Source organism: Miniopterus schreibersii (genome assembly GCF_964146895.1).
Source record: "Miniopterus schreibersii genome assembly, chromosome: 4".
Classification (NCBI taxonomy): Eukaryota; Metazoa; Chordata; class Mammalia; order Chiroptera; family Miniopteridae; genus Miniopterus; species Miniopterus schreibersii.
In genome coordinates this window covers 91551220-91623308 of record NC_138105.1, presented here as the reverse complement: position 1 = coordinate 91623308, position 72089 = coordinate 91551220, and positions in this window count along the sequence as shown.

Here is a 72089-nt window from a genome sequence, read left to right as displayed (position 1 = left end):
CAAATTAGCAGAAAAGAAATTATAGTGTATTGGCTGTTACAAAGGAGCGCAGTGGAGAGTGCTACGGGAGGAAGGGCCCAGCTCTGCCCCGCTCAGTCGAGTTTGACTGGCACTCCGGGAGCAGCCGTCTAGTCGCCGGGGACTGAAAGTTGAAGGCTACTTGGTCATTGCCCCCCAGCTGCCCAAAGTCTGATGGAGAACATGGAGACAGGTCACCACAGTACAGTGACAAAGAGCCGAGGCCGAGGGGCGGCCCTAACGGGGAGTGAGGGAATCTGGCGGGAGAGAAAGGTGGGTGAGGCAAGTTTCGTCTCCCGTGCCAAGCTGTCCTTAACCCACCCTCTGTCCCCAGCCCCGGGCAAAGGGCTGGGGGTAACCCCCCCTCCTCCAGGCCGGGCGGGGAGCAGGCAGGCGGCCAGCGCAGGCCCCCGCCCGGGAGAACCAAAGGGGCCCCAGGCGTGGGAGCCGGGCTTCGGGCATGGGCGCCCCGACAGCCTCTTCGGAGGAGGCCCCTTGCCCTTCCCAGAGCCCAGGTGTCTCCCTTGACGGCTGTGCTTCTGTCCATCCCCGCAGACCAACAGCAGTGCCAAGGGGGTGACTGGCAGCGAGGAAGCCACGAGAGATCTGCACACACACACACACACACACACACACACACACACATATATATCTTCTTGACAGTGTACCTTATCCACTATGCTCAGCTTGTTGCAATAAGCAATAAATTCCACTTTAATTGATTTTCTTTGGGTGCTTGTTTTAAGATTTTTGTCTTCCATGTATTAAGTGTGTCCCCCATCAGAAGTTTAAAATATTAATCATCCTCCATCTCAATATTTATCTTTTCTTACTAGAAGGGTCTTATACTTTTCCTTTAGTCTTTATATGTCAATTTCTTCATGGTTTTTACTATTTACTTTGGTAACTAATACTTTCAGCTTCTGCTATGATTATTGGCCAAGACCACCCATAGATTCCTGTGTTTCGAAAAGAACAGCTTTATATTTTTTTTACCTCAATTTATTTCTTGAGGATGCTCATAACTGTCCCTTGTACATTTGGATGTGAGCCAGTACATAGTAGGTTTCATGATACCAGTTACAGCTTATTTAGCCGCAAGTGATAGAAACACAACTCCAACTAGTCGAGGTAAGAAGAGGGATATTGCTTTAAAGGTACTGGAATATCTCACAGAATCAAGCCATCGGAAGGGCGGAGATGCGTCTGGGTTTGAAGTTTAACTGGACTCGGGGCCTCCACTTTTCTGGGTTGCCTCAGTTGCTGGTTTTCTATGCACCTTGGCTCCGTCTCTCACTCTGTAGATTCGCTTCATCTACATGCAGGGAGGTGTAGCTGCCAACAGCCAACAAGCTTCACATTCCTTAGTTATTACCAGTAAAGAAGGCAGAGGAAGAGCCCTCACTCAGTTTCAGGCTTCAAAGCATATTTAAAAATTATAGGGAATGGCTTTCAGAATCTGCTTCTAGAAGCATCAATTGTGAAAGAAGGGTAATAAAGCAGGGACCTGGCAACTGGAGACGTCCCCTGTTCCCACAAAAGACAGTATGTCACAGGCAGCCACGTCCGGTCACGTCTCCAATGCCACGCGCTGCGCACTGAAAGGACCCCGCTGGCATCGCTTCCACTGCGAGCCCAGGGCTGCAAGGGGGCCACGCAGCCGCTTCCCAGGACTCGGGGTGCTGCAGAGACAGGCTAGGCATCTGCCTCTAGATAATGCACCCGTCTGCTATGTCGAGGAAACAGAGCGGCGTTTCTGTGACTCGGGACATTTACTAGCTTTATATCAACCCTTCAAAGAACGGTGACAACTTGATATCCATGGTTCACTTTAGGATCACTATGGAAAATAGTGCTGGGCATTGTAGTCAGCAGAAAATCTACAAAAAGTAAGGCATGAAATAAAAATCAGTGGGCTCGCCATAAACTGAAGTATGTGAACATCACTTTTAGTAATTCAGTGAATTGCCTTTTTCTGTGTTTACTTATAAATTTACTAATTCAATTCTTCAAGAACACAGAAATGTTAAGAACAATTCTGCTCTCTGTTGAAGAAAATAAGTCACAAATACATATAAATCTATCTTCTAGCTTATATTATTGTGTCTCATCTAACCATATGACTTGGATGTATACACGCTTCAAAATATATATAATTTATATAATTTTCTCTCATCTAATTGCATGACAAAATGTATTTTGTCTCATCACTTTTGATAGTATTATTATTTTATTATAAAACAAAATAAATGAATATACCTTTATTAAGTGCTTTATTTGTTCCAAGCTACTATGCTTAGTACAGAAACTCATTTGTTTATTATTTAACACTTGTTCATACATTTCTCCATTCAACAAATATTTACTGAGCTTTTACAGTGTTCAAGGCACATAAAAATCTCCGTCTTCAACATCCTTATGGTACAATGGAGGAAATATTGACTAAACAAATAGATACTATATGGTGTGCAGTAATGATAAGGAAAAGAAAGGAAATGTGAAGGAAAAGAAAGTAGGCCAGCCTGGCTGGGCATGGCTCAGCGGTTGAGCATTGACCTAAGATCCAAGAGATCGAGGTTCGATTCCCAGTCAGGGTGCATGCCCAGGTTGTGGGTTCGATCCCCAGTCAGGGACCTGCAAGAGGCAGCCGATCAATGACTCTCATCATTGATGTTTCTATCTCTCTCTCCCCCTCCCTTCCTCTCTCTGAAATCAATAAAAATATATTTAAAAAAAAAAAAAAAAAAAAAGTAGCCAAAAGAAAGAGTGGCAGGGGCTGCTTTTGGGGCAGACGACATGGTCAGAAATGACTTCTCCAAGAAGGCACAATGTGAGCAGAGGCCTAAATGAAATGAGGGAGTGAAATACATGAATACCTGGAAAAAGAGGGATTCAGGCATTGAAGCTAGTAAGCGTGAAGCCTTAAGGGAAACTTTTTGAGAACCATGCCTGGGGGAACAACATAATTTGACTGACTTACGACCATGCCAACTCACCCTGGCTATGTGGCCTCAACAAGCTTCCTTACCTCCCTGGACCTCAGTTTGCCCAGTTATAGTGTAAGGACCATGCACATTCCTTCTTCATAGTTTGGAAATGAGGGTCCAGTGAGGAAATCCACATAGAGACATTAACACAGTGGGAGGCACATAGCAGTGTCCGAGAAATGTTAGCTATTATTAGTGTCATTGGTTTCTTTAATGTTGCAAGCAGGGTCATTGTTCTGCCTCTAAGGTAGGGCTATAACCTCTGGTCCCTGCATTCTAGACAGAACTTCTAGAGGAGCCGCACAGAAAAAAGTGTACAGTGTCCTACGCCTGTGTCTACAGAGGTAAGGGCTCTGATTTGGGGATGCTCTACATTCCCTTTAATTGCTTTCCATCAAAGGAAGAATAAATTCAGGATGATTAAATTAAGTGAACTGGAGAAAGCCTATTACTAATGTAAATCATTATAAAAGCTTCAGTAGGCAAAGAAGTAAAAAATTGGAGACTATAATGTAGTATCTTTGGATAGTCTTCTTGTAGACAATTAAATTGCTAAAAGTGAGACAGTACCATTAATAATTGCACATTCCGTTTAAGTTACAATTATTCACTGTGGCCTCGCTAGCTTTCTTAAGCTGAGAAATGGAAGTGACCCTTTTACTCTAACTCTACTTATTCCTCTGAGTGTTTAAAACTGTCTCCATTTATCTTCATTCACCTTGTACCTAGTGCACAGGTAAGGGGGTACTTCTTTGTCTCTTTAAGACTAGAGTATTAGATAAAAACATTCATTCCTCCACAAGAGGACAAGGGAAACTTACCTCCCTGGAGATAATAAATGTGCTGACTTATCACATGTCTGGGATCCCTAGTGAAAAGAATATTTATAGACAGAAAAATCTGAAAAACAGTGATGAGTTATGGTGGAATATAGTGGTTCTAAAACAGCCCAATTCTCTACTCAAAATATGTCTCAAATTAAGGGGAAAAGTAAGACATTTTTTAGCAAAATGCTTAAAGCTACTACCTAATAATTACTGTATGACTATCTACCAAACACATAATTATATCCTCTGTGTATAGAGGTCTTGTCAGTTATACAAAACTTTCATGGTCAGTACCTTTTCTGAGTTAAATAATAGTAACAATACCTAAGATTTGTTGCGAGTACTTACTATGTTCCAGGTGCTTTCCATAAATTACCTCCTTTAATTCTCATAAGAGCACTGATGTGGATTCTATTATTTCATAATTTACTGATCAGAAACTGGGATCCAGAAAGGCTAATTTGTCCAAGCTTTCACAGATATTGGGTTATAAATCTAATTTTTTAATCTTCCCCTTAAGTATGACTCTATACAGTTTCTTTTAAAAACTTACCCTCTGGAAAGATAACAGCACAGCCATTATTGTTGGTTTGTTTTAAACTATTAAGTCATTTAAGAAATAACAGCACCAAGAGAAGCTAAGTAACCCAAACAAGGTAGCATAGTGACTCAGGGAAAACCAGGACCAGAGTTTCACCTGGGAAGGATGAGTCCCTGTCTTGATGAACAGCAGCAGGTAATGCAGCCACAAAGCAGCAGATGAAAACAGTGTGACACCCAAGCTTGTTGGACTTAGAAAATATGTTCCAACCAATTAAAATTTCTAGCTTTATCAAGGTGAACTCAGTTCCTACCTCATGGCTAAATTAAGTGTACATTCAGCTAAACGATTCTTTTGAATTTCTCATTCCTTCAAATTTCTCATTCCTTCTAATCGTTTGTGTCACAGCTCTGATGTCACATTTTCTGATAGGTCTTCCCTGACTCCCTATATAAAATAGCAACTCTCTTTCCTGTCTCAATCACTCTCTGCCTCTCAGCTATCAGACTAACCCAGTATATGCTCTTCATAGTGCTCACTGCCATGTGAACATATTAATTTTCTCGCCAGGATCTTTTTCTATAATTAGAATATGTTACAGGACAGTGTTATCTTAGCTATTGGGTTTGCTACTCTATCACTAATGTTTAGCTGAGTAGCTGGACTCATAGTAGATACTCAATAAATACCTATTGAATGAATGAATGAATTTGGTACAATTATTGAGTTCTAAAAAACAATGTAGTCACCAATGTGTGGGTTTGTGTATGTACAAATGTGAATACATGGATAAACACACATAAACAGACACACATACACACAGATAAATATAGAAGCATGTTCTCTCTCTCTCTCTTTCTCTCTCTCTCTCTCTCTCTCTCACACACACACACACACACACACACACGGCATGTTTCAATTTTCAGCTCTATTTTCACTCTAGATCTTTAATTAGCAATGAGATTACCGACCATATTGCTAACACTTGGACAGAGACATAATGAAAATATAAATTCAAAGTTGTCTCTAATGTCTTTAATGAAGGACAACAAGCCAAAAGAGAAATAAAAATCTGCCTCCAGATTCCATTAGAGAGCATCTGAATCCCATCACAGTGCTCCAGTGTTTGAGTTTGGTGAGCAATGTGAAAAGCTTTAAAAAACAATAAGATGGCTGGAGAGCACTCAGCAAAGTAGTCAGGTTAAAGTGTAGAGTTTAAAAGGATCCTCAAGGTACCTTAAAAACCCCTGAACCAAAAGAACATAGATCTGTCACCAAATCAGGGTATTCTCATAATGTTGTTGCTTTCCTGCTTAAATCAGGAAATTGCACAGTCCCAAAGCACAAAATAAATGACTCAAAAGTCCAATGCCTGAGTGAAATAACAGATAGACCAATTAAATGTAATTGTAAATCTTAGTTAATCTAATTCACATCCTCTACACAATAAAATATCTAGTTATGGATGTGACTCAAATTGCACCTTTGAGTATCACCTGTTAGGGGTCCTAATGGATATGAGAAATATTTTTGAAAAGGTTTATGAAGCTAATTTTGATTGCCATCCTTGATCTGCTAGGGGTAAGGTCTTAGCTATTAATTTACAAAGTGAAAATACTGATAAAAATGTACATAAAAGAAAGCAATGTAATTCTACAGGCTCCAATAACAAAACAACTGGGTCTGGAATTGGGCGCAGGGAAGGTTTTCTGAGGAAATAATGCTGATGTGGATCTTACGTATGAGTAAAAGTTCACTCTAATAGAAGGAAGGAAAAAGGAAGCAGAAGAGCATGACAAAGATGCCTAAGCCACAGACACCATGGGGCTCCAGGAGGACAGAAAGGCCTGGGCGGCCAGAGCTCAGAGGCTCAGGTAGCAAGAGGTGCTACAAATGCAGGAGAGAAAAAGGCAAATGGTGCTGGACCTTGTCACATGGGTTAAGGAGTTTCTGCTTTTCTTTTACAGCAACGAGAAGCACTGCAAACTTTTGGGCTGTGTGTGTGTGTGTTTGCGTGTGTGTGCAGAAAGGGGGTGCTGTGCAAGTTTGGGAGAGAAGCATCCATGGAAGAGAAGAGTTAGGTCTGTTAAATGCATGACTTTCAGATGCCATCAAGAGCAATCACAGAAAGGAACCCCCTAACTGCCCATCACTTCCCCTGAGACCCCTCCAGTGCACCTCCACTTTCCAGGTCCTACTCAGTAGCCTCTTTAACCCGAGCAACCAATTTCCCAGTATGTGCAGACGGATCGTTTCGCTGACCGCTGTTGTCCTTGGTGGTTAAGGAGGGAGTCGAACCAGCTCCGACGTCAAATAATGAATGGAATAAAACCAGCTGGCTGTCTGCCCAGTGTCCCATCCTTGTTTCTTGGGGACTCTCAAGTTCTATATGGGTTTCCCTCCCTGCCCCATACAGCGAATTACCGCGGGGCCTACGTAGGATCATCCGCATAATATTGTGAGGTTTACTGCCAAATGGAACTGCAGGTTCCTTGTTAAAAATGTATTAAGAATTTCAAGTTGGTGGTAGCGATGTATTAAACTAAGAAAGGGGCTCTTCTAAGCCATGGGCCCTGTGACCCTGCATGGAAGGCAGGGCCTGGGAATTTCGTCTGTCGAAGACCAAAGATTGAGCCTGATTGGCTCAGAAATAACTGTGGAGCCAAAATCTCATCGATGAGGCACGGGATGCGAGGGAGTATGTTCAGGGACTTGTGTGAAATTCCTCATTTCGTAGGAAAGGAGGGAGGAGGGGATGGATGATTGCTTTGCTTCTGCTATTGTTCTTTCTGGATTTGACGGCTAGAACTGTTGCATCCATCCTGACTAAAGCAAATGTTTACGATGGCAGAGACCGGACAAGAAAAGCACTGGTGTAGCTGGTCCCACTGTTGTGCCCATAAATCAATCACCCCAGATATATATCATGAATCAAGACTCCTATGACACCAATGATATATTTCCTTACTGTTTGTCACTTTGACTCAGGGTTTTTGTTATTAGAAGGTAGAAGCATTCCAACTGACAAAAATAATAAAGTCTCTCAAACGAAATTTGCTGAAAGAAGTATTCTTTTTTCAGTTAAGTGTATTTGTTGCACTGTTAAATATTTTTAGAGTTGTACACGCTTGGAAGAAATGAATATTACCTAAGATAATAGAAGTTGGGAGTTTATTTTTCAAAAGATAAAGAGATCATATAACATAAAATAAAGTGCAATAAAATTATCTATGTTGGCATATCCCAGGAAAATAAATGTTTAATTGCAAGGTAACTGCCAGGTGAATAACAGCATCCCAGGTTTGCTTCTTCTAACATTAAATATGAATATGTATTTTGATGCTATTTTTGCCAGAAAGTTTTGTAATGAAACAAGATATCATCTAGAGTTCTCAAAAGGCAAAAGAAAACGACCACACATTGCTTATCAGATAAGCAAGCATCAGACAAGAGAACAGCTATGAAAATTAATCAGAATGAAATTATGTAGAACAAAAGTGAGAATGTGTTCCCTGAAGAATTAATTAGAGGAGCTGTCCCAATCTGCAACCCCCCCCCCCATACATTTCTTTTTCAGTTCCTGCACGGTTACATACAGCCTTTAAACTTAAAAGAAGAAAACACCACAGGCTCTATCTGCTTTATTGTAGTGACTCTATGGCGTGACAAAAGCAAGACATTTTGGTTTCACCCACCCAACAAAGTTACTTTTAGGAAATGAGGTGAGCACAACATATGATTACATCTAGTTGTTCTGGGACACAGGGGCAATAAAGGAGCCAAGTCACGTTTGACTCTGGGTCTGACTCCAAAGCCTATGTTCTTAATTTCTGTAAATCAAAATCTTCACTCATATACAAAATAGATATAGTAGATGGGACCTCATAGGGTTGAGCTCAAAAACAAGGAAACAAAAGCAAAAGCTACCGAGAGAAGTTGGCTAAGTCTTAATCAAAAGGGTTTTGTCTCTGAGTAAATCTTAAAGGCTAAGTGGATATTTTACATGCAAAAAGTAGTAAATAAACTTTAGTTAGCAAAAGTAACGTGAATAAACGTTTACCGCAGTTTGATTTTATGAGTGGTCCTGGGGCTGTGTGGGTGGAGAACCTGCTGAGGGAGGTTAATTGGACAATATTATACAAGACGACTTGGGTCAGGGGGGAGTAGGCAGGAGGTTCCTACACCATGACTTTGTTCCTGCTCCAAAGACAACTTAAAATTCTTTTAGACAAACAAGGAATTAAAGGTAAAATGGTAAGTAAACATAGTAAGTTCAAATAATATTTTCATATAAAAGAAGGAATATATTACATGAAGATAAATGATTACTTTCCAGGTGAATCCTGGGGAATTAACTTTCAGATGTTTACATTATTTAGAACACCCTATTTAATGGATTGCTCATAAGCGATGCATGTAGAGAAAACCTAGAGCCAGGTTTCCAAGGATAGACTTAACTTATAGTACAAGGATGGGATGACATTCTAGGATGGTGGGAAATCTTGGATAAAAATACAACAGTACACAAATGTGAGTGAAAACAAATACAATAAAAATTGAGCCTTCATAGAAAGGAGAAGAAAGAGGCAGAGTGAAAAGTTGGTTGGTGCCAAGTTTTGGATGCCTTTAACTATTAGACTATGACTTTGGAGGTAAACGTTGTAGATAGCTCAGCAGTACCTTGAATGACAAGCTGGAAGTATAATTTTGAATTGTTCCTGTGGCACCACAGGGTAGGATGAATTAAACAGGTAGAGTCTAGAGCCAGAGAAACCAGTCAACAGGCAAATATAGCATGGCCTACTAGAATATGAATGTGCCAGTGGGTGTGGGGAAAATAAAGGATATTATCAGAAAAGAATCAATACGATTTATTAACTGATGGGATAAGAGAGTGAGGGATAATGCAATGTCCCTGATCCCTTAGCCACAGAGACAGGCATAAATCCAGAAAGTGTTGCTTTATGGGGACAACAGACCGTGTAAGTGAAAATATCCAGCAAGCTGCTCTGCAATGGAAAGTAGAATATAGATCTGAGAGATATCCTTATACAGAAAACTGCTTGATCATTGAGGGGCCCTCCAAAGTAGAGAACATGGGCAAAAACTACAGACATGTTGCTTCCTTGATTCAGAGGCACTGGCTGATTGTCTACTTTCCCACCTGTAAAGCTTTGACTGTCTAAAATTTCAGCACAAAAGCCATTCCAGCATGGTTTCCTCTAACAACCATGGAGGTTTTTCTCTTTTTTGTTCCTTCAGCACCTATTTATTCATTAACAAAATAATCTTCGAGTACCTACCTACTAGTAGTCTTGACGTTGTCCTTGGTGTCAAGGAACCATCACTAAACAGAACAAGCAGTGTCCTTGCTGTTGTGATATGCTCATGTTCTAGGTTCCTTAGACAGCCAACGAAGCAATCAATCAATAAAAAAAATATGTATTTCAGGTAGTAATGAATGTGTTTAAGTGGAGGTTATTTTAGATTGAGCAATCAAAAAAGGCCAACTGACAAAATGACTTTTGACCAGGGGCCTAACGGAAATCCATGAGTAAACTTACTAGACGAGAATGTTCCAGGTAGAATGACTAGAAATTGCAGTGACCTTAGCATGTGTGAGAACCAGCAAAGAGGACAATGTGAATGGGCTGAGTAGATGTAATGGGGGTAGCGGTGAGTGACAGGAAAGAATATCCACAAAGTATTAGAGATCCAGATCTTTAGAGTCTTACAGGCCATTCTCCAGGACTTGGGAAGTCATTGGAGGGTTTGGATTAGAGAAGTCCACTCGTCTGAGTTGTGTTGACTCCAATCAACAATCCCGTTAGCATAAATGTCATCAATGAACTGAAGAACTAAGGTACCAATGGGTCTGGCTGAGCAATATTTAAAAGTGACGAGAAACGTGGGTGGAGGTGATGGCATGATTTTTTAAAAGTGTATTTTGGGATTGTTGAAGAGATAAGAGATTAAGAAGTAAACAGCCAAAAGAGGGAAAAGAGGGGGTGGAGAGCCTTCTAGAACATACTTCAGTGCCTGTTTTCTCTAGCAGGCTGTGTACTCTCTTCCAGCCGCTGATGGCCCACAGCGGCCCCCTACACTGGAGACCGTCCCTCGGCTAGATGGCACCTCCTCAACCAGGAAGCTGAGTCCTCCCAAAATGTCAAATGATTGGCTGACTCTTGGAATAAAGAGCCAGCCCTGTAGCCTCCCCAAGGGATCAACTCTGCAGTGCAGTTAATGTTCTAGGTTTTTCATGTGTGGATCAGACCAAGGCGACACGTTACCTCATCCTTGCGCATTTCCACTTTCCTGCCGCATCTGGTTTCACTGCCCTGCTTCTCGAGAACTTTCTTAGGGAGCACTTCCTCAGTCAGCCACAGTCGGGCTCTGCTTCTCAGAAACCTGACTGAAGACTTGTATCTCCTGCTGTTTTCATTTTCGACAGCACCTAATAAAATGCTGAGCATGCCATCAGTGCATGATAAATGTTTGCCGAATTAAAGGATAGACATCAGGTGTCAAAGGAGTAGAGGGTGCTATCTATTAACATGGAGAAATGCCCTGTGACATCTTACCATTGAGGGTACTTACTACTAATTTAAATAATTTGAGGAAACTGACAGAACATTATATATGCATACCTAATTATTTTATTTGTACTTTATGGGTAAATAATTTGAAACTTTTATAATGAGTTACCCTTCCTGTCTTTAAGATAACTAAATATATTTGTCTCTTTTTGATCTACAATACAAATAGGAAATTTTGCAAATTAATCTGAGTATGTTCTGCTTCCTCTTAAGACGCTTATTAGATACTGATGAATATGCTAAACTGTAGCATCTTGCTGTCTCCTGTGACATTTAACTTCAGTCACCTGACTACCCAGGAATGCTGAGAAAAATTTTGATTATTTGCTGAGACGGTGCACTTCAAACCTAATGTACATGATGTGTTGAGATTAGTGACAAGAATATTCTATGCTTATTTGGAAGTCCATAATTATAATATTTGACTCTCTTGGGAAAAATACTCATTAGGAAGTTCTATTCTCTACCCAATTTAGAGAAGCTGAATTTTTTTCTAGTCTGTTGCATATCTCTCTTTCACCTCTTATCCCCACCACTCCCACAATGATTTTCACTCATTTGCATGAAAATTTCATAACTTTTTAAATTATCATCTAGTGTATCCTTTTTTACTTTGGTCTCATGCACTTTCAGGCTTTATTTCATTTGGTTTTGTCATTGAATGTTCCACCCTATTAACCCCAGTATTACACACGTATCTTGCCACATGCTTTATGACCATACATCCATTTTGAAATGCCAATAGAAGTAGAAAGTCCTTACTAATTAGAACGTTTATTATAATCATTCCAACATAATATAACCAGAAATTATTAGCCCCATTAGTTTCATAACAGTCTTTCAAGTTTACCCTACTGGTTAAGGCAATTTCAACATTGTTTCAAGTATTGGGCTGGGCAGTACTTGCAAAATGCAGATACCGGGTCATTTTTCCCAGAGTTCTTACATTTTTTACATAAAATAAAAAAAATAAATTTTACAAAATTGCTGTACATATCGGTCATTGACTATACATACATTTCTGTGGTAGAAAGATATGTTAGAAATCCCCAGTGACTACAGCCCTCATTTTCACATATATGCAGTACATAAAATCACACGTAGAATCAGACAATAAGTTATGAAAAAACTTTTCTTCTTTGGTCTTTTCAATAGTTCACCACTGCTTATGGAATCAAAGAACTGTCATAACTTGGCGCTGTTAACCTCTAAAGCCTTCTTTTGTTTCTGCTGCCATATTTATTTTCTTTTACTTAAAAAGTAATTCAAGGCTACTGTAGAAATGTGTGGAAGATGCATAAAGGAAAGTAAAAATCTCCCTAATACAGTGCCAGAAGAAAACTATAATTAACATTTGGTTTTACAAGCTTCCTGCCTATTTCTACGTGTATTTAAAGTTATATTTGGTAACAACACCAAAATAAATATATTACCATCCCTTCCCTATCTCCGCACATATATTTTTGCCAATGGCTTTACTCTATTCCATTGGATGGGTGCTCCACAGTATGTTTTACCAGCCTCTTAAGACTAGATGTTGAATCTGTATCTAACTTTCTGTTATTATGCTGATAGTTTCCATTCCCATGAATCTTCATGCACATGCTTCACTATCATTAAAGAATAAATATCTAGAGGTGGGCTATTGGGAAAAAGAGATTGAACGTGTTTTCATTAGCTTATCAGCCACTTGTGATTTATTTTGTCCATTAGTGGACTGCGGAGGCTTCTTTGTTGGAGTGGTTTCATCTTTGCCATTGTTGGGACACTAAGGGTGCTACCAGCACATGGCCGGTTTTTATTTGTTACGCTCACATTGGCAGGCTTGAGGTTTCAGTCACACGGGGACATTTTAGCATTACTCAGGACTCAGGATGGGTGACTTGCTTTTGTGCCCAATCAGACAGCCAGTAGTTGAATTTTTTTATTCTTGTTTCACAGAAAGGACAACTCCTATAAGATGACAGCTTTATGCAGGGAGCCCAGTTCCAGTTTTCGGCTACACACACTGCCCATTTTCTCTGCTCAGGGGTCTCTGTGGGCATGAAGAACCCAGCTCTTGCATCAGAGACTGATTCTGGGTCTTTCAGCTACAACTTCAGTTCGCTACTATGGCTTTAAGCTTCCTTCTCATTCTGGAACTTGGAGATTACCTTTCATTGCTTCTTTACCTTTTGAACTGCTCATTTCCTCATGGAACTCAACACAGTTTCAATAAATCTCTCATCCCCCTCTCAATTCCTCTTATAATATAAACATCCACTTCCTTGCTACTTCTAAGACATGGCTAAAAAATATATTTTTTCCCTAGGGCCTCCTACTTTCCAATAACTGAGAATCTCAGCAGCATATGTCTCTCTAGGACAAAGTCAACAAAAATTTTCAGAATCTCTATAAAAACAGTGACTCTCACACATGGGACAGAAAAACTATTTTTCCCCCACAATCTACTCAGCATTAGTGGTATGGATAAAAATATCTCCTTAGAACAATTATCTTGAGAACTTAAGAATTTGAGATCTTATCTTAATTCTGTGTGGGAGGACTGCTTCTGACAAGCTTATTTTTTTTGCTCCAGATAACTCACCTCTCAACTTGTCAAGTGTCTGATGTGAGATTCAGTGTTAAACAAAGAGTCACATTGAAAGACTTACACAAGTGGAAAAGTTTAATGTAAGGTAAGATAGGGTGCTCATTAATGAAGAGAAAAAAATCAGATAACCTCAGCGATAATTCTGTCTCTTTCATGAAAATAATTTACAAATGGGATTCCTCTAATTTAGTCAAGTCTTTGTTACAACTCTGGATAAATATGAAAGGGGTCAAGTTAATTTTTCTTCAGTTCTATCTCAACTCTTCAATCCTGCTTTTGAAAGATTTTGATTTTTTTTCCTATTTCATATTAACATAAGCTGGAATAATAAATATCCATTATTTAAACCAATTGAGCCCTAGTCGGTGTAGGTCAGTTGGTTGAGCACCATCCCATATACCAAGAGGTCACTGATTTAATTCCCAGTCAGGGCACATGCCCTGGTTGCAGGCTCGATCTCCAGTAGGCGGCATGAAGGAGGCAGAGGGACATCATGGATGTTTCTTTCTTTCCCTCTCCCTTCCTCTCTCTCTAAAATCAATAAAAATATATTTTAAAAAATAAAATTAAAAAACCAATTGAGTGAAAATGTCAATAATGTCACCACACCATACAACAGAAGATATATGCTTCATGAAGCCTGTGTGGGAACTTCCATTAGTCTGACTACAAAGTCAGGAGGTATGGCTTCCTGCAGGCCCCTCCAGCTCTCCATTTCCCTTTGAAAATGCATAGGGAATTTTAATAGCATGAGCTTACAGCTTTCACTTGACATATCTGTTGCTATTCTATACTCTGAAGCTTGACAGACATTTTCTAAGAAAATATACATAATCATATTTTTTGCAAGAAAACTGCTATTGTTTTTCACTAGCTGTCCTGTTGTGCTGGCGAAGCACTCAATGTCTAACACATACTGGTCAAAAGTAAAATAGTTCCTAATAATATTAATGCTGTTTATTATTAATAATCTATTTATAATAGTTATTAATAAAGCCAAAATCAAAATCACTATTTACCTCTTCTGTAGTCAGGAAATCCTACTCTGCCAATGTCCTTCCCTCCAACCCTTTTCCACGTCTCTCAGCAACTTTGTCTTCTCTCTTACTCTGCAATTCAATTCTTATAACCAGATGACGCTCGTGCCTACAGTAAATGTTTAAATGTTTTAAGATTTCTGGTCTAAAAACTATCATTAATTTTAGTGTGCAGCAGCATACCTATCTGTAAACTTTATTGCTTTTTATCTTATTTCTTCTTTGTGCATACATCTCTCTCTGACAACATGTGCACTGAAGACCTGTGAGGTCAAATACTGAAGTTAGGCTGTGGCACCCAAGGCTCCAGTACTGCTGGGCACAGACGGAAGGCGCAAGGAACAGCTGAAGATGATGGTGATGATGACAGTGACATATCTTCCAGCTCCTCCTGGAAGTTGGATCCCTTCTAATGTTTATACGCAATGAATCTGTGACATTTAATAATAGGATTAATGAATTAGGTGTTAGTAAGGAGTTTGACTTCAAAAACACAAGCCGCGCCCGAAAATCAAACTCCTTTTAACTCCTTGATCTTCACACAACCATGCCTTTCTATATATCAAAATAAAGCTGCACATCGTTGCATATGCTCCTACTTTAAAAAGCCTAGAAAGAACATTTGGAAGAATAAAAGTGTTCTGAGCTAAGCCTGCAACAATAAGTATTGTTTCACCAGCCTTTCACAAATTTGATTTCTCCGAGTAGCCTAATAACTTACAAAAGGCCATTTTCCAAGTCGGAGCTGTATTTTGAGTTTCAGAAACTCAAGTGGACATCTGAAACAACAAAACACATTCGACACCCTCCCCCCGCAACCAAATATGATTTCTCCAAAATCACTTTCTTGCTGAGGTCTTGTCTTGTGTGTCAAGTGTTTGCCGGAAGCCAATTTCTATTGCCAGGTTATAAACCTCTAAAATAGGAGCTCTATTATGAAAAGGGTAACACAACCTTAGCCGGAGTGATGTGAATGGCACAAGTATAATACGCTGAACACAGCATCAGCCATTAGCTCAAATAGCTTGATTTTGCCCCATTGTCGTTCATTGTCCCCTGTACATTTGCTGTAATGCCTGTGGTGCCTTTCAATGCCACTTAACGATAGGCTGTCCTCCAGGAAATGTCAGGCCCAGCCACCTCTGGTGACATGCGACATGTGCTAGTTAGCACTGGTTTGTCACTGAGATTTTAACTTGATACACTTACATTTTTTTTTCCCTATAAAAATACACTCCTTTACCAAAAGAACATGCACCCCCAAGCTATGTTGTAATGTGCAGTCGCCAAGTTGCCTCATTAGGGACTATTGTTTTTAGGTAGTTTACTAATGAGGAAAGTGTCTGCGTCGACCCGCTGTTTACAGAGCAGGGGAATAAAAAATGTGTTTTCCCCCAACTTTTCACTTAACCCTTTCTTCGATCTGAATTGTGTTGGTGTTTCACTTGAATGTACCTTTATTACACTGTTTCAATGTGGTGGATTACAGACTAACCGGACTAAATTAGATCCTGAACCCTTGGTAAGCTATCAGTACTGGCAGGGGCATTGAATATATGCAGGGTGGGACCGGGCAGACTGACCCCCAGAGGCCCCCTGTAGGTGAGGCAGAAACACCTTGCCCCGTTCAGGGTGCTGAGAAACTCTCGGGAAACGTGCTGGGAATATACGTATAGAAAAGATACACGATTCCTCGATTCCTCGCTTATAGCACCAGAGCTAAACAAAGGCAAATGCAGCTTCATAGCACATACGATTTTCACTATTTCTTTTTAAAGCCACAGACTGCTGGTGGGAAATTTACGTAAAAGACACATACACCTTGGTGTTTGTTTTGTCAAAGATAGGCACCAGATTTTGCATTAACAACACTAAGGTTTTATGGTAATTTTCTTCTAGAGTGATTGGCTAATACTGAGAGTATTGGTGAATTATAACAATCCTGAGACAGGAGTCCCTGTTCATTTCACTCTGGTCACCGCACCCGTGGGAGAGGAAGGGAAGCTGGCAGACTACGAACCTAAGGACAGCGAAGGTTGGAGGAAAAGCATCCCAGTTCAGGCAAGTGCTGATAATAAACGTTTTAATGTTTTAAAGAAACATTAAAAGATTCATTTGGTCAAAACAAGGAATCCATCTGAGCGAGGGGTGCAACTATGACCTTTTCACTATGCACCTGAGACATCTGAGTTAAAAAGCAGAGGAAATGTCTAAACTCTCAGATGAGGTCATGGTTGTTTTTATTGCTCCTCCAGAGATGTCCAAGGAAGATGATTTGATTCAACGTATAAAATACATGCAGCAAGCAGATCTGTAAGACATTCTTCTTTGTGAACTTGGAAGACCATGTTTCCTAAGATATCCTAATGTGCCTATGAAAGCTTAAGGAAAATATTCAACTAAATCAATTCCTTTTTTCTTATTTTTGGAGGGAGAGACTATTTCCAACTTTTCTCGTACTGGATAACCTTCTGAGACAACTCCTTGCAAGGATTCTATTTCTCTGAGAAAAGCCAACTTTACAAAATTCATGTTTTTACATGACACGTGAAATAATTATCATTGAAGAGACCTTCATTTATTTGGGGGTATACAAAAGATTTTTTGATATTAATGATAATTATAGTTTTCAAATTATAAGGTAAGTTTCATAATAAAAAGAGATTGAGAATCTAGCTTTGAAGATCATATTTGAAATAATGAGATATTTTAATATAACCTAGTTCTCAAGAGCTACATTTGCTCCCTGGGTATTTTTGCCATCTACTCAAAGCTGATGTATGCTCCACTTGTCACTAAAGTTTTCTGTAGAACACTCCTGGTAACAGAGAGCAATTATTGGGTTAAAGTTGATGCCAACACATTCTGTATTATGCATGAAAGCCTTACTTGAACTTTATACAATTATTCTTATAAAATGAAGAATTAATGCTTTCTGAAATAGTTATACAATGATGTGGGCACTGTATTAGTATAAGGTTAAAAACTCACGACACTGTGAATGAGAAGCCTATTTTCCAGTATTCATTTGCATGATTAAAAGGAAAGCTTTGCCTGGCCAAAATGTGGAGCGAATGGTCAGAGTATCTATTCACAGTAGCTATTTATAATGTCTTGCTTTTAAAATTGTAGTGCATTCAAACATTAGTCAAACTCCCTTGCCCCAAAAAACAAAATCATGTAATCTCTGCATTTAAAAGGATTATTAGAAAGATAATTTAGTCTGACACTTGCTCCATAGCACAGTCTCCCTAAGAATCTTCAGGCCCAATTTGATCCCTCTAACTCCCCATTAATGACGGGTAAAATCACAAGCCTTTGGCACTTTTAAGTAGGTCCAATTTTCAGAAAGGTTTTACCAAGTCTAAAATGTCTCTTTCGATAGAAAATACTTCACATGTTTTAGAGCTCCCTTGCCCCTTGAAGTTTGCTTCTATGTAGGCATCTTCACCATTCGAATTCTTTTTAAAGTTTCCCTCGCCCTCCTTCTTTGCACTGGGAGAGGGCGTGAGAAAAAGCAGTTGAGATCTCAGTTTATAGGGTTGGGAATGTCAGACTGTGAAACTCTTTTCTGCCCCCATGAACTTGCATTTGGGTCACACCAGTTAGCACATCTCTTTGAGCTTTCATTTCATCTTCCACTTGTATAACCTTAAGCAACCTATCCAAACTTTCTGAGCCTTTGGTTACGCCCCCAAAATCTATTTAACCTTGGATAATATGTTTACCATATCTGAACCCCAATTTCTACATCTGTACATGGAAATAATAGCATTGCCATGAAGAGACTGCCAAAGATAATTTGTGACGGGTACTAAAAATGAATTTCTGGAACATAGAAAGCACTTAGAAAAATGTTAGTGACTATTTCTGCCCTCCTTGTGACTTAATCACATTTGTCAATACGTATCCCTGTTTGTGGTAGCCTGAGTAATCTAAAAACAAATAAACTAGAATTGAACACTCTCAGACAAAAATTAAAGTGCTGATTCTGTATGGAAGGCCTGAGCAGGAGGGTGAGGCAAGGAAAAGCATGGGTTGAATCCCTGTGATGTCTCCTGCTTCCCACAGAGCTGCAAAGAGACACAAAGGTCACACAGCAAATGCTTTTGCTTGTCACGTGGGAATTCAATGGAAGGTTCCCTGCAGGGTAAACCATGTCTGGAAACTGTACACAGAGAGAAGAAAGGAAGGAAACTGCATCAGCCCAGACACCTTCAGTCACCCGTTTCTCACTGGCCTTCCTGTTCTCAGGTTGTTCCATCCAGCTCCTCAGTGGGGCATAAGAAGCCATATCACAGGCCTTGTGGTTCTACATCTCGAAAGGAGCAAAGCAATGATTCTGCATGGGTTGGACCAACGAAGGGCAAGGGAGTCTGACAATCTACTAGGGAATGCCCCATTCTAAATGCAGTCCTTTAGCCTGGCCGGTGTTGCTCAGTGGCTGAGCAGCAACCTAGGATCCAGGAGATCAAGGTTCGATTCCCGGTCAGGGCACATGTCTGGGATGCAGGTTTGATCCCCAATAGGGGGGTGCAGGAGGCAGCTGATCAATGACTCTCTCATCATTGATGTTTCTCTCTCTCTCTCCCTCTCCCTGAAAATCAAAAAAAAATATATTTAGAATAAATAAATAAATTCAATCCTTTAGCAATAACCTAAAAAGAGGCCAGGCATAGGCAGATTCATTTGTTTTTGTCATTGCTTTATTTTGTTATTATGGTTACATCTATTAAACTAATCTAACAATCACAGAACAGGTTCACATGGTTGACCTATTTTTACATACATGTAAATAAACCATTATTATTATTATTATCATTATTCTTATTTTATAATTGCTGCTATAAGATTCTATGTCCCTCATTAAAACTCATGGTCTTACTGTTGTAAGCCTTCTGAGGTATGTCCCAAATTAATTATTCCATATCGAACACATTTAAAGTTTCCTTAATCACCTCAAACTACTCATTTCTCATAAGCTTTCTCCTCTATGTTAACTTTGTTAATTTTATGCAAAATACACTCTTCATAAATGTATATGTACTTAAATCCAATCCCTTCCTTAAGAACTGGGTTTAGTGCCATTTGCTCTAAGAAGTTGTCTCAGATCCCCAGGTTGAGATTCTTTCTCCATGAAGCCCTCATAACTCTGGCCACTTTCTTGTCGCCGTTACAGCAATACTTGTCTGAGTCTGATTCCTCCATTTCACTATCAGGTCCCTGAGAGTTACAATCAATGCTCATTTATTTAGCACAGGCACTCGAGTTAGCTGCCATGATATCACTGATGTAGGTAGGGCTCAGTACTGTGCACATTACACATGTGCATGAAACACGTAGTAAGTATATATTATAGATTACTGAGTGGATTGATTAACCTAGTACTGAATGCTGTTTACATTTCTTTAGAATGTATTTTTAACCCAGAGACTAGTGAGTGGTTCCCTCATCTTTGTAAAACCTAACTAAGCTGACTTTGAAGTGTGATGAAGTTCATAGCTTTTCCTATTAGTTCAATCAAGTTAAAATCAGAATAGAGATGAGGTTACACTCTCCAAGCCCCTTCAACCATATTATTTAATTATTATATTATTTTACATATGAACAACTGTAAACCTACTTTTGCCCCACCCTGTGTGTGTGTTCTAGTTTTGGACCCACCTGTGACAATCTACGTGGTTTTTAGTGGTAGCTTAATCTCATTATACCTGTGTTTCTTCATCTATAAAGTGAAGACAAAAATTTATAAATTTCCTGCCACAGAAGAATTTGTGAGCACAGCACAAAAATGTATGTCAAAGCATTTTCTAAGTTGTAAAACAAAAACAAACAAACAAACAAAAAACAATGCAAAGAATATAAGGATTTGATATTTCTGGGTTGCTTTCAGTAAGCTGCCTAAATTTTTTGGCCTTTGACTAAAGTAAAACATTGTGCCAACAGTCCACAATGGCTTTTCAAATCCCCTCATGGCTCATAATTTATAGTTTTGAGTCCAGTCACTTATGAAACCACTTGGGATTAATTTTTCCTAACTGTATTAATTTACTTGTCTACACTGTAGCTTTATTTTTCTGTCTTACAGACTGGCAGGAGATTTCTGAAGTTAAGTATCTTTATAGTGTTACTAAGCATTTTAATCCTGGGTAGAAAGAAGCAAAGAAAAATGTTTAAAAAGAGAAAAGCACAATAAATGTACTTTTGAGTAATTGGATTTATTACAGCTAGAGGAATACGCTTTGCCAAGATTAACACCCATTACAAATCAATATTGTCAGAATTCTGGATTCACTTTAATATTTTAGTAAATTGATTAGCACTGCTTTGGCAGAATTACAAACTTTTTAAAGTCCCCAAAGCCAAGGAAAAATAAAAATAAAGCTAAGATTTTTATTTTAAGAAAAAAATCCCCCTTTTTTTCATTAGGTGTAAAAGTAAGAGAAATATATATTTTCATCTAAATACGATAGGATTTACATGTTTTCCAGGGAATTTGTGTTTAATTTTAAGCAGAGAAATGTGGAGAGCCATTTGGCAAACCTGAAATCAGGATTCAAACACACGCACACACAGGCACTCACACACACACTGAAATCCATTTAATGAACACCTTTTGAACAGCACACCTGCTCAATTAGAAAGCACCAGCAAAACAGGTTCAGGGCGACACATTCTGTTCCCTTCCCACAATGAGCGAGCTGCTTAATCTACTCTAATAGCGTTTGCTCGGGTCTAATTGTGGTTTTTGCCAGCTATGAACAGGCTCTGGTGCTTGAGTGAAATTTCTCACCAAGAGGCTCTCTGTACATTTTATGCAATTACTTGGATTATCAGCACTATTAAAGATTTGATTTTAATTTATTATATTTCAGAAATTAGGTTAACGCTCTTGAGGACGATAATTATTCTAAGCCATTCTGAAACATCAACACCATCTATAATACTGCATTTTTGCCATCAATAGTGCTTCAATTTCCCGTTTTGTCTTTGCTCATGATCTGAGCAAGTTAAAAGCTTTTCTTACGCCTGCATAAATGCCTACCTAATTCTACCTCTTGTCCATTTCATGTGCGGACCTGGTTTTGGTCATCAATCCTTAGTTCAATTTTTGGATGACATTATCCTGGTGCAAACTGATGAAAGCCCGTGTTTCATTTGGCTTTCTTACATATCAACAGAAGAAAAATCATAAAGTTTAAACTATTAAGGTTGTAGGTAATTCAGGAAATTTATTTAAAAAAGAAAAAATAGAGAGACTAACAAGACCCACAGCCTTTGACTTTTCCTGGATAACAGGACAATATGGCACTTCAACATACGGCATTAGGGTTCTAAAGCCAAACCAGCAGTCAATAAATATCATGAACCACAACCAACCTGCATTTGATTACTCAGTGGTTAGAGAGCTGAAACCCAAAGCCTCGCAAAAGAATCCTAAGCTCGTGACATTTACAGAGCTGTTTCTAAAGACAAAACAGGTAGGAAAGGTCATGACAGACTAAGGCTTTGGGGGCAGGAGGAGGGAGCTCTTCATCCACAGGAAGATTAAAGGATTCAAAGTTGTAGAGAACAAAGTTTGTAATTTTCTGTATACAAGAGCGGTGTTGTTTGTGATGCATGTATCTGCCATGTAGCTGAAGCCTGGAAAGAAAATGAAAATGGAATAACCACATCCACTTGAATTCATTCTATCAGGTCCCCTTTCCTTCACACATCCCGTGAGTCTCAAGATGAAAGCACATGGGGGGAAAAGAGAAAGAGACCGAGAGAGGCAGAGGTCGGTTCAGTAGGGTAATTTGGAGAGCATATTATAATTCATACTGTGGATGTTTTGGGGCTTCTTTGTTAGCATCCATTCCCTGCCCTTCCCAATGGCTACTGATTTTCTTTAGGAAACCATGCGATCCAAGAAAGCCGACTTGGGATGAGGTCAATAATGTATATCACATCAACAGAAAAAACTGAAGTCAGCCCGGCTGGTGTGGCTCAGTGGTTGACCATCAACCCATGAACCAGGAGGTCAAGGTTCGATTCCCGGTCGGGGCACATGCCCAGGTTGTGGGCTTGATCCCCAGTAGGGGGCGTGCAGGAGCAGCCAGTTAATGACTCTCATCATTGATGTTTCTACCTCTCTCTCCCTCTTCCTTCTTCTCTCTGAAATCACTTCTAAAAAATTAAAAATAAAATAAAATAAAAAGCTAAAGTCAGTCCCACCTCTGGTCTTTTCATCTATTTGCACTGAAAAATTTCCACCACTCTTGTGGTGGAAACTGGTTTGTATCATGTTTCTAGTTACCTGCTGCAAACAAATGAATCTTCTCTTGCTGTACAGACTTCCAGCAACAGTTCAATTAGCGTTACGAAAAAACTTAAACTTCCCCACTTTTGCAACTGTACTCTTGTAAAACATCCCACATTCTGAAAATTGTTAAGTTCTTAGAATCATCAAAGATTGACTTTGAACAAAAGTAGCAATTTTTAGATTACAAGAAGTCTTGACATCAATTATCACGAGCTTTTAATTAATGTCTCAAGCAGGGAACAGCTATCAGCACATTAGTTAACTGGCATTTTCTTTATATTTGAATATTATCACATTTTAACATTTGCTTTAACTGTGAGGCCACCTGCTTCCATTGTATTGTTAGCAACTGTCATAATGTTTTAGTGAAAGACTTTCATTCTTTTGCATTTTTCAAATTCATGTCCTTGTCAATATTTTCAACACAAGTATATTTGTATTATGTACATATTTATGTACATATAAACATATACTTGATGTAATATATACAAAGTATCATTTAGCCTAACAGAGCATTGGTTATCACAACTCAAACTTCCAAACAGGACTCTGCTTCGTTTGTTTTTTGGAAACAAAGATGCATAAGAGAAATATTGTTGTCTGTAGAAAAATCATTTAATTTTTCTGGATTAACCATCATTATCCAGAAAAAGAGGAGCATGGACTATGTCTCTCTTATTTCTCTCCCAATTTCAAACTGTTTGATGTAAGAAATTTGAAATCATCATTTTCCCAAAACTTTGTCATCAGATGGACTGAGCTCCTCAGGTCAAGGCCAACAATCAAAATGCCTGAAAATCTAATAAAACACTTCTATTGTTATCATCAGTACTGTTAACTGACAATATGTATATTTAATTTAAAATTGGCAACAACAAATTACATTTTAAGGCTACAGATATTTTCAGTTAATATTTGTATTTTGTCAACCAAATGTAAAACTAACAAAAGAAAGGGACTTAAAAACTACTAAAAAAAAAAAAAAGTTAGAGTGTAAATAATAAAAGCTTCCTTTACTGCTGGCCCACATGCAAAAGCCGTAGTACAGATGATTAAAAAGGAGAGAAAGGAAATGGTATTTGCATTCATTCTGGTAATAGAATATGAAATTAAAGCATGAAGGGATTAATGTTTTAAAGCTTGACTTGCAGTGATAAAGCTGAGGTATTAGACAGACAACATAACCGTTACAGGATAGACAAGCAAATAAAAAGCAGCGAATGCCTTAAAGATGAACAAGTCAACCTAGAATGGAATTACAAAATGATTCATCAATACAAATGAGAAACGGCGCGAGGAAAGGGAGCTTGGTGAGGCTTCTTATGGGACTCAGCACTGCGGCCGCTTAAGGATAATGAAAGGAGCCGGGCAAAGTCAAAGAAATGCTTTCATTCCGTGGCAAAGTCATTTGTGAACAGTTTAAATTACCCTAATCACCTCCCCTCCAGCCTTCAGTGGGCTCCAACTCTTTAGTTATTTAAAAAAAGGAGTTTGGGGAAATGAGTTCTGCGAATCTAAGCTGCAAAATAATTATACACACATCGTTTTAGCATTTTAACAATGCAATCCCAAACATTTGTTCTCATTAGAATGCAAATCGACTCATTGAACAATCCCACAAGAGAATTCCACCACACTCAGCTTAAAAAGCGCGATGGTATTCAAAATATTATTAATAAATGCTAAGTGTGGAAAAGCCAGTTTGCTTTGCCAACAGCTCAGCTCCATGAAAGAAAGAAACGTACATTTCCAACCTGATTTGTTGTTGTTGTTGTTTTTCTAACCAAATTTAGTTTAATTGAAATTTAACAGTTGAACTGGTCTGGGACAGACTTAAAAGAAAAAAATCAAGGTGACAATCCCCTGTGTTTGGCACACAAACTTCCACACTCATCGCAGAGCCGAAGCTTATCATGCAAACCAGAGACATGTATTTATCCTGAGTAGTGTCTAATTTTATTATTCCTCATTGTTGTTCTTTGTCTTACCCATAATAGGCAGAAGGCTTAACTTAAAATGAATTGCCAGAATTTATAAATATGACCTTTCTTTAGCAAGAGTCTTTTGTAAGAATAAAAACTTACAAAAACTACAGTTTGGGTCCAAACAACATGGTGATTTTTATGCAGCTAACAATGAAAAATATATGGTCTACATACTGTGCATTGTAACATAAAACAATTCCCCAAAACTATTACTTTGATTATTTTGAAAGAGTCTTCTAGTTCACTGTTTCAATTAAGAATATCACTTCCATATAGAATGAAGATAATTTTGGTAAAATTGGATCATCAATTCACTCATTTTTTTCATTCAGACTTTTATATGGAAGTCACTGTCCTATTTTATTTTGGTTATTACCAATCTCTCTTTCTCTCTCTCCCTCTGTGTCTGTGGTTTAATTTCTTATTTACATCTGAGCCACACCTTCTATTGAATTTCAAAGAACTGCTAAAATGCTAATCAATTTTTTTAACTCATCATACATGCACTAAGGAAAGGATTTAAAATTTATACACAAGGCAAGTGGCTAAAAAAACCTACTGTCCTTCAGAGAAGTAGTGTCATTTTAATAACTAACCTTAAAAAATGAAAGAGTGGATTTCAGACATGATGGATCCAAATGTTTCTTGTGCTGATTCTTTGTGAGGGGGTGAGAGTAACCGGGTAGAGGGGATTACTTTATTGAATTATTAAAACCAGTAATAACTAAATGAATGCACACACACACACACCACACACACACCAGGATGAACACCTGAATTATTTCCCCAGTGAACTTGATCAAATGGAAATACGATTCAGATGCAACCTATTAGGTTTGCTGTGGTCCAAGTCTGCTAATAAATATACATTTCGACTTTGGCATGTGCACTCAAAATGTGGAGCCCAAATAGTTTAGATGGTTTATTTTATATTAACATTCATAGATCGTAAAAATACTCTCAAGGAAGTGCTATGGACTGAATTGCGTTTCTCCAAAAGCATATGCTGAAGCCTTAACCCATCATGTGCCTGTATTTGAAGTTTGGAGGTAGGGCCTTTGAAGAGGTATTTATTAAATGAGAACATAAGGGTAGGGCCCTAATCCAATATGACTTTGTCCTTAAAGGGAGAGGAGGAGATATCAGGGATGGACATGCACAATGAAAAGGTCATAGCGAGAAGGTGGCCGTCTGCAAGCCAAGGAGAGAGGCCTTCTGAGATAGCAAACCTGCCAACGCCTTACCCCTGGACTTCCTGCCTCCAGAAATGTGAGAAAATGTTTAAGCCACCGAGTCTGTGGTATTTTGTCATGGCAGCCTAGCAAACTAACACAGGGTGTCACCTCTTTTCTCAATGTTCCTTGAGCACCTTCTGTACCTTTCTTAGATTATACACATAGATTAGCAGTAAGAACAGATATGCCCAGAGAGATGATAGAGAACAAACAGTCTTTTATTAAGCATAGGGTTTAGAATCGTGTTCAAATTGCCATTTAAGAATCAAAAAGTGGATAACTGAGAACAATTAGGAAAAAAGGGTAATATTTATCTATTTGAGATAATGACCTAAAATCGTTCCCCAAAGTAGCTGTATTATAATTCTTAAGTTAAACCTAATAGTATAGTATGCTTGGTTTTGGTTACTCTGAACAACAGATATGAAGGAGCTAAGCTAAGACAAACGCCACCCAGGGAGAGCCCTAAATATAAGGGTGTCCCCCCTTTGTCAGTCAATGGCAGACACTACGTGGTGTCCCCCTTTGTCAGTCAATGGCAGACACTACGATTGTAACATAACCTACAGCAAAGGCAAGAATAGTGTCTTCTTAACCTAATAAAGTAAGAAAAATAAAGACGGTCTCCAGAAGGGAGAGCTGGGATGACCCTCTTCCATGGTAACTGATGGGTACCAGTAACCACCCTCATTGCAAACTACTGAGAATCAGTTCATATCTACTTACTACTTACAGCTATTAAAACACTCAGAACAATCTCCCAGCCTTTTCTTTCCAACAGGACATTTAGATGAATGTAAAAGAAGAAACCTTACCATACTTTTCCTGGATAGTAGCAAACATAGAGGTGACCACAGCTAAAGCAGATGGATTGGTACTGATCTGTTTTGGGGGGTGAAGTTGTTTTTAATTATAGTCCCTCCTCGATGTATTCCTGTGTTGCATGTATTCCTAAGGCACCTCTGATTTGGGAATGGAGAAAGACAATTTTCAAAAAGTTTCAGAAGGTAGTGCTAGGGTAACTCCTAGAAGACCACTCTGAAAATGCATCTGATGACTGATGGTTACAGAAAAGAAGAAATGGAAGATCAAAGGCAAACTGTCCACTGCAGATTTGCTTTGTTTGATTGTGATTTCAACTGAGACACTCTCAGGGTTGTAAGAAACTACAATGGCTGGTGGTCTTTGGGGGACACCCTGAACTACTGTGCCATGAACCAGCAGAGAGGGCAACTGGAAACTGGATGGCTTTCAAAAAGCCAAAAGCACCCGGCACCTCCTTGAAGTAAAATCTGAACCCGAGAGAGTTTCTAGAGCTAACATCCATCAAAAAGAAATATGAGGGAAAGAGAACACAGTAAGTAACACCACAAGGAAGCAAAGAGAAAGAAGCAGAATGTGGGATATTTTGGGATGAATGAAATACTGTTAACTTTGATAGATGGGCTAAGGGTACGGGAGCAATAAATTTTATTTACAAAGTATTTTTAAGATGTATACTGAAATACATAAGGCTTAAATATCAATGATATCTAGAATTTATTTTAAAATCCTTCAGTAAAGGTGAGGAAAGATATATACATGAAGCTAATGTGACAAAATCTTGATAATTTTGGATCTGAGTAATGAGTAGCTAGGGGTTGAGTGTTCTGGTTTTTTAACATTTTATATTTAATGATTTTCATAATAAAATATGATGCAACTAAGCTGAAGGAAAATATATAATGAGTCAGTCTAGATTTTTGCAGTCACTAGAAGACCGAATAGTTTCTAGGCCAGCCAGAGTACCATGAATCTTGATTAGTCGAATTGTCAAATCGGAAGAACATGACATTCATAAGTGAGATTGAAGAGTTAAGAAGAGTCATAGAGGCAAACACTGGCAGTGCCATCCAATCATTATAAAGGTGGCAGGAAGTCTTCAACATCAGATTCTGAATATTTATTGTCCCAAGGACAAGATGGTTTCTATCCTGAGATGACAGACACATCAAAGTGGTAAACGACAGCCCACTGCTGGCAGTTCTTACTGGTCCTTAGTGTATTTGTAAAACTGCTTTAATCAGTAACTAAATTCTTAAAAAACAGAATATTTCACATAAACAGCCTTTTTGTTTTAACTCCTCCTGAAAAATCAGATGATTAGGTCATATTTTCCAGTGTGGTCATTTAGCAAAACTGAGGAGCAACTGCTCCTTTAGATATGGGCCTGCACTCTCCAGTCTCCAGCAATGGCTGATAATTTATTCCTGTATATAATCTTTCAAATAATAACTTCAATATTAAGTGTTAGAAGCCTGGCTCCCTTGGGCATTTAATTTTGTAACACCTGATGTGTTATGTTCAACATTACTTCTGCAAGACCGTTCTTTACACGTGGGATGAAATAATTGCCTAATCTTTCTGCAAAAGATGCTGTTCAACATTAGTTTATTGTGCTCCATATCTATGGTTCCACATTCACCAAGCAATCTAGGGGTTCTCATGGGGAGTTATTTATAGGGTGAGACTGTGCCATACATGGACAGTCCTAGATTGGGATGTTTGTTCTTTTACTCCCTGAGTTCAAACCCTGTACAGGTATATATAAATGTACCAATCATTAATATGGGGTTAAATAAATGTAGCTGGTCATAAAGCTGATTTTTGCACTATGAGAGCCTTCTGGAGGGCCTCACTGAAAAACTGGGTACCCAGTTCTTGCCAGAACCTTTTCAGGAAAAGGAAACACTAGAGATGGAGACAGTATAAGTCATGCAGGTTCACTGTGAGTACTATTGTTTTTAATGAACCTAGTTGCTTTTCTCCAACCATTGTATCACCTTCCGCCGTTGACTCTATGTCTACCCCTGGGCTAGATAGAAAAAGTCTAATTCTCCTTTTACATGGACTGTTCTTCAAAAACCATAGATCAATTTTTAGAGCATAAATGTCAAGAAAATGTCATCATAGTTTTTCAACAAAACGTTTGATAGCGAAATAAGTCACTGAATATCACCGAGGTTTACTTAAAAGTCATCTACTTTACAGCTGTCCAGACTTACAAACTTTTTTTCCAAAACATTTTTCTAATTCAAAAAGTTAAACTATCCATCATTTTTATTGATATATAATTAATGTAGAGTGAAATGCACAGATAGTAAGTATAGAGTTTGAATAGTTTGGACAAAAATATACATCTTTGTCCTACACCCAATAAAGACAGGGAAGATTCCTGTCAGCCCAGCTAGTCTGTGCCTTTTATAATCAATGTTTGTCACACTCAGAAAACTACTATTCTAATTACTATCAATATAGAGGTTCATTGTCGTAGTTTTGAATATCATGTAATGGAATTATACTATTTAGAATCTGACTTCTTCCATTCAGCATAATATTTTTGAGATCTCGCCATGCTGGTATATGTATCTGTAATTTACTGCTGAACAGTATGACACTGCATGAAGGAATACATCACGCCTTTCCTATGCAGCCTCCTGTTTGTGAACATTTACTATACTATACTATTTCATTCTGAAGAATAGACCTGCCTTGGACATTCCTGTGCGAGAGTTTCTGCTAACTTGGGTAAGTTCCTAGGAGTAAAAATCGCTCGGTCATGGGAGAGCTATGAGTTTAACTAAAAAAAAGATGCAATAAATGGTTTTCCAAAGGAGTTTTTGCTCTGCTACACATACATCGATATTGTATGAGAATTCCAGTTGCTCCAAATCCACAGAAATGTTTAGCATTGTCAGTCTTTTTAATGTTTTCCATTCTGGTGGACAGTAGTCTCCCTTTATCTGTGGTTTCAGCTACCTGCAGCCAACTGTGGTCCAGAAATAATAAATGGAAAATTCAGGAAATAAACAATTCAGAAGTTTTAAATTGCTTGCCATTCTAAATAGTGTGATGAAATCTGGCACCATTCCTGTCTGTCCCACAGGGGACCTGTATCACCCTTCTATCCAGGATATACACAATGTACACATTACCCACCCTTTGGTAACAGTAGCCATCTCTGTTATCAAATCGTTATCAGAGAAAAAGAGAGACAGACAGACAGACCACATACACATGCCCAAGAAGACACTGAATTGATTGGATTTATCCTGAGTTCACAAAAATGAGGTTATTTTCTTTTGGGATGATTGGTTGTCTCGATAGATATTAGCTTGAGATTTAAAAAAAAATAAGGAGGGGGGTCTATTTTCTTTTAATGAAATTTAAAAATTGAGAAATTTATATTAGCTATAATTAAAACTCATTTTGTAAGCCTGGCATCTTTCACATAAAAAGAGAATTACAGAATACAAACAGAACTAAACAAAGAAACAACAATGTGTAGTCAGAAGGCTTTAATATAGTCTTGGTCTTGTTACTTTTAGCTATGCGCCCATGGGACAATGTCTTTATGCTCCCTGCACTCTCTTCTTTTTAATATCAGAATTATTTATTGAACACCTGAAATAAGCCAGGCACACTGATAAACTGTTTACATGCATGACCTCATTTAATTTTCACAGCAGCCCAGGGAAATGGGGGCTGTGTTATTTGCATCTTACAGAAAAGGGGCCTGTTAGCGATTTCATGGATAAGATCAAATGGTAGCCACAGTTCTGTCTCAGAAGGTTGTGTGTGTGTAAAATCAGACAAAGCATGGGAACATGCTCGACATGTCAAAGAACTAAACCTTTGTTATCGTTACTCTCATTTACATGCCCAGAGCTCTTCACATGGATTCGTATTCTGCGTCTCTGGGTTCACCTCTCTCCTCTACAGTGTCCCTCGGCAGCAGCCCTGATCAGTCCGCTACGCTTTATGCAAACCGCTTGCCTCACTGCTACACCCACGCTTTTGAAAATACAAGTTTTCCTTGGCCTGGAATCCCATGAACCTCAATCCCAAGTCAACTCATGTGGCTTCTTGTTTCAAAGGCAGCTAACCCCTGGACAGCGTGGCTCAGTTGTTCGAGCCTTGTCCTGTGCGCTGGAAGGTCACCGGTTCAATTCCTGGTCAGGACACATGCCCAGGTCGTGGTTCAGTTGCCCCCTCAACCAACCGATCGATGTTTCTCTCTCCCTCTCCCCCTCTTCCTTCCTCTCTCTCTAAAAATCAATAGAAGAATATTTAATAAATAAGTAAAAAGGCAGCTAAAACACAGCTATTTCTGGGAGCTCTTTTGTGAAGGCCTCTACTCTGCTCTATACGTGCGCTTCCTTTTTTGGCGTGAGTGGTATTTAGGGTACATTTCTTCTTACTGACTCTATATTTGGGTGTTTCAGTTTCAATGAATGTTCCCTTTCTTCCCATTACATTTTATAGATTCTTTTAGATTATAAATTGGATCTTTTATTAGGTTTTAGACCCATTACTCTACCTTGTCAAGGTATACACTAAGAATCGGCTCCATGTCAATATAAAAGTGACAGGAGGAAGCCACTGATAGATGGTAGACTACAAAGGAGCCAGGCAAGTGCAGAGGGAGATTTTCATTTTGCTCTCGTTCACTTAATATTGCACATCTCTTTTTGTAATACGCTGCCATGCAGGTTCTACTGCTGGGCTATAAGGTTAGAATATGTTCGCACATGGCAAGCTCAAATAAGAAAAGAAACGCGGCCAAATACATATATTTTTTGCTTCTGAAAACACAAATGGCATTTTCCTTATTAGAAAACATCAATGTTGTTTCATAAAACAACTGAACTTGTTGTGGTGACATTATTAAACGTGTTTTCTTCTTTTACTAAAAACTAAATGAGATTATATTTCATGCTTGTATTTTTTTAATAATCATCAAAACAGAAGGGAGATGCTTTTAACAGAGTTCAAATACCATATATTATGTCTTTGGACTTCAACTCTAAGTATCAACAATGTTCGGATAACGTGAGTTGATGTCCATATGCCTATGTTTATGGACATTTTCCCTTCCACTTGTTGCCATAGTTTCTAAACATTCAGTCATGATTTTCTTTTATTAGCCTAATGCCACATGCTTTACCTTTAAAAAGCACTCATGCAATACTGAAGAGAGAAAAAATTATTTTTAATTAATTATAAATTCCTTAAAAGCAGAGATGATTTCCTAAAATTCTTTGTATAGCACAAAATTACAGTGCAGTGTGAAGTTTTACTGATTGGTAACCTGTTTAGATTTTGGTAACGTGTCCATCATAATCCAAGCTAAAAAGTAAAGCAAGCACATCCTCAGTTTATTCTTTCTAACTTATGAAAAATATGATATGAGAGTATTCTAGTAGTAGTTACTTCCTATTATTTAATTTCATTTTTTTTGCTTATGAGTGATTTGTGCAGTCGATTTTTCCTCTTGTCTTTTATCCTACTGAAGCAATCAGACATGACAGAATATGCAATTATTCTTGGGGGTGGATTGCCCTTCCTTGCATAGATTTGTTTTCCTCAAGCTTTCAATCATAATAGACATGCAATTATTACACAACTGTGTCTTGAAATCATCAAAATAGTCAATTATTTATAAAAACAAGAAAGAACCTACACACGTACACATTTCCAAATTAAACTGCTGCGAAATTATTATTTCAACATAATATTTGAATTTCTAAGTAATTATGATCCTGCTCATTGTAGGATAGATTTCTTAGACTTTCCTAAAGATGACTATATTCATTATTGCCATGATCACATTTTCAAAATATTTTTTTTAAATGTGAGGATTATATGTTATTTATTGACTATTCTGAATGTATCTCTCTTAGTTGGGGATAATCATTTTTTAAAAATAACTAACTGGATGAACATAGAAAGCAAAACCAGCACATTCAGACCTTAAAATTTTTAGAAAGCAGGAAGTTTTTGCTGTGCATTTGCCCCCAAATATCTGAATGTGAGGACTTCGATTGAACATTGCACTGCGGAAAGACAGATTGAGGCTGAGCCTCTCTGGAACATGCTAGACTATGAGGAGTGCACACCTGGTGCACCTGTATCTAAGGATATGATGCACAGCTGAGCCCCCGCATGGGCTCACGACGAGTACTCTAAATACTGCACCCCCATATAGTTGGACTAACTTACTTCTTTCCTTTTCATTAACCTTGCAATAAAACTGAAACAACGCTTGAATGGATAGCCAACACGTTTATTTTAAACTCTGCAACATTTGGATACCTGTTGGGATTACTCTTCAATATCTGTTCCAACTATACGCAGCAGCATATTGGAAAGCCGCCTAAATATGTAAATAATAAATACGTTGAAAGTAACAGCTAACTTTATTGTTCCGTTTCAGGTTTACTCCAGATGGGTCCATAAATCTGTGCTGACAGTTGTGACATAACGCTGGGCAGATCCTGAGACCCCCTGCACTCAGATCATTCTGCCTCAGGTCATTGGAGGTCACTCCCTGGCCCCAGCCCCTCACCGAAGTCACTCCCATCCGATTTTCTATCCTGTCACGCAGCTTGTTTTATTCAGGGCTCCTGCCACTTTCTGAAATTGCGTTATTTATATATTATTTGGTGAATTTATCTGATACGCGCGCCAGAGTATTTCTAAGAACGGCACCAACACCGCCGCCGCTTCGGAGCTTTCGTTCGGAGCTAACCTTTGCCGAGCAGCAATCACAAGCCTCCGCGTGTTCCAGGCCTTACAGGGACGAACGCAGTGCACCTTCCGACAGCCTTAAGAACTCGATGCTACTATTGTTCCCACCTGAGAGATGAAGAGTTAGAGCACCAAAGGGGGTTCCTGCCACGGCGGCCCCCCAGTCCCCAGGGCCCCTGCAGGGCCGCCCCGGGGATGCCCCCCTCTTTCCTCCGCTGCCTCCGGCCTGAGTGGCGTTTGCTGCCAGTGTCCACGAGAACCACCACCCTCAGAAAGTGAAGTGTTTCAACAAAGCTGTTCAAAATGCATTTGGGGAGCAATGTATTTTGGCACATACACCCCCCTTTATGTATATTTCTAATAAATAGAATAAGTTATGAAATATTGTCCAAAGGTAGAGTCCATCGTGTACGTTTCAAATATTTCTTGGAGTAAACTAGAATACTGGATGCCACATGTTGGTGGCTCTTTCCTTTCTGCCTCTAAAATCCCCACATAATTACTTTTAATGAACTGTGTTGATACACAGAGGTATTTAAAGAAAATTCTTTAAAAAAGAAAGAAAGAGCGGTCACACTGCGTTTTCCATCCTGTTCCAGCCTGGTTGCTGCCCCTCCCAGTGCATCGAGATGACGAGCTCTCTCTCTCCATGTCCTCATCAGAATTGGTCACTTTTCTAGCCTTCCTCTCCTCTCACCTTCTCAGACGCCCCGACGATCTTTTTTCCATTTAGCTCACAGGTACCTCCTTCTCAGTCTTTTCTGATTCTGCACTTCCAAATTATACATGTCAAATGATTCAGATAAAGATAAAAATAGACTTATTCTTTATATCAAACATTAGTTAAACCAAATGTTTAATATAAAGTCTTACCCTGTGGCCAGAGATGGGCTAATAATTTGGCCACAGGCTTCAGGGATGCCAGCTCAAAGAGTAACCAGTAATACGTAATAATTTACTCATCGATTGTTTCTGCTCCAGTTATTAAACACTTTGCTTCCTGCCTCTCCAAACTATTTCAAAAAAATCATTTCTACATGTACACTTGTCTTTTGCACTCAAACATCATAACCTTTTCATGTAACACGAGGCAACCATCTTTGAAGGCTAACAAAACAGTAAGGGCTGCAAGAGTATAAAATATCAACCTTCTCTCATCCTGAGTAGCAAGAGGCTGTACGCCTGGACGTAAGCGCACATGCTGGGGCAATATGCGTTCAGCACATGTGCTGAATGCATGTCCAAACTATCCCAGCTCACACTGTTCCAAAAGAGCATAAAGGTGGGGGTAAAGATAGCTAAAAAATGTCCTGGTCAAATAACATCGGTATATATTGTTTACTATTGCTCTGCTTTTGAGATTTCAGAACCATTGTGCATTAAACGCTCTGAGAAGTAGTGCAAAAGAGAAACTGGTTAATTTTGTTTAATATATAGTACAAAATCTGCTTTGAATACGGTCCTGTAAATTAAATCTTCTCTTTATTTTTGAGATAGTTCTATTATAATCCCTTGGGACTTTATGTTATAATATGCTACTTTGGGAAATGTCGCTCCAGAAAAATTACCTGAATACACAAGATCAGAAGATTGTTGACATCAATCAGTTGTCATTATTTTATTATTATAATAGTAATAGAACTATTACTATTATCACGGACTGTTACTTAAGTTGAAGGAGGAAGGGAAATATCAGAATTAGTTTCTAAAACTGTCTCTCTTTAGATCCATCAAAAAAATGTTGGCTCAGATCTGAAAGAGAAAACCCCAGGGAGAAAAATCTTTTGGAAAAGATTTAAGGGTGATTCTAAACTGATGTATCACTCCCTCCTCCAGTTTTGTCTTTCCCCCAACCACTGATCTATATAATTACCGCTGTTTTTCATTTTACTTTGTTTTGTAAAAGAGCATATTCCTCTCTCAAGACCAAATCTTCCAGACATAATCACAAACTGCAGTTATCCATTAGCTTGGACTGTTCAAAGACTTGTTCTTGTTTCCAATTTTAGATAGTTATCTAAACTATTAGATTTTAGATCAATAATTATATTCATATATAATTATATAATGATATATAATGAATATAACCATATATTTTAGGTAGTTATCTAAGCATACAGGAATACTGGTGTACTTACTTTAAAGAATTCTCAATGTTTCTTGAAACTCAAATATTTACTGAACGTGTTTTTTTTTTCTTTTTCAAATAAAAGCATTCCTTTTCCATAAAACACTTAGGCCCCATCATGAAAGTACATGAAATATTTCACATCTGGGCAGATTTTTCCTTCAGAATGTCCCTCTATTTGTGCCCACAGATTACGCTGCAAATTTTTCCATAATGAATTAAAAGTTATTCAGACCTGTGGCATTCCAGCTTAGCGCTACGGCTTAACAAGTACCATGTGAATGTTGCCTTTGGAAAAATACTAATAATCATTATATTTGCACAATTATATTTACATCATTTAAACCAATATTCAAATCTGAGGAAGCAGTAGATAGAATTCAGGTAGAGTTAAATTTACCAGTGGAATTTTTTTTGCACATGATTGTGAGACACGGTCCATCTGGCATTGTTCCTTTTGGATTGATGGTCTGTTTTGACCACACTGGCCTAGCTGGTTGTAAGAAATCCAACTTCAAGTTCCAATTGGCTTTTTCTATCCACATGTGCATCCAATGTTCACTCATCTGGCTTTAGTAACAGCCTCACTTAAATTTGTGAAGGATTTGTCCACTTTATTAACTAATATTTATTCATATTATTTGACTTCCAAACAGGCTGGATATTTCTAGTACCATTGCATGGAACCCAAACTTACAAGGCAGATCAAATTGCAGATGCAGGTCCTAATGAACCATAACCCTCCATTCACGCCTCAAAAATTCACTGAGCACACAAGTCCTTGGCTTGTGTACTGTGTCCAGTAAGTGGAAGAGCAGAGGGGAAACATTTCATATGTGTTATATTTTACTCCCCTCAAAGGATTTACAGTTATGTGAGTCCCCCTTTTATTATTCATTCATTCATTCATTCATTCATTCATTCATTCATTCATTTTTTTAATTCTCACCTGAGGATATTTTTTCCATTGCTTTTCAGGGAGAGTGGGAGGGGGAGAGAGAGAAACATTGATGTGAGAGGGATGCATCAATTGGTTGCCTCCCACATGTGCCCCACGGGGATCAAGCCTGCAACTGAGTTATGTGCCCTTGGCCAAAAATCAGACCCAGAACCCTTCAGTCTCTGGGCTGGTGCTCTAAGCACTGAGCAAAACTGCCAGGGTTATCGCCCTTTTACACGCAACTTGAATGACATCAAGTCTGTCTATAGATTATAAGTCAAAATGAATTTATTGCTTCCCTATTTTAAAAAAACAGCCAACACTCTCTAAGTTTAGTTTTTTTTAAAAGAAAGAAACACAAAGAACCTGGTAAATTAAACTGCTTAGTAAATAAGAAAACTTTTTATGTGGTGCAATGCAGAAATGTAACTACTTCAAGGTGGCCAGACTGCACATGCTAAAGGGATGTGCAGCTTTGGCTGTGTGGCTCAGGCGGTCGGAGCAGCATCCGGTAACCAAAAGGCTGCGGGTTCGATTCCTGGTCAGGGCACATAACTGGGCTGCAGGTTCAGTGCCGGTCAAGGCAAGTACGGAGGCAATGATGTTTCCCTCTCACATAGACATTTCTCTCTGTCTCTCTCCCTCTCTGTCTCTCTCCCTCTCTTCTTCTCTCTCTAAAATTAATAAAAACACACCCTCAAGTGAGGGTTTAAAAAGAAAGAAAGGAGTGTGCATACTTCATATACAGATTTAAAAACCATCGTCCTGTTCATAATTCCACTACTCGCTTATCTAAATGCCGCATGGGAGTAATTACCTTGCTAGTACATCATACAATTAAAATAGTATCTATTGATTAGAAATATTTTGACACAGTAAATGTTTTCAACTCATTAGAAAAAAATAAACGACCATAATAGCTGCAGACTAGATATGACTATCAGCTTTCAACTCCGAGCGAGACATCCTTAATATGAGCACTGAAACCTACACCTGTCATGTGAGCAGGTAGTTCTAGAAAGCAAACTAATCTTGCAGGAAATCTAGGATGGGTTTGTTTATATTTCCACTGAGCATCTCCCTTCCCAGAGAGAAGCATCATAGCTACGAGTAGATTTGCTGAGATCTGCATGCAGTCAGCATCACATATCTCCAAAGTCTATAGCCTGCTTGGGGCAGAGGTGAATTATCTGGTTTATGGGGGCTCAGATAGAGGTCACTGCTCAGATTGCAATTCTGACTCGTCTGTAGTTTATTTTGTGTAAATGTGGAAGTAGCAGCTTTTGAATCCCTGTAGTGAAGCAAACCTTATCCTCTGTTTGAAGCTGGATTTATCCTGAGTTTCCACTATGAGATCTTATAAACAGAATTCTCTTCTTGGCAGATATAAATACAGAGAGATTTATCTTGTGATCTTATCTGTGAAATCATTATAGGTTCTCAAATGTGACTACTAACATGTCCGAGCATATTTGAGGTAGAAGGTGGACATGCTCATTTTTAAAATGTGCGGGTGGTAAGACTATTGTGGAAATAATAAAAAGTTACAAATTTTTTTAAAAATTAAACATAAATAAAATGTGCAAATTGAGATTCAAATCAGTCATTTCTCATGGGGAAAAAAAAGTACTCAACAATAGTGTTTCAAAACAATCCAGAATTTCAGTGGATGAAAAGATGATTTCTGCTTCTGTATTTATAGAATAGGAAATTATTTAGTGGTAATATTATTAAAACAGCAGCAAAATTGGGACTCAAGAAACACTGTTGGATCCTTTTCTTGAGAATAAAATTTTATGCCAACCTTATTGTTTATGAGCAGTGGGGGGGGGGGGGAATCTGGGTGTTTAATGTCTCCCCAATTTCAAAATGTCCAGGGTCGCAAAGAACCAGCCAAGTTTCAAACACCCCGGGAAAGGTCACTGTCTTAAGGCAAGTTGAGCACATATCATACAGCTAGATGTTTTTATGTCACTAAAGAGCACATTACAGAACAGAAGTCTTCAGGTCTCGAAGGTGGCAATTCAGGCAGGTAGAGCGAATTGCCAAAGCCACGCTTTCAAACAGGAGGTGCTTAATGAAACGAGGCTGGATATCTCAGCCACTCAGGGGATTTTTTATTTTTATTCTTTACCTACAAGTAATTCCAAACATACCAAACAGATCCTTCCCTGGCCTCAGGAGGGAGGAATGGAAACATAATTGTTTTACTTCTTAACTTCAATGGGGACGCTGAGTCACTGAGCGTTTGCTCTCCCTTTAGAATCTCCGTTTTACCTGCTGGTGTTGCAATAATGGAAAATCCATTTGGCTTGATTACAGGAGAAGTTATTCAAAGGTGATAAAACTTATTGTCAAACTGGGGTTGGCTTTGCAGGAAATGATTTCAAAATGCCCTTTATTTCGTTAAGGAGAGTTTCTTTCTATTGAGCCATTACAGAGAGGATAATTGCGGATGTAGTAAGCTAATTACCATCAGATCTAAGTGAGCAAGTGTGAACTATTAGTAGACTTTAAGTAATGAAAACCGGGTTAGATCACATCAATCCAAACACCCAGACATCTTAGCGGTGTGTTAGCCACATGCGAAAATAAAGTTTTTAAGGAAGTTAGGGTAACTGGGTCTGTATAGCAAAGAGCTTTCACATGAGCTTCTTTCAGGACTGGGTGAGGGACTGGAACTTCCTTTACTGCCCTGTCCCCTTAAAACATAGGGTATCTTTTCCCCAGGTTCTCTCTCCCTTGCAGAGGGCAAAAAAAAAAACCACACAACAACAACAACTGCCATAAAGAATTCAAAGGTCTGAGCCCCGGACTCCAGCTTTCTTAAGGGGGCCTGAGGATGGAACACAGACTTGGTTATCTGTTCGGTCATTTGCTCATCCAGTGACCACGGACTGTCCACCGTGTCCGGGGGTCATTCTGGATGTTGAAGAGAGAGGAGTGAGAAAGACAGACAAGCTCGCTGCTCTAAGGCACTGACGTCCCTGCAGAAGTAAGCTGTGCCAAGGCCATGGGGAAGGGCATTCCAGACAGGGTGGAACAGTGAGTGCGGGGGCCCTGAGGGGGCGACCCTGAGAGGGGCCTGCAGCGCAGAGCAGGGAGGAACCGGGACTTGTTTTCGTCGTTTTAAGCATCCTTCTAGCTGCTCTGTGGAAAACAGATGTTAGGCGTTAAGACCGAAATAAAAGATGAGTTGGATTATTGCAGTGTTGCCTGCGGAGATGATGATGATGGGCTGAATTAGCGTTATAGCTGCGGGCATGGGGAAGAGCTGGCTTACATTTTGAAAGTTGTATCTGGAGAGCATACTAATAGTATGAGGGTGATAAAATCAAGGATAATCTACATTTTTGCCTTGAGCAAATGGGCAAATGGTGATACCACTTTCTATGATGAAAAGGCTGGGAGACAAACAAGTCTGATAAATTGGGGGCTAAGAATTAACATTATATTTTGTATATAAAATGTCATATTAGGTTTAAAATTATATAAGACCATGTATAATCCCCAAATAGAAGTGCCATTCTATTTATAATTTTACTGATTTGATTTATGGGTTAGATTTATAAGAAAGTTTTCTGTCTATCGAATCTAGTTCTGATCAAATTTTTATCTTGAAGAAGTACTGACGAGGTGACTGGGAGGTTATTGAGTTCTACAGCATTGAAAGTAATTTCCTATCATAATTACTGCACAATAACTCCGTATTCTTTCTTTTTTATTTTTTCCAGTTATAGAACTTTCAAATTACAGTGGATCGTCTATATCAAGTGTTCATTTGGAACCTCTATTGAATTATAGGAAAAGATCACAAAATCAATTGTTCAAGTACTTAAGATACTTACAGAGGTTCTATGAAAAACTTATCTGATGTAGATAGATTTGTTTAAAATTATTGAATATTTAAAAGTTAATTTAAAAAGTTTAACCTATGTTCTTAGGCAGAGACAAAGTGCATGGAAAGCAGCACAAAGGCAGAGCCTTTTTAACAGCAGACTACAGATAAATTCCATAAATCTGAAAATATCCAGTGCCTGAAAAGGAAGTTAATAACCAGTACTTACAATATGCAATTGTTATACAGCTTAATTTATGTTTGTTAGTATGCCCTTCATTATTATCAATCACTAATCTTTAAATGCATGTTTCTTGCTATGTAATAGATATTAAAATATATTTTGACTTATTTCTTTCCTTCCTTCCTCCTTTTTTCTTTCTTTAAAAGTTCAATTTCTTTGAATAAGTACACATTCAAAGCAAATAACTAAAATCAAGACAATACCAGCCTTTCTTTGGAAAAGAAAACAGATCATCAGTCTCATTCATAGTTGGGCATAATTTTCCCTAAACAGAGTTAAATTTGCATTTCAAAGACTCACCTTATCAAAATTATATTTTTAAATAGCAACATCAAGTTAACATGTACTGGTTGTATACTATGTCCTAGGTGCTGTTTTAGTGATGTGATTTTTTTTTTAAGTAACTGCTTTTCTTTTAAATACACAAATAGCACCAATTATGTTTTGGAGGTCGGTGCTGAACTTCCTGAATGAATTGGGGTTCATTCGGATCCGGATCCCTCCCTCTCACTCAGGTTTACGCTGGGCTTTCTGACTTTGGAGCGTGTGGATTAAAATAGATTTTTTAGAAAAGGAGAGAAAGGAGAGAAAGAAAAGATTATGTACGGCTCATTGAAAACCAGAAGTGGAAAATGTTCTCTCTTCCTCTGTCCCCATCAAGAGCACTTAAAAGAGCGAATCCAATCATATTATAGAGTTAGAATTAAAATATTTATGACATAGAAGAAAAATATTAGCTGCCTTTTTTGAGTGCTGTCTTGGTGCTAAGTTCATAACTATATTTAAACCTCAGAGCATTCTCCATGCTTGGTATTATTATTCCCACTCTCCTTTTAAGAAATCAGCACAAATAAGGCTCAGGAAAGCCTAGTGGCCTGCGGCGTGTGGCGTGCACAGTGCCCGAGCGAGGACACGGTCACGCCTGTGCCCGCAGCCCCTGGCCACTTGTGGGCCCAGCTCGTCGCCCGCAGGGCAGCTCGTCCACGTGGGCCCCGCGTGGATCTCAGGGGACAGAGCTTCTCCAGATGGAAACACAGCCTCGGCCCCCTGGGCCCGTCCCCTCCCGAGTGGGGGGCTGTGATAAAGTTTCACGTCTCTCTAGGACATGTAGGCTGGAAAAGTGCTGTCACCTCATTAGCGTTACAAACTGTGATGGGAAGGAGTGTAAAGAAATATAAGTAACATGGTTCAGCTGTCAATAAATTGACTTAAAAGAAGATACATTCCTAAATCAAGTGCCTAATTTTCTGCAAAAACTACTTTCTCTTCTTTATTTTATATCATTTAGAGATAACATTGAAATTATCTGCATAGTTTTTAGGTGATCTGCAGCAGTTAATTATTGCTTAAAGGTGATTTTATGAAGGTATCCACATGATAGCGTGAATTCGGATGCTCCCAGTTGCATCAGTTGAACTAAAGTTATTTTTCCCCCCATTAATATTAACTTAGAGAAAATGAAATTTCCCATTTGTCATATATTGCATTCAATATGGTTTGTGAAAAATCGTTTTCCACAGTCCCCCAAAGTGTCCTACACCTGCATTAAGATTATAACCTTAGTCATAACTAACCTGTGGAATATAAATGAAAAAGACAAGCAATGGCAGAGCTGAGGAGATTAAAAGAAACATCCTCTATTGTATTTCTCAGAGAATATTAGATTAAAATTCAAATTCTTTCTAGTGACAGATTGTTACAAGAATAAGAAATGGCACAAACAATCCATTTCAGGATGACAAAGATTTAACAAAAATAGGAAGGTTAATTATAATTGAATATTCCCTATGGATATCTCAGAAGATACGCCTCAGTCTATTTCTTATTGACAGGTAGTAGTGTAAATTAAATGGGGTATTATGCATTCAAATTGGATTTCAACTACTCATCATCTGTAGTGTGACATTAGAATTAGCCCCAATGATGACAGTTTAAAGACCATAATGAGAATAGGTGCCCTTTTCCATTCACATTGTAGTTTTACTGGTGGGGAGGGTGGGAGTTGGAGATTGGATTCATAATTTTGTTACAATCTTTGCTGCCTGAAAAATTCATTCCACGAGTTGAATATCCCGAATATTAATACTGTACTATTTCCTGTATTAATGACAGACAAAAGGCCACTTGTCTTCCAAGTAATTGTAATTGTGCCAAATCAAAAAAAAAAGCAGCTTTCAAGACCCTGTCAGTTGTATCGTCAATCACTGTGTTAAACATGGGGATGTTAGTGTGTTCTCTTGCAACACACACGCATACACACTCAGCAGTAGTAAGGCACAGTTAACAAAGACAGGGCTAAAGCAGACAGAGAGGGGAGGGAGAAAAAGCTGGACAAAGAAAGTTTGTCTCCCTGTGAAGGTCATGAGTAATTTCAGTTGTGTGGATCAGTGGTTCTCGTTCAGGGATGCGCTGCAGAAATCCACTCTGGAGTCCTCTGAAGGTGTCCCTGGGCTTGGGCATGCAAATGCTCAACCCCCCGCTGTGTAATTCTAATGCACTGCTAGCCGGCCCCATGATCCTAAGCACTACATAGGATCAGTATCGTGGGGGAGCTGGTTCTAAGACCCCGTCCATACCCAAACCCTCAGATGCTGAAGTTCCTTACCCATAGAACAATGCATACAGTTGGCCTCCACATTTGTGAATTCCCAAAGGCAGGTTGAAAATACTCCTCCCGTCCATGATTGGTTGCATCCGCAGATGTGAAGCCTGCAGATGGGAAGGGCCTACCGTATTTCTCAAAATAAGCGGTGTGGATTTCCTGCTTTAGAAAAAGCACTGGGGCAGAACAGGGTGGAGGTGCTTGTTAAAAATGAGGGGCCCTTCTCCACTCCTAGTAATTCAGAATCTCTGGGAGTGAGGCCGAGGGACACCATCTGCGGTTGAGTCTAAGATACCTTAAGTATGAGAATCTCTGAAACAAATGTGGAGAATTAGCACTTGGCAACTTAGTGATTATTATTGCAATCTCAAGACCTAGGTAAGAAAGGTTGTGATAGGACTGTCATGTGATGAGCTCTTTTGGTTGCTTTGTTCAGAAAATTAATACATTATTTCCTCTCTTAAAGAGTACTTTTTACTCTGACAGGACATAACATTTTTATGCCTTAATCTCATCAAACATTTCAAATGTTTCTGGCTAATCATTAAGGCTAACCACCAAAATTAATTTTATTTTAAATTATTGCCAATCACTATGTATAAAGATTGAAGAAAAACAGTTGGCACATGACGTTAGACATCTGAACACAAATATAACACCTAAGAAGTAGCTTCAATCAAAGTAAATGTCCATTTCTTTTAAATTTGTCTTCAAACAATTGCTTAAGTTTTAAACTGCAAGAAACAGTAATTATAATAGCATCTGATAGAATTTCCATCTCAACAGAGTATTCTTTTTTAAATAACTGTGTATAATTATTCATGACATTTGGGATTATTGAACACAAATAAAAGAAAGGAAATGAAATGTTAAGCCTTCCTGGGGATAGAAAAAATATTGTATATCTTTATTATAACTCCTAATTTAATTAATGTATTCTTAATGCCATTTGGTCAGATCATTTTGAAAGTTAACAAAAGAGATCAACCTGACACTTAACAAATAATAAATGTTTAAACAAAGAGTAATCATAATGACTAGAATAAGGACTAGAATAATGAAAAAAAACAACAACAAAGAATAAAAGAAGGGAACCAACTTAGTCACCTCTAGTGCACATTTAGCAGAATTTTGGGGTGAAGAAGGAAGACTTACTATGCCTCAATCATGACTTTAAACATTTAAATAAAATTAAGATGTGTAGCTGGTGTACCTGCTCCAAAGGCTTTACAGGTAGAAGGTAAGAAAGTATAGTTAATAACAACACACACCTAGAGCCAAATACTTACGGTCTCAATCGCTTTTCTAGCTGTGAGACCTCCGTGAGCTGTTTAACTTCTCTAGACATTGGAGTCCTCACGGAAAGGTCTGATTATCCACATACAGCGTATGGAAGAGTGACGGGCATATAGGAAATACATATATACACATATATCCTTAGATACCATGTGTAATTTCTTTTAGCAATTGAAAATCTATGTGGTATCATACAACACTTGATTTGCAATAAGAAAATAACACCTTCAAGTCCTGCCTCTGTTATAAGGGCAAATCATTTCACTTCTCTGAAATTTAGGGGGGTTTTGCTTGGAATATAAGGTATTATTGATTTTACAACGTGTTATTAGGATTAAATAGAATAATCTTTACTAAAGCCCCCTCAAGTCTCTGAGCAGATAGGGGTGGGCAAAAGTAGGTTTACAGTTGTACATACATTGTACATACACGAAGAGTTCCCTTTTGCATAATTATTTATTTACTAATTATACTATTAATTAATAATAATAATATTATTATTATTTTGTATTCTTACGTGTGATTTATCTTTTAGGTAATGATGGCTGATAATTTAGCTACTTTTGCCTACCCCTGTATTAAATGCCTTGTTAGTTTCTTCTTTAAGCCCCAATTCAACATAGAATTCTAGCCATTGCCAAAGGGCAAAAAACACAGATTTTTAAAGCTGTAGGTGACTTTGAACTTGTTCTTTTAGTGACTAAAATCTGATTTAAAATATAAGAAGCCTCTTTTCTTAGCTTATAGCCTGAGGTATTTAATCCGTATTTCTGGTTACCTCACTCTGTTCTTGGAGTTTGTTTCAGAAGCCACCCTGGGACATGATCACCACAGAGCGTGCGCATTTGGATGTATCAATACCACCTCTCACTGAGCGCTGAGCAATCAACCCCGCCTGAGACAGGGGTTAGGTTGTTTCCCTTCGCTTGTGCACCTGAGGCCATGAAGTGTTGGAGGGTGTTCGAGCAGCACAATCCACAGCCTCAGTGATTGAAATCTGCGCCAGTCTAAACAGTGATTTTTTTTTAAAATATGCTGGAAAAGTCTATAAAAAATCACCCAATAGAGAACCAAGTCAAGAATATATTTTCCTCATTCAACTGACACCATATTATGAATATAATCTTTCTCAATGTAAAGGTAATATAATAATACCAGGAAAACGCATTCAAGACAATGTGATGAGCTATGATTAAGATCAAGATGTTAGCATACAATTCAATCACTCAGGCATCTTTATAAAGCAATCAATTCCCTTAAGAACACAGTGAAATAAGATATAAATATACTTAGTAAATAATACAGAAAACTGTAAATGGATATCAAGGCAGGCCAAAAAAATCTTTTTTTTAAATTTATCTTTATTGTTGAAAGTATTACAGATGCCCCCCTTTTTCCCCGTTGACCCCTCTATTCCACACCCACTCCCTGCCCCAGGCCTTCCCCACACTGTTGTCTGCGTCCATGAATATTTTTTTACAGGACAAATAGTGCTTGTTGAAATGCCTCAAATTCAGTTTGGTACATTGGATTGACTAAGTTTAGGTGTTGTGCTGGCAGTCTATGCATGTTTTCTTGGACCTTCACTTTTTTTCCAGAGAAAAAAGTGTATCAATTTACAGAGAAAGAGTAAATATAAGTTATAGTTGCCACTTATTCCTATGTTGGATTAACTTTGTTTGCCGGCCCATACCTTCAAATGTGGCTATTTCACTGTTAGGGGCCTAAAGCTCATGTTAATCAGTTCGAAATCTCAATAATTAATGTACCTTTAGTCCTTAATAAGCAATAGTAGTTGGAATTCACATGTTAAATTAGCTTCTGAGACCAGAATTCCTGATGTTGTATCTACATGTTCCCTATTTCTGGCATATTTATTTCCAGCCACCTTTTTTGTCCCATGCGGTGGGATGTGTAGGCTGGTAGATGCCAATCTAGATAGCAAAAATTATTTCCAACTTTTCAATCTTTATTTTAAATTTGTATTTAGTCATCTTGATACTCAAATATAACTACATCATTTTGAAAGGCATGAGTGTACAAGCCAAGTCATGTCTATACAATGAAACATTATTTGGCAATATAAAAAATATGACGTGTTTTATACTATACCATGAAATAACCTTGACAACATTAAGCTCCATGAAAGGAGCCAGTCACAAAGTTTGTACAATTCCATTTATGTGAAGTGTCCAGAATAGGATCATCTGCAGAGACAGGGGGTAGATTAGTGGTTGTCTAGGACTTGGGCTTTACAGGCCAATGACTATTCATAGGTACTATGGAGTTTCTTTTGTGGGCAATAAATATGTTCTAAAATGTATTGTGGTTTTAGTTACAAAACTCTGTGAATATACTAAAAATAATTTATTTTTACCCTTTAAATGAATGAATTGTATGGTATGTACATTATATCTCAATAAAGCTGACCACAAAAAAAAGAGCCAATTATTTTGTGTTTAAGATATACTCAATCTTAAACACTGTAACATAAAAAGAAAGGGTGTCACAGAATTAAAGTCATTAAATTAAATTATACTATGGATTCCGTGAGTTTCATATTCACTGCACAGAATATTACATTAGAAATTTTCTCACCCCACCAAGATTTTAAGTAATGACAGTAAAACAATAATTATGAAGGAATCCAGGCAAAGCACTTTCCACATTTTACTGAAGACAAGTACATATCAAAGAATCATATTAAAAGAATGAAAAGTGCACATAGAAATGGTTTAAATCCTACATACCATTGAAACTGAGAAAGGGAAGGAGAAGCAAAAGTTCAAGAATCAATAATAAGACAGTTTTAATTCTTTCATTAAAAATATGTTTAGCCCTGGTTGGTATGGCTCAGTTGGAGTGTCATCCATGCACCCAAGGGTCACAGGTTCAATCTGTGGTTGGGGCACTTAAGGGAGGCAACTAATCAATCTTTCTCTCTTTCTCTCTCTCCCTCTCCCTTTTCCTCTGTCTAAAATCAACATATATATATATACACAGTTATATATACACACATATATATATATATATCCATCCATCCCCTGGTGAGGGTTAAAAAAATGTTAAAATGACCAATGACCACTTGTTCCATTTGCTTTAAGTGAAATATTTTTGATGGTGCAACAGTACCTAATGGCTTCAATACTGTTTATTTTAAGAGCTTGCAATAGCTCATACTTGATGTTAATAAAACCTGTCACTGTCACTGATTTTAGAAGGAAAATAAGAAGTCCTGACTTAGGAAGTGGCCAAGTAGGAGTTTAGGTCTCTGCAAAACAAGAGTGCTGGAATTTAGTCGCAAGCCCTTGGGCCGGCTGGGCAATGAATTCCCTTTCTGAAGACAGAAAAATTTCATGTTGCCTAATAAATGGGGCCCTCACTGGCCACGTGATAGTCTACTCTGCCAGAAGCAAAATGTCACAGAACTGCTGCCACTTCTGCATTTCTTAAAAAAAAAAAAAAAGTTTGAATTCTACTTTATTTACAGTTAAGCCAGAGGGAGTTTTCCTTGAGTTCTACAAGTAAACAATCTGATGACCAAGCAATCATGGGATTGTTTCACCATTACCAACAAACTTTTCCAGCAAACAAACCATGCTGACCTTACCCTCAAGACCATGTGTAGTAACACTTAGGAATGCACACCCCCGCTGTTCTTGATGAGAGCATGCTAAGTTTTCCAGGTAACTGTCCTTACCTGTTCACCACAGATATAACTGCTTTCCACGCCCTGACTGATCTAAACCAGGCTGCTTAATCCATTCCCCTTAAATGTTTGATTTAGGATAATCAGCCTTCTGATCTGTAACAGATAAAGGGTGTTGGCTGGGATACGTTTACGATTCCCACCTTAAAGATGAACTTTTACATATGGGAGAGCAAAAAACGATATTTGGTGATGTGGTTGAGCTATTGAATTAATCGATTCTCCTTTTCTCATTATATACACTTTTTCTTATTGTTTAAGCCCACCAAATCTGGGTTTTCTTTTACTTGTAGCCACAAGAGCTCCAACATGCCACTTCCACATGTACGTGAGGCTATAATCAGTCCGTGACTATCTGCTCCTCAGCTTGTCTCAATGGACCGGTTCCCACAATTTCTTCACCTGTCCTTGTAGGTACATTGCAAAATGATCCCTGGATGCACCATCCTAATTAGTGCCACTTGGTGAAAGCATGTTCGCATTTGAGGAGAGCAACAGAATGCCATGGGTACGGAGCAATAGTAGCTTTGGGGTGATTTATTGAGAAGGGTATCAATGTTGCCTTTTGGAAAACAGCATAGTGGTTGCTCACTGATAACTTCCATAGGTGTCGGCAGTAGACGCTGACCTTCTACTGACCTTTGCTTATCCAGTTTTTAAAAAAAGAAGCTGGGCCCTGGCTGGTGTGGCTCAGGTGGCTGGGCATCATCCCGAGCACCGAAAGGTTGCCGGTTTGATTGCAAGTCAAGGCACATAGCCGGGTTGCAGGCTTGATCCAAGGTAGGGGCCATGCAGGAGGCAGCCCATCAATGTTTCTCTCTCTCCACATCCCTCCCTCTCTTTTAAAACAAAAACAAACAAACAACAGTAAAAGAAGCTGGCTCATCTAAAAAGTGCCGGTGTAATACTGACACCTAGGTATGTGCGGCTAAAAGCAGTGACTCTTCATGCACTCCATGGGCAAACACTGCCAATAATGGGCTAAAAAGGAAACAAGCCAAAGCTTCCTTAACCTTCCTTAAAAAATAAGGCAGAAATTACTGAGAATTTTAATCCTGTCCCATACTTGGAAAAGCTGAGGAATTTTAAGTGAGATATCATAAAAATAAACCAGTAAACATTTTTTGGGGGGTGAAGAATTGGGAATGTTTAACCCCTAAAAATACTTAGATAAAATGCAACATTTTATCATGAAGAGTAAAGGAAAGTGTTAAATTTAGGAGAGAAGGAAGGTATAAAGACAGGCAGAAAGAATTACCAAAGATGGTGAAAAGTTTCACGTATTAGATGAGGTTAGGCTATTATCTATCAAATTTAAATTACACAATTGCAGAAGTTTCGTGTAAAGAAATGCATGCTTAATATCAGATAAAATATATTAATGACAATGAAAATTAATGTCCCTGAAATGGAAACTTATAATGCCATTAAATAGTGTTACCAGAGTTAGCATTTAAAAAATCATTAAGGAGCAATTAAAAACAAAGGATGGTTAAATTTGAATTTCAGATAATAAAAAAAATAATTTTACATTATAAGTTCACCCAAAATATTGCATGGAACATACTTTACTAATTTTTTTCCATAGTTTCAATGAAATTCAAATTTAACAGGATGTTCTATATTATATGTCAACCCTAAATGCTTTTTCTGGAAAAAACATTATTTCCAGCAACAGTGCCAGATTTCAGAAAAATTGTGGCTACTGAAGTTTAAAGATTAATTTAATTCCAAGTACAAACCTTTTGAATTCAAGTTAAAACAGGACAAAATGGGAAGGGAGTAGATGGAAAGAGCTGAACACTTAAAAAGAGGTATATCTATTCGACATTCCCTTCTCTTCATGGCCCTTAGGCAAAGTAAAAGAAAAGAAAACCAATCGTTGTTGTTGTTTTGCTTTTGCCACATAATATGCCACATGCAGTGGAAGTGAAGGAATGTTCCAGCCCGGCCAGGTGGCTCAGCAGGTGGGAGCAATGTCCTGTACACAGAAGGTTGCGGCTTAGATTCCCGTCAGGGCACATACGGGAGGGAACCAATTGATGTTTCTCTCTCACACAGATGTTCCTTTCTCCCCCCCTTCCTCTCTCTCTAAAATCAATAAACAAACAAATAAACAAAAACCATATCCTCAGGTGAGGATTTAATGTTCCGATTCAACCCCAAGAGAGAAGGCGGGAGAGAGAGAAAGAGACGTTAGAATTAAGAAATTAGTTAACTCGTATGGGCCTTGCTTTTCTCATTTATAAAATTAGATGCTGATAGTACCATCCTTATAGGTTGTTATAAGATTAAATAAGGTAACAATGGTAAAGGGTTTAAGACAGTGATTGGCACATAAAAAGCTCACAGTTGTTAGCCGTTGTATTGATATACTTTCTGTAGATTTTATAATTATTTTAATTAGTATTATTACTACATGTTCACCTATATCTCGTTTCTGGGTGTCATAGCTGTGACTGAGATAAAAACCTGGAAGCTTGAATGCTTCTTTAATAAAGGGTTTTGAGTCTGTGAGAAAAAGAAAAGGCAATTATGCAGATATATGACTCTACAAAGCCAGCTCCTTAAAGAGCTTTCTAGCAGTACAGAAAATTTGAAAAATCTCTGCCCTTTACAAGTTTATTGCCACTTTTATTTTTATGTTAGATCTCCATCTGAATAAAAATATCATAACTGAAAAAAAAAATTGGTAAAAAAATTGTCAATGGATCTCTGTCAGTTAAGGTGTCTCCTTAAAGTACATTAAGCTGTAATTATACAATTCATAGTTTGCGTTCATCTAACACTTTTTCAATGCATATTAAAAACTGTGTACTTGCCATGGCCGGTGTGGCTCTGTGGTTAGAGAGTCGGCCAATGTACCAAAGGGTCACAGGTTCAATTCCTGGTCGAGGGCATGTACCTGGGTTGTAGGTTCAATCAACAGCCCTCTCAGGGCACATGCAGGAGGCAACCAATCAATGTTTCTCTCTCTCTCTCTTCCTCTTGCTCCTACTCCCTCCCTCCACTCTCTCTAAAATTCAATAGGGAAAAAACTGTGTACTTAAGAAAATTTCAGTGCATTTAGGGACAGATTGTATGTAAATTCCGTACCTCACATGAATATATTTTTAGTAGACACTGAAAATTCTTGCCTCACCTTATTTTCACACCTACCTCAAATTGGATGAGTTATCTGCTGATGATTTTCTATTTCTTTTTTTTTTACACTTTTGGGGGGGAAAAACTCACAAAGGTAATAGATTTAAAGTATCCCAGGTTTCTGAGGGTCCTAAATTTGATGGATAGCATCCATAGGCGTCAGCAGTAGAATTATGCTTATTGTAACTACATTTATGGAGTCAGACTTGAGGTTTGCAGACTCCTGATGTAAGCCACAGGAACGAAAAACAGGTTAACTTCCCAGCCCTGGGGAAGCTTCTTACAAAGTTACGGGTACGTCTAAGAGAAGAAGGGGTGTGTTTTAGAAAGCGGTTGATGAAAATCATCGAGCGTCGGCATAAGTATTCATCGTCCCCTCTCCTTGGATCAGACACATCCACATAATTACACGCCTTTCTCCTCTCCCCAATGACAGATAATAAATGTGAAGTGGGGCCTCAGCACAGAGTAAGCTCTTGGACCCTGTTCAGGCTTCCTGGGTCCTCCTGAGCGTCTCTGTAAACTAGGGAAACAGGATACATCACAGATCAATTCGATCAATCAACTTTAATCATAACAGAGGAATTAAGCTGCTTCTCAGGCATGAGGCAATAGAGAAAATTGCTTGGAGATTTTTTTTTTTAAGCCACCAAACATGCCACCAGGGCTGTCATTTGGCTTCTTCTGCATCTGGTCTCTATTCCAAAGTCTGCATTTTACTGAGGAGTGGACCAGGGAGGCTGCAGCAGTTGGAAGGTGGGGACATGAGTGCATTTTATGTCATTTTCAACTCACCCAGGATCACTGACAAGAAGAGCTGAGAGTCAAAGTCTCTGCTGAAAAAGAGAAAGGGCCCCAGAAGGATTTCTCTCCCTCCATTTTTTGCTGCTTTCGGTTATGTCCATTTATTTTATGGCTGCAGTAATTTTAACTGTGTTCCCCTCTCCTGTGAGGTGCCATCGGTCAACCTTCCTGCAAGGAGCTTGAGGGTGTAATTGATGTGCGCACGGGTCTGACCATAAGACGTGCAGCAATTTCCCATTTCATTTGCGTGGGGGTGGTCTCTCTGCTTTTTGTTCCTGATTCTTGGGATCAAACCTTTCCTGCTACATAAAACTACTTAATGATTTTCTTGAACACACACACACAGAGGAAACAGTTCAAGCAAACTTCAGCATTAGTGTTATTTGTTTTCCTTACCGAAAATGCTTTAATAGTTATTAGTGGATCTAAGAAAGGAAAAAAACATTTGTTTTTGAAACGTTTGGCTAAGAGTATTTTAATCAAAGTATATTGCAAAAGAAACTACTTAGGTGCTTTAAAGAGATAGATCCAAAGCTCTATAAAGTTTTCTCGCCTCTTGTTAACTCCAATAACCTATTTTATGAACATATAAACATTTTCAACTTAACTAATGTAAGAGAAAAATCAACTAGCATGCTATCCTTAAGTTTCAAAAATACAAAGAAAGAAGAAGGAAGACCCGTAGAATTTGCCAGTTGAGCAAAATATTTCCCCTTCTGATGATAAAATAATTTTCAGCTAAAATATTTGACATGACAATAAAATAGCTATGAATAGAATAATTAAAGTATATTTTCTATTTTTTCTCAACATATGAAAGCCATTTCACTGGCTAAAGTGCAAAATTTCTAAATCAAATCAACATAGCAAAACAAAAATTATTTATCACACACCAAGGAACTCAACCAAGAGCAGGGACAAATCATCAGCCCAAAAAACAACACACACACAAAAACCCAACTAAACAAACAAACAAAAACCAAGAACAAAAAACGACCCAGAAAAAGTAACTTTGTCAATTACATTTTAAGTTAAAATATATTATTAAAAATTTTTTTATTCAACATAATTTTCTTTTTCATGCTCACAGCCTAGAAGCAAAAAATACCCCCTGTGGTTGACATGAGCTGGTGCCTAATCAGCATTTACTGCCCTTTCTTCTAATTACAGAAGAGTTTTCTTGGGAATGCGTCTCTCCCTCTTTCTCTAACCCACGGGGATCAGCAGGAGCTCATGCAGCCTCTAGGGCAGGGTTCTCAGCCTTGAGACCCCTGATAATCCGGCTGGATCTTGCTTTGTCCTGAGAGATTTTCAGAATTGTTCTCCTGTGAAAACCAACTCAGAGCATCCTGGTTTGGCATGTGGGCTCACTAGGGACCAGTTAAAACGAACACCAAGGCTTTAAGAAGGCAGTGTTCTTGGGTCTTCCAGATTCAAGCTTCGAGCTGGTTGTTGACCAACTTGGAGGAAGTCTGTCTTAGAAAGGAACCAAAATGGTAAGAAAAACAAAAAAACCCCCACAGTGGTGGAAAGGGGTTAATTTCTGATGACATTAGCAAATGAGGGCAGAGCTAAACCCAAAGCCAGCGCTACCCTTAAGGTTTTCAGGTGAACCAAAAATTCCTTTTCTTTTTCTTAATCCTCGCTTGAGAATATACTTTTATAGATTTTGGGGAGAGAGGAAGGGAGAGGAAGACATCAATGTGAGAGAGAAAGCTCGATGACCCGCTGCCTCCCATGTGCTCCTGGACCAGGGGTTCGAGTGGGGAATCAAACCCGCGACCTTTTGGTGTACGGGACATGCTCCAGCCAGCTGAGCCACCCAGCCAGGGCCCAAAAATTCCGCTTTTCAGGCCATGTTTGAGGCAGTTTCTGTTACTGTCCTGATTGCCAGACTTACTGTGAAAATACACTTTCTCATTCAGAAATCTTTCTAAATTGCCAAGAATAAATGCAACATGCATTCCGAATGCCTCGAATACACAGTTCTATGTCTGTATCTCCTAAGGGAAAACATATACATTATTTCATGCTGTTTATATCTGATGAACTAAAACTATAAGAAGTTCTCAATTTTCCCTTGGCGGTCACTGCGAGTATGTTTACTCTCAATATGCTAGTTTGGCTGCGTGGGCTACACGAATGGGTAATGGACAGACAACCTGAAGACTAATGCGCCCTATGGCTGATGTTATTTTTAACGTATAATCTGGCCAATTGCAGTCAGCATCTCAGAACTTCAAACTGGCTCTTTGAAAAGATATGCAAATACATTTTCTGCACAATTACTGAATCAAAATCACAGTTAATCAATACTGCAATCCTGTCATTAAATAGATTTACACATTTAAAATGAGAATCAGGGAGGAAGCATAGAGCCAATCCATGTGGGATCCCTGCAATTGCACCTCACCAGCTAATAATTAAATGAAACAGCACAAATCCTGCTGAAGTCTCATGAGCTATGAAGAAAATAATAATGCTTTCCTAGGATTTGCTCGATTTGATATTTTTAAATCTAACTTAAGGAAATAAAACTCTACGACTTATGAAATCTAAATATAAAATTATGGTTGCAAAGAGTATGAATTTACCTTTTCTGACCAATATATCTTTCCAATAGCTAGAAGGGTCATTATAATTTCTTTAAATTAACTGACAAAGAAAAGTTAAAATTCTGAATTATACCAAAATATGCCTTCCTTCTTCAATATTAAGGCACATTAAGAGAGAAACAAAATTTATGAGGAAAAGAAACAGAGGAAAACAGGTGCCCTGAACTCACAATAATAGAAAAAAAACAAGCAGTTGCTTTATTTCTGTCTATTGTTTGAATCATGTTAAATAACATCCTGTGGCATGGTTGATCTCCGCCTTGTCATTCTGTTTATATCCTACCAAATCACTGACAAAGTTGATACAAAATTCTCTATCCAAGTCCCCTTTGCTATAAAAATCAACGTGTATATTTTGCTGTCAGTTAGTGGACTAGCAAATTATGTGGGGTTTTTGATTGCTTGTATGTTTTTGTGCTAAGAATCCCAATGTTTTCTTTAAAACTAAGAAAGGAAAAAATTTCTATTATGGTTGTTTCTATCAGAACTGCTTGTTACCATGCATTACCTTCCCTATCTTATATAACGTAGCCATCAACTCCAAAAAAAAAAAAAAAAAAAAAAAAAAAGCACAATAATGTTGTTTTCCTCCAGTTTCTTGGAGAATTATGGTCTTTAAAGTAAAATGCGTGCTATGGAGTTGGGAGGTTGTTTTAATGACAGCAGCCTTCCCATGTTATACACACACGCAGGGCCGGCTCCCTGCCCCTCACCGCACGCAGCTGGAAAGTGAGGGGCACGGGGCCCTTCGGGTTTCGCGAGGGGAGAATGCTAAGCGAGCTTCGAGCTCATCGGGAGGCTGGGAAGGCCGCTGCACCATGTTTAAAACCTGATCAAAATTCAGCCTGTTGTTTGTTACTAAATTATGTATCTCTGAAGCATAAATGTGTTGGCTTTAGAAAGTTACAAATTAGCGCATTTCCATATGACTTGGGAAAATGTAATTTTAACCAATCTTGTTTGGGGAGAAAAAAATATTGTTTGCATTATTTTATAACACAAGGGAGCTGTCAGCCCGATGGTCATCCAATTTCTGAGGCAGAGAGAGAGCTTCCGTGCATCGCAAATGGTGAGCAATAAAGCTTACACTTTTCACATTAATGCTACTGATAACCTATAAAAATGCTTGCTTTGTATGCTTTAATTTGCAAAAGAAAATGTGGCAAGTGGAACAGAAGAATTTGGTACCTTCTTGAGTAGATATTCCATTTCTCACTCCATTATCTTTAATTCAAAAGTGTGAAACAGTATTTGAAATTGTCCTGAAACTTATTATGCTTAACCCTTTTCAGATATGCTGATTTCAGTGCGTTCTAGGGGAGTTCAGTTGGGCCGGCTTTCCCTTCTGTCATCCCCAGTGTTACTGGGCTGTCATTCTTTGTTCTGTTAGTCAGCAGAGGCAGATATTACTGACTCTAAAACCGCCGATTGAAAAACTAAAACGTAAGATCTACAGCAATATTGGTAAAAAATCCATAAACTACGGCTGCATTAGAATATATAAACGGGTATGTGCTAAGAAGACAGAGGGGAGCTGGAGAGGTAACGAGAGGATTTAAGTAAATGGGAAAATTAAAATGCAGGGGAGAGTCAAGAAAGTGAGGAAAGTAAAGTATGAATATGGAATGACAAGTATTTTTGGAAGCAGCATGAATCCTATGAAATCAGCTTGTGAGTCGAGCTTTAAATACATGTTACTTAAAATGCCCTTTATTCGGTTCTTTATGTCTAAAATGGAAAAGTCAACTCCAAGTTGCAGACGTAGAGTCTGGTGATATCGGTGTGGCAACAAACGTGACATCATATTCACTTATGGCAGTTGTTTTCAACCCGGAATACTGTTGTGAACCAGGGGTCATTTTTGCTTCTCACAACATCTAGTGGGTAGAGCCAGGGATGCTACCAAACCTCCTACAATGCATAATATAGTCTCCACAACAAAGCATTATCTGACCCGAATGTCCATAGCGCTCAAGTGGAGAAACCCTGGTCTATACCACTATTGATTTCTTTAAAAACTGTGACGCGTAGTCTCATTCAGTAATTTTCGCTTTACTTCTCTTGCCTTTGATGTCAGGTTCATACATCAAACTAAAAATCTACTTCATAGCAAAAGAAACCATCAACGAAACAAAAAGGGGACTGACCATATGAGAGAAGATATTTGCAAATGATACCTCCCACAGGGGCTAATATCAAAAATATATAAAGAGCTCATACAACTCAACAACAAAAAGACTAACAATCCAATTAAAAAACGGGCTGAGGACCTGAACGGACACTGCTCCCAAGAAGACAGACAGATTGGCCAGTAGACATATGAAAAGACCCTTAACCTCATTAGCTCTAAGGGAAATGCAAATGAAAACCAGAGTGAGATACCATCTCCCACCTGCTGGGATGACTTATTATCAACTAGATAAGAAACGTGTTGGACAGGATGTGACCAAAAGGCAGCTCTCAACTGCTGGGTGGGAATGTACATTGAGGCAGATGCTATGGCAGATAGGAGGTTCCTTAAAAAATTAAGAATAGAGCTACCATATGACCCAGCAATCCCTCTTCTGGGTATCTACCCCAAAAATTTGAAAACATTTATTTGTAAAGATGCACATGCAGGCCCTGGCCTGGTAGCTCAGTTGGTTAGGGTGGCATCCCGATACTCCAAGGTTGCAGGTTTGATGCCCTGTCAGGGCACATGCAAGAGTCAACTAATGAATGCTTAAGTAAGTGGAACAACAAATCTCTCTCTATATATATATATCTCGCCCTTACTTTCTCTCTAACATCAGTAAAAATATCCTGAGGTGAAGATTAAGAAAAAAGTTACAAAGTTGTCAAGGGGATGTAAAGGACAGCCCAGGGAATATAGTCAGTAATATTCTAATAACTGTGTGTGGTGCCAGGTGGGTACTGGAAATATGGGGGGAATACTCTGTAAAGTATATGATTCTCTAACCACTACGCTGTACACCTGAAACCAATACAAAATAATACTGAATAAAAGCCATAATTTTAAAAAAATGCAAAAGACACACACAATTTAATTTTGTGACCAAATTTATAATACTCAAATATATAAATCTTAGTGTGTCCTTCCTGATTTTGCTGCCTGTTAAGCAAATTGATGACAGTTTTGGCGAATTTTAAGCTTCTACCTGGCATCCCGCAGAACTTTTAAGCACCACAGAATGCACGCAGGTTTTCTCACGAACGGCTCGAATGCCGTGTTACTTTGTGCTGACAGTCCACACACAGAGGCTGTTCAGAGTCAAGCCTGTAGCTCACTTGGGTATCATCTCCATGGTAACTTGTTTACAAGGGCTGAAATACAAGCTGAAATTTCAAGGTTAGCTTTTCCTTTGTTGCTGTTTTGATGTTTTTGGCAATCGAAATAATGTGGGCATAAGACTTGATTTAAACAGCTTCATGGCAGGCTGAGTCAAAACAAAACTCCACACAAAATGTGCTTTCTTCATCTCCATTAAAAAAGAGAGCATTCAAAATGATCTGTAATCAGAGCCATCAGCTGTGTCTCTCTGTCACATTCCAAAGCAACAGTCCTCCCGTTGGGTTGCACTTTGGAATCACATCTCAGGAAACAGGTTTAAGGCTTTGTACCTTTTGAAGCAATGACTGTGTGTGTGTGCATATGTTCTGCCCTAGATGAAGAATTTGGCTTATTTTAAACCATCATTGTGATGGGTGGAAAATGAACAGTTTTATAGTACCTATGCTAAAGCACTTCATCCTCGGAGTGGATGAGCCTCTTATATTCTAAAAATTGACCACGTTTTCAACATTATGAGAACCAGTTACTCCTCAAAATTATTCTTTCCCAGAAATAATTATAACAGGACTCTGATTATAATGTTAATTTAGTGGAATGTTTATTGTGATTATAGAAAATGTAAATTTAGGTTGTTTAAAAACAGCTGCTATTTTTTTAAATCAAGTTATAACCCAGAGTGATCTTAAATCTTCAGTATTTGGTGTTTCATGTAAATTTCCACTAAATAGGAGAGAGTAAAAAAAATTGTTATATATCTTACCTCTTCTATATGGCTTTACGGATCTTCATAAACATTAAAATAACTCAATGTAAACCTTTAAAACCAGGCCAAGATGTCCCCTACTATTCTTTCATTAAAATTTCCATCTTGCAGAATGTAACTGAAATGGAAATACAGGAGTAGGCAAAAGTAGGTTTACAGTTGTGGGGCTACGAAACAGAGTTTATTCTTGTATTACTATTTAATTATTATTGTATTACTGTATTATTTTCCATATGAACAATTGTAAACCTACTTTTTTCCCATCATGTACAATTAGCACAAAGCTGGTGACTAATGTAGAATTAAAGATAGACTTTAAGACAGGAAGTTGAATTTAGAGTTGGCATTGCTCTAATAAGAGTAATGAAATGATGAGGCCCATGCTTGCTAATTTTAGGAATCAGCTTATTAAGGTATCTCTTCCTCTTAGGCTCTTCTTCAACCAAATCCCCTTCCCTGCTGCTCTCAGTACTCTTGAGAGAGATTATATATATATATATATGTATATGTATATGTATGTATATATAATCATATATGATATAGATATAGATAGATATAATGTATACACACACATATACATACATATATATATTCATCGACATCATATACTGCCATTGACTTATTTGTCTCACTGATCAGCAATCACCACCATGTCAGATGTAAGAAGACAGACTATAATATTTGTTGATGACATATCTGATTTTATCATAGTTGGTACTGTTTCTAGGGCTTTGTTAGCAATGTTGACTGCTATTATGATCTCTCTCATGATTTTGCTTTTGTTTTCCCAATGTGGATTTGTGGAACATTTTATATTTTTTATTTTTATATGACATGTACTAAACAGACAGGTCTTGCCCAACACACTCTAGAGTATGTAGACTCAGGCCTTCCTTTCAGTCCCTTACCCAAGTACTTCCCCGACCTGAGAACACTTTTTCCTTTGCACTCAAATTACGTTCAGACTTCACCATGATTCTCCCCCCTGGGTAGAGCAGAAATAATGGGTTTCACTCAGACTGTGATTTCTGAGCCTATCCCTTGGATGTAGCTTTGTTCACAAAAATATCTTTAGTAAAGGGTATGAGGTAAAGGAATGCTTGTGAATGATGAGGCCTGAGCACTTGGAGGGAGTTAGTCTTACTTAGAATACTTGCTCCACTCAAAGAAATTCTACCTTGGTTCTTGGCCTTACTCTATTTCCCAATTCTGTTCTCAGTGATGATGAGAATTTTTTTCTATTGTATTCTATCTTCCTTTTATTGTTTCTTAATCTAGAGTCACACTTTTCCCATGCCCTATGCATTCTGTATTGTTGTTTTTTAAATACGTTTTTATTGATTTCAGAGAGAGGAAGGGAGAGGGAGAGAGAGAGAAACATCAATGATGAGAGAGTCATTGATCAGCTCCCCCAAATGGCCCCCACTGGGAATCAAGCCTGCAACCCAGCCATGTGCCCCGACCGGGAATCAAACCTCAATCTTCTGGATCCTAGGTCAATGCTCAACAACTGAGCCATGCTAGCCGGGCTCCATTCTGCTTTTTTATACTTACATTTCAGCCATCAAACATGCAAAGTCTAATATTAGGGAAAATTATGAATCAAATGACTGATTATGAAATAAATTCTTTAAATTACCTTTTAAGGCAACATTGAAGTAACCTAAGAATGACCTCAAGTTAAAAGAGAAAGTGTGTTTTATTGATTTTCTTCTCACATTGCGCCAGAGACCAATAAGAACCTAAAGAGTAGCATACAAGTCATTTTCACCCATAGATTATGGGTTTAGTTCTGAAATAAACAGTGAAGGGGGATATTGCTTTTTCCCTTAACAAACCTGTACTAAAATAGAAGCAACCAATGGCAATGGTGTTGTATGGGGTAAGTTGGGAAAGAATCATTATAGTTAAGTCAACAGAGCAATTAAGAAACAACATGATTCTTCCCTCTTTTAAACTCTCCATTTACTTTAATTAAGCTCACACTGTGAATTTTTTTTCTTTTTAAAGGTATAATAAAAATAGTGAATTAAGAAGTGGAATCCACCTTCGCTCTTCTGTATTTTTGGGGGGCAGGGTAATGAAGGGATTAGAACATATGGAAATATGTGGTTTAAAATTTATATTTAGCATAACCCCAAATTTATTACTGATAATTATGTTAATTGTTCTATAAAAATAAATAAAATATGTTGAAAGGAGACATGCAAATAAGAGATAAAGAGCCTCAGCTTAATTCCCCAGTCACAATATCTGGCGCTAACTCTACCCAACACAATGAACAAGCTGCGCATCGCTGGAGAACAGATAAACGCCAGTCAAGCATGTGGTGGAGAGAAGGTGATAAGGTTCACACATTGACACAGAGTCACCCTGCCTATTAAGACCTGCTTTCCCTTTCAAACTCCTCCCTCAGATGGTATTGTGCGAACGAGAGCATAGCTGTTTAATGATTCTTCATTCAGACTTTCGTAATTGCCACAAAAGATTATTGGAAACAATGGAATAAAGGTAACAACCCTCTCTTTTATGTTAGTCAATAACTAAGTGCATTATTTTGATTTAAAAAATAAATATCCCAATCCATCTTAGTGGCCTGAAAATATAACAATAAATTGCTTAGAGAGATCTCTATAACACTCAAGAGATTGAAAGAACTTTTTTAAAAAATTCACTCTCTAAATAAAAGGATTAATGGCTATTCAATAAATCAAGTTCACAGTAATGACACCATAAATTTTAAGGCAAGTAACTGGCTACAAATAATTAAAAATTCCTTTTTGTTGGCCCTTCAAACTGGCTAGCAAGACTAATACAACATAATGATAAAGAATCAGTAGAAATTAGTATACACAGTCAAGGAATAAATTTCATGATATGCTAAGAATCCTACAGGTTTTCAAAGGAGATCATTATTGATAAGAGGCCAGTCAATAAATCTTTCATGGAAAACAAAACACTGCATTTCAACTTCAATATTTAATTTTTGAATTTAAATTTATATTCGTACAAGGCTAAAAAATGTTTGTGGAAGTTGGAGAGTGTTTTATAAGAAAGAGAAAGGAAAATAATCTAATGAAGGTAGAAGTGTCTTTCAGGCAGACATGCTGAAAAAGCAGCATGGGATCAGATCCTTCCAGTCATTGGACACTAGGTAGAGAATTTTAGACTTGTGTTAATAACCAGAAAGTAATTCATGGTTTTAGAAGTAATAAATTAGTAGGTATTTTATAGTAATGAGCATTTAAAGAATATTTGCATGCCATATATAAATAAAGGGCTGGGTAGAGGTGACGCATGAGTCATATTTGAATAGGCTACTGAAGACATCCTGTTTTGTTCAGTTTGGTAGCAATAATAACGAAAAAAAATCAGAGAGACCCTGAGAATTTGGTGTTCTACTAAATATCTGTAATGAGTAAGAGGAATTGCTCAACATTTTGCATGCAAGATTGAGAGACAAAAGTTATGTAATCTCAACTTTAAAATCATGTATTTATACGTTAGTAAAAGTGGTCTTGAACATCCCCTTCTGCCACCTGTGGAATAATCTGCCTTATTGCCATTCCCTGGCTTTATATACAACCTTTGTTTTCAGATCAGGTTTCAATGGTTAATTAAGTTCTATCAACTTCACTTAAGTTCCTGTGTGCTGGGACCGCCAAGATTCCTGAGTTCTCCTTAAAGTTTATGTATCAATGTGCCGCCCACAGATTTTTCTCTTTGCCAAAGGAATAGAATCATTTGAATGTGTTAGTGTAGCTTAAGGATGCATTCTTTTACATAAATATTTGTGACATATTATTCTAGGTTGAATTGTCTGCTAGGTACTGGAGGCAATGTTTACATGCTGTTTTAATATACAAAAGGGTCTTACCACTAATACACTTCAAAAAGAAGAAATGGAAAATACTTCAATAGAGCATGGATTCTTTACCGGCTTCAGAAACATGTCTGGCTCTTGACTATTAAAAAATAGACCATCTACTTAGTTTGGGATTCTATTTTCATAATAAAATTTAAGTAAGATATACTTTGGAGTTCTAGAAATTTTTGCTCACACATAAGGTGTTTCCTGATGGGGGGTTAAAATCCTTTACGGGCAAAGGTGTCCATTAGGAAATTATGAGGATTTATGAGTCCTCCAATAGATGATTTTTTTGCATTTTAAGTATTTTTAGAACTTATTAGCGCTACAAAATTTCATGGAGATAAAAAAAAAAACAAACAAAACTCCTCAGCTTTACAATCCAGATCAGATCCCACAAAACACTGAATCTACAGTTATAGAGAAAACGGTGGGGCACCCGTGGACACAGGGCAGAACGACAGCCCAGCACGGACAGACAATAAGGAATTAAACCGAGGTGCTTTGTGGGGACCACTGAGGGACAGCGGCCACGTCTAGGTGCACTTGAATAAAGACCAAATTTAAGCTTTTATTTCACATTTGAGACCCTGAAATGGCCAAGTGTGATGAGGGCCTTGAATGAGGAATAAGGGAACTGCTGTAAGGAGATGCGAATCCCAGCGTAAGGTAGTGCGGAGTAAGGAGACCCAGAAAATGGCAATGAAAAGAGAAGTCCAGGCTTAATGTCACAAAGGTTATTAGCAACACTGGCCTAAGGTCTTCCAGGGCCCTAAGGGGGAGCTCTGGTGAACCCCAACAGGCATTAATTGTAGATAACTGTATGTTAGGTGTAGAGTAACTCTTTTGCTAATAATTTTATAGTTTTTTTCACAGAGCGGATTCGGGTGCCAATTGTAAACCAGGCTAAAAGAAAATACTTCCTATATAAATATACATATTTTATAAACACTCCATAAAGTATATATATTTTAAACTTCTACATGCTCAATGATTTAAATTCTGATTCTCAGGGCACAAGCCAGCGAAGCATGATCCTGTTTGGAATATTTCATAATAACAGAAGATGTTTCTTTTCTTTTTTCTTTTTTAACCAGAATGCATTCAAGGAAGGTTTCTGGAGACCTTTAATATGGATTTCCCCCCTGAAATTAATAACAGTTCTCAAAAAGAGGTTCATGTCCTAAGTGAAAAGAAACAATTAACTAGTTTAGGATAATTAATTCCTACATCTTGTATACTTTTCAGGGACTACTTACATATGCCAATATTCCTTTGGCCGTCTGCCAAATAATAAGCTGCTGGGTGTTTTTTTTTTAAGGTTAGACATATCATTACTCAGAATACTCCAAGCACTGAGTTCAGAATTAAAGAGCATATGTTTTCCTAATTACTTACAACTCGCACATTTCAGTTTTACTTGCCCATTAATTGAATTTCAGAAAGTATTGGCCTGTTAATTTTCTCCCTGATAATTTTTTTTTTATTGAGTTTATTGGGGTGACATTGGTTAACAAAATTATATAGGCTTCAGGTACACAATTCTAATATATGTCATCTGTATATTATCTTGTGTGTTCACTACCCCAAGTCAAGTCTCCTTCTATTACCATTTATCCCCCTATACCTTCCTCAACCTCCCCCCACCCCTCTTTCCCTCTGGTAATCACCATACGGTCTAATTCTTTTTGATTGCCTTTTAAAATCATTTCTAAACCATCAGTGATTGGTAGGTACTGTAACTTTAATAATTCATGAATTAGTGCTATCATATAAATTCTTATGCATTACGTCACACTGGGCAATATGCAATGGCTGAGAGGTAAAGGGAAGCCTACAAGAGATACATTAGATATTTTACATATAAGAATCAAGAGAACACTGAGATTTAAGCAGAGGTTCAAGTTGAAGAAAAAAGTGGAAATGAGAAAAATAAAATATAAAAGGAAAGTGTTGTCAACAGCCTGAGTTGTACCATACCACTTTCTCCTTGGTGGCTACCATTTTATTTGATACCCTTTTATGGGTATGTCTCACCTATGGCATTTGGCCTTTTGAGACCCAAAATGTTGCTCGTTTCCTCAGAACCATTGGAATTGCTTTGTTTGCACGATTCAAGCTGGTTTCCTGGGAAGAGTGAAAGGAAACAGAGCATTCCATAGGCGGGTAACGGAGAATGGTTGGGTGGAGGGCGGTCAGGGTAAAGACACAGGAGGGTAAGCATATTAACACGTTCATATTTATCTAAGTTTCAAGATAAAATTAAACTTCTGGTCAGTTTAAGTAAATCATTAACCCAAAGGTAATTTCATCCATTTATGGGGTCAGTTTCTTTGATGGAAGATATATTGAGGTCTTTGAAAGAAGTTATAATCCAGAGGTAAGGGGTGAAAAAAAATCTTACTACCATGTGTATAATGTACGCTTCAGGGAATCATTCACAAAAGAAGCCTTACAGGTCACTAAAGCCATCCTGCCATCTTGCTTTCATATGCCTTGATTAAAATAAATCAAATCTTCAGAATGTCTGTGTGAGGTATTTAGCAAATCCTTTCTTTATAGAGAAAAGAAATAAGACTGGATAAAATTGTCAAAAACAATTATTTTTAGTCTCTGGAAATTGAATGAAACATATATTAAAAATTGGTAGTATTTATTCAAGAGAAACTACTGGACATCAGTAAGAACAGAGGGATCCTGCGGCATTTACACCAGGAACGGCTACCCCCCAGCCCCAGCGTCTTGTTACAAAAGTCCTATACTGAAGAGATGGGGCAGCAATAGTCACCTCCTTTAGAAATACTCAGACACACGGAACAAATCACAATTTCTATCAGGCAAGACCAAAAACCCAATGCAGGACTTATCTTTCTAATAGTAATTTTTTGAATGTATTTTGATTCAAATATTCCTAAGAAAATCTAAGTATCTATCCACATTTCACCTCAATATTTGCTTTCTGTTTCTCCTGAACTATAGCCCTACCTTATTTTTTAATCACTATGCTGAGTTAGCTTTTCTCTTCCCAGTACCTTCTGCGCTCAGTGGGTAAATGGTATAATTTAGGTTGTAGCTGGCATCTGAGATGACGGTAGCTCATAATTTGACAAGTACTAGCCAAATTGCTTGAGTTTCTCAGGAATTTCTGAGAGCTCCATCATGGAACTCAGGCAGCCGGCAAACTTTAGTCTGCTACGTGAAACCCTGAGTCCCATCTAGAGTTATGCACTTTAGCTTTGTGCTACAATTCTTCTTTATAATATGTTGAAAGCCAGAGGGGAAAGGAAAAGAGGATTACTCTGGCATTTCAAAGGTGTGTAAACCCAGATGCACAAGAACAAGGGGCAGGTCTTACTTAAGACAGAGATAAACCTTCTACTAAAGAAGTTATATGTCTGGGGCATGACCACTCACCATGGCCTGCCCAGTTAGGAGTTTATGATAGATCACCCGGTGAGGCTACTTTTGGTTAGATTTATGACAGCACCCCTTTTTGAAAAGTCTAGAATAATTCTGAAAAGAAAGACTTCCAAAAGGCAATCTGTACAAAGCACGGGGAAATAGAGGAGAGTAAGAGGATAACATAGTGGTTGCCACCTTGATTTAAATGCAATAGAAACATAAAGGAAACAGGAAAATAGCCTGTTCGCTTTTCTGCTTAGATGAGTGATTGTAAACTGGGGTGATTTTGCCTCCTGGGGACTTTTGGTAATACTTGGAGACGTTTTCTGTTGTTATAATTTGAGGGTGTTACAGAACAACCTCTCACAACAAAAAGTTATGTTGCCCAAATGTTAATAATTCTAAGGTTGAGAAAGCATATATGAGAACATCTAACATGTTTAAGGACAAGTTTAATGCTATATGTTATATTTTATCTATCTGTAATTTTCAAAAAAGAATTAGAGTCAATGTGGAAAGTTCTAGATCTTTGTTGGAAAGGTAATCATGTAGGACTGACAGATTTTCAAAACTTAGATCCAAGTGTAACTTCCTGAAGGTTAAATTCTTTTTAACTTCATCCAAATCAAGGTAGGATTTGTGTCTTGAGAGATTACAAATCCTGGTCATCTTTTGACATATCTTCTTATCTTTTAGAAAATAGATAAGAAATGCTGGTCAGGAAGGTATCCCCTGTCAGTTTTCCCTCTTCCTATACCTCAGCTCATTTTCTCCAGCTTTGTAGAAATAAAGTTGACACCGACAGGTGGTGCATGTGGAAGGAGAAAAGACTGGGAAGAAACTGAAAAGCTAGTCTATCTACCCCAAAGACAGGCTCCATAGCTCCAAGGAGCTGTCTGTTAGAAATGCTGACACTGGTGGCTTCGATGACAGTCTTTGTCATAGTGAGCTTCCATAGCAATTCTCTCAAATTTTGAAGGCAACTGTGAACTGCATCCCCTAGTTTTTATCTTCCAGGTAAAACAGGCATTTTTATTTCCCAATTAGTGTGTTCCAAAATGCTGGGAGATTATGTCAATTCATTTTTCATTCTCTAGTAGTGTCTCCTTTCCTAGAGTATTATAAGGATTTTTTTTAAGTACTTAAATAAAACAAGTATGGGTTTGTTCCTCAGGATTTCATGACACCAATCAGGATACATGGAAATAGCCTAGGTGATGAAAGATCATGCTTTTACATCACTATATCAAAACATCGTCATACCTGAGAATAGTAACGGTTGAATATTTTTGAAATAACGGTTCACTTAGATTCTATAGAGCACAGTTATATTCTGCACTTTGACGACTCCCCTCCACCCAGAATGTCCTCGCACCTTCTGCCCGTGGGCAAAGGCTGACCAAAGATGACGGGTCCGTCTTGACCACACAGCAGAGAGAGCCGGCCAGGATCTGGCCCCCTCGCGGGGACTGGCACCTTGCTGTTCTCACCACTCCAACCCTGTCCCACTAGTTTTGCTTCTAAAACAAACAGGACTTGATCACAAAAGAACAATCATAACAAAAAACCCTTTCACTCAAAAAAAATTTTTTTTGATATGCATGAGTTACTAACCTCTTCTGAGACCTACTTCGCTGGGTTATAAAGTGAAAATAGTAATAATAATAACTAGTTTAACCATCTCAAAGTTATTCCAGGTTCAAAAGAGATATTCTATACTCTGCTTCCATTCCAACCTCTCCTTCCCCATTCGTACTTTATTTCGCCGGATGGCTTTCCTTTCCAGAACACTGATGAAACCGAAGTAATCACAAGAGAGCTTTCATTCACAAACTCTCCGCACCACAGATGCCCCCCTATGTGCCTCCACCCCCATGTTCTCTATCTTCCCACCTATTACCAGAAATTAACCATTTATATGCCCATCAAAAGTCTCACCTTAGTATTGGATTTATCCCCTACGTGAGGCCAAGATTCTAGCTACCATGCAGGGTGTGGCAAACGTAGTTTTACAGTCCTGAGTAAGCAAAACACAGTTCCTTCTCCTATTATCACTGAGTATCTTCCATGGGAACAACTGTAAACCTACTTTTGCCCCACCCTCTATATGTCACCAGGGATCTCTCTCCATTCCTGTTGGGCTCGGACAATGGGAGACACCAGCGGAAGATCAGAGGATGGGCAATTTTGTTCATGCTTTTTATGTATTTGTTTATTACCTATTTTTGACACTAGGAATCTATTTTCTATTAGACCTGGATCATTGCTGCCTCTAGAGCCTGGAATAGGACCTAACATGTAATAGGAGCTTAAAATACTTGTTGAATAAAAAGATTTAAAAATGAAGGAAAGAGAAGGAAACCCCAAATGCCACAAACTACCTTAAGAAGTGAACTGAAGATCTTTGTATGTATCTCTGCTTTCTAGGGGATTATATATAAACACACATTTATGGGTTTTACATGTATATATATGAGTTCACTTGAAGCCTTGGTAAACTGACTCAAAGAAATTCAGCAATTTTGCCACACAGTAAAACTTTTTACACAGTCAAAGGGAAAACTGTGACATTATACCTAATATACTGAATCCAGTTCAGTGTTCTTTCTGGCTAAAGGGGCACATCTGGGCTGAATGGGTCAATATCTAGATTGTTCGCAAGTAATTATACTTAGTAAATGTCCCAATCTGTACTCAAATTTGCAGAATCCTGGCTATAATATTTAAATAACAATGGGTTTTCTGTTGGTAGAATCTTGATGATACACGTCCATATAATAAATGCCTCAATACAGCTTATTTTATTACTGCTAATAAAGCCGCACAATTAACGCATAGCGAATGTTGAAATTTCAACAACTTCATGCCTTTAAATAGCACCGCAGCAGAAATGCCCTGATGATAAAATGGAATTTATGTAGAGAAACACATGAGCCCTTTGCTTATATTTGACTCCTTAATGTATTCCAAAGGCATCTGCTGCCTTAGGGAGAGGAGATTTGTATGGAGGAAAAGTAATAACCTAGAGAAGAGCTAGTAACAGGGGCAACTCCACGTAGGGCTGAGGGCGGTGACCAGATGGTATCACAGCGCCCCCATCTCAGCCAGAGGTGATTTAAGGGAAGGAAAGAAATGGGATGGGTGGAGGGGAAGTAGCAGCGCACAGCCAAGGCACGGCCACGCACAGCCAAGGCACGGCCACGAACATCCAAGGCACGGCCACGCACAGCCAAGGCACGGCCACGCACAGCCAAGGCACGGCCACGAACATCCAAGGCACCGCCACGCACAGCCAAGGCACGGCCACGCACAGCCACACACAGCCAAGGCACGGCCACGCACAGCCACACACAGCCAAGGCACGGCCACGCACAGCCAAGGCACGGCCACGCACATCCAAGGCACGGCCAAGGCACGGCCACGCACAGCCAAGGCACGGCCACGCACTGCCAAGGCACGGCCACGCACTTCCAAGGCACGGCCACTCACTTCCAAGGCATGGCCACGCACTTCCAAGGCACGGCCACGCACAGCCAACGCACGGCCACGAACATCCAAGGCACGGCCACGCAATGCAGACATTTGGGGCAGCAGGGACACTAGAGGGTTTAAAACAAGGGATGCAAGGAAAGCACAATAAAGGAGCCGCTGCTGTCGGAAGGGCGTAATGAGAAACATCCCTTGACGTCGTCAAGGAAAGCATGAGCCGCTTTTTCTTAAAAGGTTTCAACAGAAAAGGGAAAATAACAGTTTAAAGTGTAAAAGGGCCGTCTTCTAAAACATGATAAATACGTGATGAGCTAGGCAGGCTTAAGAAGAGCAATGCCATGAGTCCTCAGCCTGAGATTCGTATTTTCAAGGAGAGCTGGAGAAGGCACACGGAAAAGTCAACATATCCATAAGGTGTATAAAACGCCATAAAGCAGAGGTTTCCTTAGATGCTCCGGTTTAAGGAATGCAACGGCACAGATAAAAGGACCGGTGTAATAAAATGCATAATGAAGTGGCGTAATGAGATGCATAATTGGACAAATGTAACGATATGCCGAGGAGAAAGATGTGGCATCATACACAGTTTTGAGGAGCGTAATGAGATGCATGAATAGAAAGGCGTAATGAGATGTGCATGTTTAAGTAATGCAACGAGAAATATAGGTTTTAATAACATACATGAAAGTAATTTAGTAATGAGATATACAAGGGACAGGCCCTAATGAAATTCACAAATGGAGAATATGTAAAGATCCTTAAAGGAGGTGGAATGAGATGCACATATTTGAAAGTTATAATGAGATGCTTTAATGGAAGCGTGTAATGAAATGTGTACGTTTGAAGGGTGTAATGAGACGCATTAAAGGGGAAGGGTATAAAGCAATTCTCTTCTCCTACGGAGAATAATTCCTCCTGGAAACTTGGAAGAGTCATCATCCTAAGGAATTTCTGCATTTTGACTTTGGTGTAAATTATCACGCCATCAGCAGCTTCAGGCATCACAGCATCCCATAGCTCTTCCCCTGGGTGCATGTTATTTTGGGCTCCGTGGTTGCAAACACTGCCTCAGGCCTTGGGCCACACTCCAAGGAAGATTTGGAACTGATGCTAATGATTAGACAAGAACACAAGAAGAGTGAAAGAAGAAGGGAAAGAAGAAATTCACAGCTCTGGAGACTTCGTCTGATGCTGGAGCTGCGCTAGAAATATTTCTGTAATTAAATTTCCCAATAACCGTGTAAGACAGACATTGTTATCTCTGGGCAACTTACAAAAGTGAGCTCGGACATTAAGCTGGTTGCTTTAGGTCATATGGCTGGTGAGCGTTGGAGCCAAAACTTGAACATAGGTCTGCCTGGCTCTGAACTACTCCTTTCTTTCGATCTCCATTGTTGTTTTTAGTATATCTCTCTCTTCTCTGGTTTTATTTGGCTGGGTAATTACTGCTAATTATGGTTGAAATCTCCAAAGAGGCCTTATTAACACCTCCAGCCATGAATGCCACGCGTTTATACAGCTAATAGCTTTGCCAAGAGGGAATTTAGGGATAGCAGGGCAATCACCCTGTTACTTGAAGCATCTGAACAATTATTAATCCCATTTGTTCTCTCAACAATTTTGTACTATATTGTGCTCCGAACAAGAACTATTTGATGATGTATTTATTGATTAGAAACGTTGAAGAAATTAATAGGATTTTAAAATTAGAACAATAATTCTGAAAAGTAATTTTGAGGCATATTTTGACTAGACTATGATTTTCCTAGTGAATGAACATGAAGTAAAGTAAATGAGACCCTGTTCACTGCCACTTAAAAATTAGAGTGAGTTGTCCAAGTTTTATAACCTCTCTTGAGATTTGGTTTCCTTATCTATAATATGGGAAAAATAGAATGGGTCTTATCAAATTTAATTATAGTAAAGTAAAATAAATTAAATATGCAGAACACTCTGTAGTGTGTAATAAGTGATAAATAAGTGTTAATTCCATCCTCACCAACTTTTTAATAAAGTTTGAATAAGTAATTATATGAAAACAATCCTAGGTTTTCAATTCCTTTTCATTTATTTGGTGGTACTTTATATCAATAGACTAATTTATTAGGAAAATAAACCTAGAAAATGTTATAAAACAATATTCTCTATGATGGTGGAGGGCAATAATTTATTTTTGGATTAATTGCTCAGGAAATGAAAAGACATAAATTAGAAGAGGAAATGATTTTTTTATAAAATATGAGTTCCACAATTATTTCCCTT